Source organism: Prunus persica, chromosome G3 (assembly GCF_000346465.2).
Source record: "Prunus persica cultivar Lovell chromosome G3, Prunus_persica_NCBIv2, whole genome shotgun sequence".
In the NCBI taxonomy this organism is placed as follows: domain Eukaryota; kingdom Viridiplantae; phylum Streptophyta; class Magnoliopsida; order Rosales; family Rosaceae; genus Prunus; species Prunus persica.
Genome location: NC_034011.1, coordinates 22,988,566 through 23,058,572, shown reverse-complemented (window position 1 = coordinate 23,058,572; position 70,007 = coordinate 22,988,566). Strand labels below are relative to the sequence as shown.

General features: G+C 36.2%; 9 protein-coding genes and 1 long non-coding RNA gene across 14 annotated transcripts in view; 2 read left to right on the top strand and 8 right to left on the bottom strand.

The window, feature by feature from the left end:
- Nucleotides 1-2,451, bottom strand: part of LOC18783751 — a 4,821-nt gene extending 2,370 nt beyond the window's left edge. Inside the window, exons 1-3 of the mRNA XM_007217048.2 lie at nt 1,215-2,451; nt 877-1,097; nt 230-449 (exon numbers count right to left, since the gene is read on the bottom strand). Coding sequence (XP_007217110.2) covers nt 230-449; nt 877-1,097; nt 1,215-1,304 — 531 coding nt within the window. The 5' untranslated portion in view covers nt 1,305-2,451. The remainder of the gene's footprint in view (nt 1-229; nt 450-876; nt 1,098-1,214) is intronic.
- On the bottom strand, nt 10,943-11,795 carry LOC18782033 (photosystem II repair protein PSB27-H1, chloroplastic). The gene has a single exon (XM_007215012.2). The coding sequence runs from the start codon at nt 11,655-11,657 to the stop codon at nt 11,145-11,147; it is 513 nt and encodes a 170-aa protein (XP_007215074.1). The 5' UTR covers nt 11,658-11,795; the 3' UTR covers nt 10,943-11,144.
- LOC18783068 (probable protein phosphatase 2C 52) lies at nt 16,618-22,337 on the top strand. 4 transcript variants are annotated; one of them, XM_020560973.1, is made up of 6 exons: nt 16,618-16,860; nt 19,261-19,755; nt 19,841-20,188; nt 20,267-20,384; nt 20,482-20,705; nt 21,642-22,337. In XM_020560973.1, the coding sequence occupies exons 2-6, from the start codon at nt 19,495-19,497 to the stop codon at nt 22,104-22,106; spliced, it is 1,416 nt and encodes a 471-aa protein (XP_020416562.1). In that variant the 5' UTR covers nt 16,618-16,860; nt 19,261-19,494; the 3' UTR covers nt 22,107-22,337. The 4 variants fall into 4 exon arrangements, with proteins under 4 accessions (XP_020416562.1, XP_007215329.1, XP_020416563.1 ...); XM_007215267.2 differs by lacking the exon at nt 16,618-16,860 and adding an exon at nt 17,247-17,611; XM_020560974.1 differs by lacking the exon at nt 16,618-16,860 and adding an exon at nt 18,056-18,602.
- Nucleotides 23,252-24,217, top strand: LOC18783884 (putative cell wall protein). Its single transcript, XM_007216359.2, has one exon. It carries the CDS (start codon nt 23,548-23,550, stop codon nt 23,938-23,940), a length of 393 nt encoding a protein of 130 aa, XP_007216421.1. The 5' UTR covers nt 23,252-23,547; the 3' UTR covers nt 23,941-24,217.
- On the bottom strand, nt 24,777-26,496 carry LOC109948317. The gene is made up of 2 exons (XR_002270959.1): nt 26,090-26,496; nt 24,777-25,065 (listed from the first exon to the last, which is right to left on the bottom strand). It is a non-coding gene; the product is annotated as an uncharacterized LOC109948317 (long non-coding RNA).
- On the bottom strand, nt 26,817-30,123 carry LOC18784414 (mpv17-like protein). Of its 2 annotated transcripts, none has more exons than XM_020560971.1 (7): nt 29,447-30,123; nt 28,896-29,036; nt 28,687-28,800; nt 28,436-28,609; nt 27,707-27,822; nt 27,424-27,508; nt 26,817-27,279 (listed from the first exon to the last, which is right to left on the bottom strand). In XM_020560971.1, the coding sequence occupies exons 1-7, from the start codon at nt 29,873-29,875 to the stop codon at nt 27,271-27,273; spliced, it is 1,068 nt and encodes a 355-aa protein (XP_020416560.1). In that variant the 5' UTR covers nt 29,876-30,123; the 3' UTR covers nt 26,817-27,270. The 2 variants fall into 2 exon arrangements, with proteins under 2 accessions (XP_020416560.1, XP_007217251.1); XM_007217189.2 differs by having other exon boundaries at nt 26,817-27,276.
- LOC18784146 (aspartic proteinase nepenthesin-2) lies at nt 32,177-33,333 on the bottom strand. Its single transcript, XM_020560095.1, has 3 exons — nt 32,944-33,333; nt 32,760-32,878; nt 32,177-32,504 (listed from the first exon to the last, which is right to left on the bottom strand). Exons 1-3 carry the CDS (start codon nt 33,331-33,333, stop codon nt 32,177-32,179), a joined length of 837 nt encoding a protein of 278 aa, XP_020415684.1.
- Nucleotides 34,306-39,506, bottom strand: LOC18783012 (S-linalool synthase). Its single transcript, XM_020560094.1, has 12 exons — nt 39,188-39,506; nt 38,732-38,921; nt 38,437-38,606; nt 38,056-38,179; nt 37,829-37,947; nt 36,785-37,017; nt 36,159-36,274; nt 35,950-36,048; nt 35,638-35,853; nt 35,303-35,432; nt 34,950-35,189; nt 34,306-34,863 (listed from the first exon to the last, which is right to left on the bottom strand). The coding sequence occupies exons 1-12, from the start codon at nt 39,504-39,506 to the stop codon at nt 34,306-34,308; spliced, it is 2,514 nt and encodes an 837-aa protein (XP_020415683.1).
- On the bottom strand, nt 43,367-47,689 carry LOC18782793 (S-linalool synthase). The gene is made up of 11 exons (XM_020560093.1): nt 47,371-47,689; nt 47,063-47,252; nt 46,829-46,989; nt 46,447-46,582; nt 46,218-46,336; nt 45,887-46,119; nt 44,533-44,648; nt 44,338-44,445; nt 44,061-44,190; nt 43,708-43,947; nt 43,367-43,621 (listed from the first exon to the last, which is right to left on the bottom strand). The coding sequence occupies exons 1-11, from the start codon at nt 47,687-47,689 to the stop codon at nt 43,367-43,369; spliced, it is 2,007 nt and encodes a 668-aa protein (XP_020415682.1).
- LOC18783629 (S-linalool synthase) overlaps nt 65,576-70,007 on the bottom strand; it is a 5,267-nt gene continuing 835 nt past the window's right edge. The window contains exons 3-12 of the mRNA XM_020560092.1: nt 69,392-69,561; nt 68,955-69,078; nt 68,721-68,839; nt 68,310-68,542; nt 68,060-68,175; nt 67,866-67,967; nt 67,554-67,769; nt 67,285-67,414; nt 66,924-67,169; nt 65,576-66,842 (exon numbers count right to left, since the gene is read on the bottom strand). Of these exons, the coding sequence (XP_020415681.1) occupies nt 66,288-66,842; nt 66,924-67,169; nt 67,285-67,414; nt 67,554-67,769; nt 67,866-67,967; nt 68,060-68,175; nt 68,310-68,542; nt 68,721-68,839; nt 68,955-69,078; nt 69,392-69,561 (2,011 nt within the window). The 3' untranslated portion in view covers nt 65,576-66,287. The remainder of the gene's footprint in view (nt 66,843-66,923; nt 67,170-67,284; nt 67,415-67,553; nt 67,770-67,865; nt 67,968-68,059; nt 68,176-68,309; nt 68,543-68,720; nt 68,840-68,954; nt 69,079-69,391; nt 69,562-70,007) is intronic.

Sequence of the window (70,007 nt, the reverse complement as noted above, 5' to 3'; positions counted from 1 at the left end):
TTAAAGGGACATATCGATTTTAATATTTAGGGTCTAAAGTTTAGATGCCTAACAAACAGGAGAAAGTAGTCAGATGACTATAACAAATCCATTACTGTTTTGATTACTCTTATGTTTAATCCATCTTGTTAAGGAGAAAAAGGGCAAGCAGATAGGTCACAAATCAAACCGAAAGAACGAGAAAAATAGAAAGCTACAAAGTAAGGTTTATGAACTAAAAAAAGGGTACCTTATCCATGAGAGGAACTCTTCCATAGGGAGTTGATCTCTCAAAATACTCGAAATATAGGTACCCTAATCTATCATTCACATGCCAGAGATTGTCTTGCTCAAACCCACCATCTTCTGAGGAGCATCCATCCCATCTCCATTTATCACTTTCACTCTCAAAACTGCATGAATCACTAAACGAATCCCTTGTCTCACAGTCACCCGACTCAGCCTCTTCCCTGAAAAACTTATTTATATGTGATTTTGCCATTGCAGCCGTCTAAGAAACACAGATACCGAATTCAATTGTAAATTATATAAAGTTGGAATAAGTAAACCATATCAGAAGAGCATGTATTACCAAATCAATGTTGTCCAACTAACCCATATCTGAATCTAAGCATTTCAATGGTACAGAAAATCCAAAAACACCACCAGATACACAATAGCCACCACAGATAACAAACTGATGCTTTCGACCAAAAAATAAACTTGAATGATGCCATATTGGTTTTGAGCCAATCAAAACCAGCATTTTACAAATTTGATCACCCCAACAATCAGATTATCAAACCAAGCAGGCACAGCTACTACAAATGTAATTCAACCTCAGATATAAGGAAAACCCACAACGAGAATTGCATGTCCGAAAACTGAAATTGATACCTGAAGCTATTCACAGATGAATTGCTGGTGAAAATTTGAATAGCAGAGAGATAAGGCACATAGTACTGCACAAGGGTCTCGCCGCTGTCCAAGGCAATAGGAACTCCAGCACCATATGCACTCCATTCATCATAACAATTCCAGAGATCACTCAATGTGAAATACTCAACCTTTTCTCTCTCCCATGGGTGCCATATACGGTTGAGGTTCCTAATCTCAGACTGCAGCACGATCATCAATACCAACATGTTCAAGAAAACAAAATCAGCATGCAATTTGATGAAAAATCAATCATTTACAAACAACCCAGAAACAGAAAAAGGGAGAAAATTACAAACCTTGGGTAGGAATTGGGATTGGAGCACTGGTGTTGTACAATGGAGGAAGCACTCAAGGTTTGATTGCATTGACCCTTTGTCCAAAATCATTTTTTTTCTCTGTGATTCTTTTAAGAGAGAGAGAGGGGGGGAGGGGGGGGAGAGAGAGCGAAGTTGGAGATTTTCGCTCACCCTGAATCAGAGAGAGAGAGAGAGAGAGAGAGAGAAACAAAAACAAAAATGATTTCTCTCACCCCAACCCGAAAAACAGAGCGAACCTTATAAAAACGGAAAGAGAAAAACAGAGGGGGGAGAGAGAGAGAGAGAGAGAGAGAGAGAGAGAGAGAGAGAGAGAGAGAGAGAGAGAGAGAGCGAGAGAAATGGGAAAGGGAGAGACTGATTGTCGGGATTTTATTTCCCTAGAAAACAGAGAGACAGAGAAAATGGCAAAAATGCGAAATGGGCCTACGAAAGACTTCTATTTTTTGACGTTTCGACAGAAAAATTCACGGGCAACTCTAAGTACTAAGTCTTCTCACCTCTGTTATTTTTTCACAGAGAGTCTTCGCTGGCAATGCTATCAATTCCCAACTGATTTCCGTTCTCCCCAGAATTTAAATTCCGGCCAATTCTCCATACACGGACAGAGAAAACAAACTCAATTCTCTAGGCTTGTTTCTTGGTTTTTCTAATTCCTGACTCTTTTTTTTCTTCCTTTCACTAACCTTAAAGAAAACTCAAGCCGGTTCTGGTTTGGTAGATTTTCAAGATACGGACTTGTCCTTGATCAAGTCACGACAATTCAACGTTAACCCTTCAAGCTGAATCAAACCCCACCAGAAAACCCACGAAATTCCCAGAAAGAAACAAGCTTTCCCCGAGAATTTCGAAGGAAAAGAAATCCGGAGAAAATGAGAGAAGTTTTGAAAAGAGTTTTCTGAGTGAGAGATTGATGGGTTTTTTCTGTGGTAGTTTTCGAGATGTATGCACAAACAAGGTAACAAAGGAGACGTTTTGCAACAGAAATATGAAGGAAAAAAAAGGAAGTAACTTTACCGGAAAAGCAGAGCAAGCAAGGCAAAAACAAACAGAGAGAGAGAGAGAGAGAGAGAGAGAGGAAAATATCAGAACGACCCAGTTGAGCTTTATGTTCTAGAAAGAGCCATTTTGTAGAGATAAAAAGCAGCGAAAAGATGAAGAGATTTTGGGATACCAACAAATAATTAAGGCATCAAAATACCAGATTTATCATTTAAGAGTCTCATCTGTCTCAATCAAGGTCCCTCCCTCTAAAAGATAACCATATGAATTTTCTTTTCTGTGTGCTTCTATCCTTTTTATTTTCCTATTTAAGATTTAATCCAATACATGCAGCTGAAGATTTAACTCAATAGGACTTGGTCTCCATGGCTTGCTCGGTAAGTAGCATGATCATCTTTCAACTTTTCATATTTTTCTTTTCAACACTGCAATTTCCAAATAAATGAATAAAAATTGATACGAAGGAGGATAAAAAAATAATATGTTTTTAACTGAAACTCTTTTAAACTTATTTCTCTCTAACTTCAGTGTTCGAAATTTACGGTTCTTTTTAGCACAAGTTATAGAAAAAAGGGTTTCTACAAATATTCATTGGATTTACGTTTTATTTATTACAAAATACAATATATTTGCGTTTTCTTATATAACCCAAAAGTTGGTTGTCGTCGAGAATCAGACTTTATTTTGTAATTTCGATTGCTTATGTTTCAGATTTTTTTCTTTTCACTATTTCCTATTACATGCACAATATAACCAATTATAGGAGGAACTAAATCTGTGGTCTCATCTTTACATTCTTATACTTGAAAAAGAGATTTCATCAAATCCAAACAACCATTTCTTCTTTTCACAGCTTTCTAAATTACTGACTCAAAAATTAACAATTATTTTATCTTTTTTTAGTAAGAAAGTACAATAATGTTATCATTCCACCTTATAATTGCATGAACAATAGTATTTTTCCTTCTTTGCTTGTCCTCATTTGTAACAACTACCAAATTTGTACCCAATGAATTGGTATGATATTCCCTGGCCCTGACATAATAAAAACAAATAAACTAATCTATTCCATCCTATTATGATTTTATAATTCTTCTACTCATATTTAATCGTTGTTTTGATAACAACGCGTGATTTTCATTTAAAATGTGAAGAGAAAATATCAATTTTAGGCCTCGGAGAGCGTGACTTTGAAGATGAATCACACCTACTTCAATTTAATTATTTTGTTAATAACTATTTTTGTTCCACAGCTGTGGGACATTAACTATTTATTTTTTCACTATTTAATTATTTTATATAAAATATAATATATATCCATAGCTACAAGGCAAGGAAAGGTTCGTGCTTCGTGAAGAAGAAGGAAAGCTTGGCATTTGGCAAACCGCGTGGACGTAACAACAGGAACACTGTCACAAAATACGTAAAATACGACGACGTAGAATGCCTGCAGAAGCAAATTAGCTTTGAGTATTTATTTATTTGTTCTCTTTTTTTTGAGTCCACAATTATATTGAACAGTCTGAACACGGGGATAGACATCCAGTACGGCGGGGCACAGGGTAGCGTTGATGAGGAAGTAAGCTGATGTGATGCTGAAATTTTGGAGTGGGTCCCGGTGGGCCCTCCACTTTGACCAGTAGATTTGCTAGGATCGTGTTGATAAGCCTGACAGTAATGTGCCTCTGTGTTCAGATCCGTCCAAAATTATGGAGATGACAACGCAGGAGATTAAGACATTTCCCCCCTTAAAATCTTAGTTTAGAGACAAGTTTTCTGGGGCTTGATGTGTCATTTGACAGCACGTTTCATGCTTTTCTAATTTTTCCTTTCTCAGCGAAAAAGAAAATAAAGTAACCTATTATTGGCTCGCCACCTCATCTTTCTTCCTCTTTTCTCAAACTCATTCTCATCCACCAATGAATTCTATGATCCAAATTCTTTTATTTTTAAGGAGCAATTTAATTAATAAAGCGATAATTTAGTGTTTATCTAAAATATGTATTTTTGCAAAGAATCCATTAGTGTAGTAGTATAGAGTATTTACTTTCTCATGCAAGGTTTTAAGTTTGAGTTTTAGCATCCTTGTAGTGTGTGTGAGGTTAGTATGTTATCGTCTCTCTCAATAAGAAAGGTCCTAAAAAAAAACATGTATTTTATTTATATTATAACATGACTAAATAAGTATAATCCCACTCTACATCTGAGTTCGAATTCTTCTATCTGTAATTTAGATTAAATTAAAATAGAATATCTTCTGTATAAATAAATAAATAAAAAATAGATGATCATTATTTTCAACCTATATTGCGGAATGATAATGAGAAAGTACAAGAAGATGATACTGAGGAGAACGCAAACTATTTTATTAGTATTATCAACCCAATGGATATTGAAGACCAAGAACAAAAATCCAATAGGTCATCATACCATATAGAGCCTCAAGGACTAAGAGACAAAATTTGAAGAACTTAAAAAATAAAATTACTGTTTTTTTTTCCTTCTGCACAACTCTATTACCGAACAAGACGTGGCATAATGTTTTTGGTGGTCACTAAAGAAGAAAATGACACTAGGGACCGATGTGAAACTCTAAATGGTAGCCGTGCTACATGTCGTTTGCTGGCAGGATTGTATGTATGCATGTGACTTGGGTTTAATTTCAGGTGCATCTTCTATCTATCCAAACTTCAAAAGGGCCCCCACCTGAGGGACCCATCTGCAACATATTTTTCTGCATATTTAATTTGACGCATTCTTTCCACCTACATATATGATCATGATAAGAATCTGAAAAGAAAACGAAGCCAACTTGCCCCCACCCCCATGGTCCATGGATCTGCTGTCTGCTAGCACTTCAAAGTTATGCCAAACTGTTGAAACTCACAAATAAAGTGCTGCCTATATATAACAACCCTAGCTAACCGCTACAAGCTTTTAGCTCAATCACTGGCTAAAGGAAGGAACAGATCCTAGAGCCTAGAGGGAGTCAATTTCAGAAGACTCAAAACCCTAAGCCTACACTACATGTATCAATACAAGACCTGTTTGATTTGCTTCTTTGAGTATGATTAGCCTAAGAGTTTTTTTGTTTTCATGTGATCGGTTTTGAAAGTTGGATATGTGTAACTAGCTATGTTGCTAAAAGTTGTGAATAGAGGTGGAAGTTGGATTGGAAAATTCGATTTTGACCACTTTCATTCTGAACGTGCAAATCAATTCCGACAAGTTGCGAATTTTTCTGAAAGTTAAAAAAGGAATCATTTTTCACTTCTAGGAAGAGCTTGCATTAATTTGACACACCAATTGGAAAAGTTTTCAATTTGTTTTGTTTAGAATGTCTCAAATTTGAATTCTCAATTCTCCAATTCAAGAAAGAAGCGTTTTAATAATCTCTACTTGGTAATGACATACTCATTCCTTCGACAAAAAAGAAAGAAATCGTGATATAAATTCATTGCATTGTACATGTGCATTAGATAGGTGCATGCCACATCTAACCCAAGATTTCCTAACAAACAAATCCGCACATTACTGAATATATGGAAAACAAAGTGCTGTAATTATGATGCTACCACTATCGTTTTCTATATTGTGATTGAAAGTCATACTAAGTAAGACTTAAGACGTGTGTGCCTGACTTTTGTTCTCTATATATATATTGTTTTGGTTTCGAAATTCCAAAATTATGCCGAAGGAAAGAGAAAAAGGAGGAACAAGGAATGAATGATAGGCCAAAGGTTTCAAATTTTATTTCTTTAGAAATTATATAAATAAAATGTAATATAATATTAGATCAGTCGCGGTCAGCAAGTAACAAGTAGGGTTTCCTTTTCATGGCCCATGCATTAAAGTTGAATTAGTTAAGTAGTGAGCTAGCTGCTTGTTGGGAGTTGGGAAAACAAATCCTCCATTCATCCAATTTGTGAAGTGTATATTCAACTGTTTCTGGTTGAGACTCTGTTCGTAGGTGTTTGGTATAGTTGACTTCTTTATCTTGTTAGAAAACGCTTTTAGTGTTTCCAAAAGCACTTTCAATCAAGCCTTTATTATGTTTAGATGCTATTGAAAATTATTATTACTAGTACAAATCATTGTTTCATTTCAATTTTTTTTTTTACTTATATATATTGTACTCATATTTTTGTGGTTTAATTTTTCCATTAAAAAAAAAAAATTTGTGCTCCAACTGTGTGCATGTACTAATTTTCAACTCCTATCACAATCCAAAAAATATAAATAATAAAAAGAAACGAAAACTCCTATGAAATTCATGTTTGATTAACTAAGGGCCTGTTTGATAACCTTTTTTATTTTATATTTTATTTTATATATTTTTTGTGCTAGAGTATAAGAAAAAAGAGGGAGAATGAGAGTGAAGATGGGATTGAGAGGGGAGGATAAGAGAGAGGAGTAACAAAAGTGTAAACAAAAACTAAAAACTAATTAAAATTGTTTTCACTTTTGTTACTCCCTCATTCCATCCTCCCATTTCATCCTCTCTCTCTCTCTCTCTCAATCTCTTCCGCACTCTCATTTTCCTTTATACTCTAGCACAAACAAATGAAAAATAAAAACTAAAAACTAAAATTGAAATGGTTATCAAACGGACCCTAAAGTAAGTGATCTAGTACTATAAGAAGGTCGATGAGAAAGAAAATAGTCAATCAACCAAATTGTACAAATAAATAACCGAAAAATATTATCCTACTTTTACCCATGATTGAAGGCATAGGGCAATTTTGGAGTGCTTAGCTTTGAAAATTAAAGCATTAAATCCCATAAAGGTCACAAAATGTATTAAGTGTACTCCAATTGTGTGCATGTACTAATTTTCAACTCCTATCACAATCCAATAAATAAAATAAAAATGAAATGAAACTTTCTATGAAATTCACGTTTGATTATTTAAGGGCTCGATAACTATTTCAATTTTAGTTTTTAGTTTTTATTTTTTATGCTATAGTATAACGGAAAAAAAGGGAGAATGAGAATGGAAATGGGTTTGAGAGGGAAGAGATGAGAGGGGAGGATGGGAGGGAGGAGTAACAAAAGTGTAAACAAAAACTATAAACTAATTAAAATTGTTTCCACTTTTGTTACTCCCTCATCCCCTCCTCCCCTTTCATCCTCTCTCTCTCTCTCTCTCATTTTCTTTTATACTCTAGCACAAACAAAGGAAAAATGAAAACTAAAAACTAAAATTGAAATGGTTATCAAATGGACCCTAAGGTAAGTGACCTAGTACTATAGAAAGGTCGATGAGAAGAAAATAGTCAAACAACCAAATTGTACAAATAAATAATCGAAAAATATTGTCCTACTACTTTACCCATGATTGAAGGCATAGGGCAATTTTGGAGAGCTTAGCTTTGAAATTGAAAGCATTGAATCCCATAAAAGGTCACAAATGTCACCTTTCAACTATACTGGGTGATTAGAGGTAATGTCTACTTAGTTAAGTGATAAATTAAATTACATTATAAATATCTTTAACAGCGATAGAACTAGGAGTTAAATGAAATAAAGAAGAAAAAAAAAAACTCCTAGTAAGTTAACTCGATTTCATGAGTAGATTATGAAATCGTTTCCTTTTTCTTAAATTCAAATAATAAATTTATAACAACTGAATTGTGAAGAAATTACAGAAAACAAATTTATTTGTTTTGCACTTCTGCTTCTTACGTTTTCAAAACTGTTCAATTCCAGCTATAAAACGTGAACTTAAACTACAAAACCAAACTCTTGCGTTTACTGAGCTCTTGGGACTAGTCAGGTGGTGAGGGATATTAAAAATAAATAAAAAGTCAAGTGTATGATAAATTATTGTTTAATCTCAGTCACGATAAAATTATCATATACTTTTGTTTTTTAATTACAAGCGACAGTTTAAATCAGAGAAGAGGGGGATTTATCACACACACACAATCAAAATGCCATGGAGATTCGAATTTGAGACTTTCGATCTGCAAGTTAAGGCCCTTTTTTACTGAGCTAAACTCGGTTGATTATTATCTAATATATAGTATTTCAATAAAACACTTATTATGGGTTAATAAGAGACATATGTGTAATTTATTTACATATGCTCGTTGGATTTGCCTCATATATTAACCGTTGGATTTGCATCAAAAGTTTAGAACATGGGAAGAAAGAGACACTAGAAGAAGATAGAAAGGGAAGTAAAAACAAATAAAAGTGGGGGGCTTTTCTCTTTTGTTTTTTTTGTTGTTGTCCATTTTGAACTCCAAAACTTATACCCACTCTTGAAGAATATGCTTTCAACTCAAGGTTTTCTGTCGGTGTAGTTTTAAGTATGAATACTTTTCTCAACACCCGTCAGCTTCGCCCAAGTTCCAAACGCCGGGTCCATGAGACTGTTCTCAAAGAAAATCTCCACACAAAAATTATCTTGTTGCCGCGATTGAAGGGAAATTGGGAAGCTTAAAAATATTCGTGGGGAAGATGGAAAAATAAAAGGAAATTGGAGATGGTGCCTTAATTGACTCCACACTTTTAAGTATTTCATATCTTTATCCCGAAATTAAAATGGAAAAAAACCAATTGAATGATTCTTTTGTTATGTGCTATTTTTTGGGTTGCCAAAACACATTTGAAGATGTAATAGTGGTTAAGAGCATTTATCTATGCATCCGAGGTTTTATGTTCGATTACCCCCTCCTCTAATATCTTATATACCCAAAAAAACATATAACCTAATGCATCGTGCTGCGTGTGTGAGAGGGAAGAAGGTGGGTATGTTGGGTCCTTGTAGCATCTAATGGGCTTGGGTGGATGGACCCGAGAGTGTCCCTATTATCTTAAATCCCACCGAAGTTTAGTCCTTTCCAAACATATCCCTCCCCCACTGGGGTCAAATACATAAAACCATTTAAGCATACCTTCCTAATTTTCCCTTAAATTCCCCAAGCTAGCTATGCAGTCCAAGTAATTGTCAAAGTTGGATAAAGTCCAAAATAGTCTAGTCCCACCCCTTTTAAGCATTTCTTAATTGTCAAATTTGTGAAATGAATATGTTCGGTGGAAAATAAAGATAGCATTTTGTTTTCCGGTGGCTAAGTTTAAACATGCCCATAGTTTTTGGAATGTATCAAATGGGTTTTTATATTTTGTAATTATGTGCATGGACTAACGAAACCGTTAGGCAACGTATGCAATGCGTGAAGCTGACTATATGCAGGCGGCCTCTAGTGTTTGATGAAGTAAAAATCTACGTAGAAGTCAATTAGGGTTTATCTAATCTAAATTTCTAGATTCACATGCACCATGGATCTGGTCCAGATTATTAGGTCTTTATCTTTAACTTCATCTGCCTGCTCTCTTAGTTCCGTGAAGCTAAAGGAAGCAAGAGTATCAACACTATTATATCCCTTGGGTACAAGGCATTGTTTGACTCTTAAGAAAGTTCTGACACGTGTTGCATTGTGGGTAAAATTAACTATTGAACAAATATTGGATCATGTCGATTAATTCTTTAGTGTGATCAAAATACAATTATGATATGTTTAACGGTTTCGATTCGTGCTGTTAATTAATTGAGACTCGGCTTAATGTGCATGGCCATGTTGAGTTTAGAATACAAAGACTAGAAGCTAAGCAAATTGTTAACAAGGAGAGACCACCAAACCTAATTACTTCCCTTAATTGACTAATCAACAGTCTCTTTGAGAGAGAGAGAGAGAGAGAGAGAGAGAGAGAGAGAGAACGTCACCAAATTGCTTGTGGTCGGGGATAGATAGCCCACGCCAGCAAGCAAATTGCTTCTTCACTATCACTACAATGTTCTCTTTAAGTGCAATTGCTAAAATCTACATGCCCTTTGAGTAAAACTATTGCTCTCAGTCTTTGTTAAGGCCCAATAGTTATACCCAATAAAGACCATCTTCATACTATTCATATATATATATATATATATTAACCGCCCATATGCAAGTAGGTATTGTTTAATTTGTGCACTTCACCTAACCATACACACCCTAAGAAATTTCTCTACCGCAACCACTATGCTTGAAGCTTTCCACCCCAAAGGTTGCGTCTAAATATTCGTTGACTTCTCTGTATGTCTTACCAAATATTTGCAACAGAATGGAGACATGTTCTTACAAGTTACGCCCTTTTGTTTGTCCAACAATAGAAGAAAAAAAAAAGGTGCAAATTGAATTGCATTTTGGGCCTTTCTGCTAAAGGTGCTGCACATTTTGAATGGATCGATACTAGCAATTAGCCCCAATAACTGGCCCCTTAAGATATAGTTAGAGATGGCCATGTATGTTGGCCTAATATGAGGCCGAAAACCGAACAATTTGCAAACCAAATTCACAACATACTGAACCGTTGTACTTGGACGGTGTGTGTGTGAAAAAACTTCTTCCTCTTCTTAAATTTGACAAAACCGTTGCTTTATTTATTTATTTATATAAATTTTATCGACCTCTTTTTTTGTTGAATCTTTCCAAGCCATGACATACAATGCACATAACTTTTCAGCGCAGTGAGATAGCAATGAGCTTTTTTTAGCTACGAAAGTTACATAAACTGAGCCATGTGTAACAGGCGGTTCAATTTGAGGTTAGCAATTGACAATTTATTAATTTTTTTAAAATGCAATTGACAATTCAGAATCTAAATATACTCACATATATATATATATATATATATATATAACAGTGTTAGTTGAGGATATGAATGTAGTAAATGTATCAAACAGGGTTTTCATGATGATAAAAACCCCCGGCATTAATCTCACTCTGTAACCTCATAATTAACAAACAAAATGTAAAAAAATGCAACAGTTCAAAATACTAATTATATTAATGATACCAAAAAAAAAAATGCTCCTCTCTCCATGATTACTGATCAATAATCTTTTTTTGTTTTTTGTTTTTGAATTTACCTGCCTCTTAATAAGGCCTTCTCTGCAGTTTCCACCTCTTCCAAAATCCTCGCCTTTCTCTTTGCCGGAAGTGGAGCTGTTGGTCCAAAACTAACATAATGCCCTGACACTGCATTGATTGCCGAATACATGTCTCTGAAAGAGGCCCTGCTAAGCAGAGTCTTCTCCCGCCTGTACTTAGCCACCCAAGAATTTGATGTCTCTCTGAGCTCAGCCACAGCAGAAGCCACATTGGGATCATTCCTGTCCATGTTAATGGTGTTTCTCACCTTGCTGATCACCTCCTCTGTTTCCTTAACGTACTCTTCGTCAGAAGCCGCAAATGCGGATGGTGTCAGTGGGAAAAGCCATGCTGGTGACGACAGAGTTGCTGCCGCCGCAGCCGCGAAAGATAAGAATTCGCGGCGGCGGGGTTGTGGAATTGTGGTTGTGGTGGTGGGTTTGGTGGCCTTGATTGGAGGGAGGGATTTGAGTTTAGAGGTGGGAGTTAGGAGCGTGGTTGAGGCCATGGTTTGGTAAGTTGGGGCAGTGGAGGGAGAGAGGATTGGGAGGAGAGAGAGTTTTGTGTTTGTAGGAGTAGCGCAGTAATTGGGTTTGTGCCACGTGTGCTTATCACCTTATCTTAGTTTCTGGTCCTATGGATGAGAGATGACCCAATGAGATCTTAGATATAGATCTTCTTGGGGTGCGTGTGTGTTCTTAATTAGGTTCAGGCTACTTGAAGCTTGCGAGGCCTTTGCCTGGCTGCATTTAAAACAGCAAAACTAAGGGCACAAAATTTTATGGAAGGACAACAATCCTGGTTTGGAGACTTGGGACCATGAAGATACTAAGAGCAGCTCCAGCGAGGGAGCCCAGCCCGAGGCGAGGGCAGAAAAAAAAAAAAAAGTCGCTCCAGCGTACAGCCCAGGCCCGGGGGTGGTGTGGGACCCACCAACTCGGGCCAGCCCGAAGGCGAGACCAGCCCGAGGTCCAACTCGCGTGTTGCTGACGTCAGCCTCGCGTCACGCTGACGTCAGCGCGCCAGGTCCAAGGTACGCTGCCACGTGTCACCTCCCCAGCCTTCCGATCTGCTTCTCCAAATTAATCCAACGGCTGAGGCTTTTTTGGGCAATAAAAATATGAAAAAAAATCGTAAATTTTTTTAAAAAATTCTAAAAAATTCTGATATTTTTTTTCTATAAATACCTATCAATACCCTTCACTTTCAACACCAATCCTCATACATTTCATTATACTTCTACTATTATTCACTCTTTACTCAACATTTTCCTCTATACCTTATTTCCATTTTCAACATTTAAGTAAATGTCTTTGTCCTTTTACTTTAATTTATTTTTATATTACTCCATTTACTTAAGTTTACAATGTAAATAAGGAAGTACCCCCCATTTGGATTCAAATAAAAATACTAGAAAATCAAATTCCCACCAAATCAAAATATGAAAAATCGGTTTTAGTGCAAAATACGATTTAGGCTAAAAATGATGGCTCATTAAGTCAATATATACTTCATATTAAAATCCCATAAAATCAAGTTTTCTTATTTGATGTGTAAGGAATAAAAGCCGCCAAAAATTATCTTGAGAAAATAATTATTCCGAAAAACCATTTTTCATACTTAGCCAATATTGCACCTCCGCTAAAAAAATTATGGGTCCGCCCGTGTCTATAAATACCAACCAATACTCTTCACTTTTAACACCAAATCCTAATTTTTTTTTAAATGAATACCAACCAATACAACTAATAAAATAAAATCTTATCCGATATGAATAGTATTGACACGTAGGAACCCAAAAATCTTATCCGAAAATATTATCCAAATTAATTATTTAAGTAAAAAAAAGTTGTGAAAAAACAAAAAAATGAATAGTAATTGCCCTTAGCCATGGCAATGGGTGGAAACTCAAAATACTATTTGCAAGGGCAACCACTATTCACGTGAATAGTGGCTGCCCTAACTCCCCCCTTGCCATGGCTAAGGGCAAATGGGTGGAGTTGCTCTAAAGAACAACCCAAAAGCAAGCTACAAAAGCTTTGGGCCTAAATGAACTTAAATGTCCTTTAGAAAAAAAGACCCCGGGCTATAAGCCTATATTGGTAATAAACTTGGGCCCAAACAGAATTTTAATCTTTGGGATACTTCATCATCCATGTAATGTTTCAATCCATTTTAATAAAGTTTTTTTTCTCGAAAAAATATAAGCGATAGTCTAAACTACAAAAGAAAGAGAAATTTCTCAGACACACTACCAATGTGCCATGATTCAAACATGAAACCACTGATTTGTAAATCATCGTTGGCATTCGTTTTAATAATTTGAGATTCCTGAGTTCTCTACCTTGTACGACCAAAAGGAGTTCTCTAACTTGTAAAATCCAAGTCGTAATTTCAGACCAAATCCAGATTCCTTTGTTTGAGCTGGTGGTCTGCCAACTCTGTCCATGCTGTCCTTGTTTATTCAGACTGTTATTGTAGCTTTGTTCAGGAACTTGGATGGTTAATATATTCAGCATATTAGCTTACACTTTTCTCCTATTACACAACATGATATTCAAATCCTTTGTTCTCATAGCTAGTCTGGTATGCCTCCCCATTGGCTTGTAAACTGTGCTTATTGTTCAGTTCATATGAAAAAATACACATTTATATTCAAATACAAGTTCTCCAAATCCAAATTCAAATTCATCCCTAAGGTCATGTTTAGTAACTAAGATTGAAGTGGATTATGAGGTATGATTGGAAATGATAAATATCTTTTATTGGCACTAGTGTCTCAGGTTTGTGTTGTGGCTCCCGAATCTTGAGTTCAAGGTGAATAAATTATCATATAAAAATGCACATAATATGATTACAGTAGAATTACCATGTATCCTATCCACATTCATTTTTTAGCATCAAACATGGTATTGGATTAAGCTAATCCAATTCTACTACTTATCCTACCCACCAAACGAGGCCTAAATCCCTCAGTCCAAGAAAAAGCTTTTTAGAGAACATGCATTGTACTCTCATAACGCAAAAAGGAAATTACAGCCCCTGTTTTGTTCCTCAAATGATTCATTTCACTGGCAGTGCTTGCCTAATTTTACTTTTCAACTTCATTTACAACTCAACCTCGGGTTTAGTTCCAATATTTTTTTTTATGCTATAGTTTGCATATCATATATGAACCCCACTCAGTTTTTATCTTTATTGTTTTAAAATATATTTGGGTGCAAAAAGGTTTTGGGGTACATACTTGTTACTTCATAAAGAAGCTAAGGGTAACATTTGTGCTCCCCCTTTTCATCATTCTATCTTGTACCCATCCATACATTTTAAAAGGAAGGTGTCCCCAACTTTTTGACTAAAAATACGAAGTAATCAATGTAAAATTCCATATAAAAATATATTTCTTTTTCATTTTTTTGTCATTAAATTCCATTTTGAAATCATAAAAAGAATAGAAAATAAACTAAAAAGAATCCGAGTGACGTGTGTGTAAATGAATTTAAGAGTGGTAATTACCAATTAGAGCATCAAATGAGAATTATTATAGTATTTTGTATGGTCATTCCATAAGGTTATGATCCTTAATCATGACCAAATAATCATTTGTCATTAAAAAAAAAATTATGTGTGGACAATAAAATTCAGTAGACAGGTAGAACATAACAAAGTTGAGATAAGGGCCTACATTTTTAGAATTGTTTTTAGGATATTTGTTGTAAAGATAAAGAGCAGCAGTAAAGCCATGACTTGAAAGTTTGTGGAAAGTATATATAAATAAATATATTTTAATTCTTTTTCTAATTCTGATAAATTATGAAACAACAGGAAGAAGGGAAAAGAAAATGAGGATTCAATTGCAATTTGGATTGATGCGTTGGATTTCCCAAATAAACAAATATAGCGAAAAGGCTAAAGGAAAGCATAAAAAGTTAGAACATATCCATGACTTTTTTTTTTTTTTTTTTTTAAAGGATGAAATTTCATCACGAAAACTCACTCAAAAGCGAGTGGCACACAAATACAATAATATAAGCAATCCAGTAAGAAAGCACAAATCTAATCCGTAATATTAGATAAACATGAGCAACATACTGTCCCAAATAATAATATCAACAGATAAACAAAACTAAAATTGGCAAAAACTAACCAAATTAAAAACAACACAACAACACAGCAGCAAAAACCCCAGAAAAACATAAACACCAACAAACTGCAAGCATAAACCAACAACCCTCAAAACAACCCCAAGGCAAAACAAACAGAACCATGAAACAGGAAGGAAGTCTTTTAATTTAAGAAAGTAAATTAAATTATAAACCAATATTCATTCAACATTTTCATCTAGGTTAATTTATTATTATAATTCATCAATATTATTTTCGTATTTTGGATACAGAAACAAATGTAAACCCATGTTGATCGGTCAATGCCTTCTGGATATAGATGATCAGAAAATAAAAAAATAAAAAGAAAACAAATCTTTTGGATTTAGAGACATGACCTGATTTTCAGAATAAAGATGGAGTGTGAATTCAGTCATGTCCCATGTGAATGTAACGTGTTCCTATCATTTATCAAAGAAAACAAAATTTTATGATAATTTTCTAAAATATGTGGAGGTACATTTTTGAAAAATATGCAGAGGTATTTGGGCAGAATTTGATGGAGAACTATGCATATATACGAATGATCATTACACAATTCTTTCTATGTACATAACTGATGTATGAAAATGTATATCAGCACATTTTGATATTATTTTTGTACAGAAAATGAAAAGAAATGAGAAAAAAAGGCCAATTACTTTTGAGCTGGGTTGCCCTTTATTCCTTTTTCAGTCCCACATGATCTAGGTCTAGAGCAGTTCCAGCTCTTCACAATTAAGTGGCACAAAATTTGGTTGGGTCACAGACTCACAAATCCAGAGAGTCTCTCTCTCACATTTCTCTTCAATGCTTGCCTTGCAACTTGCATATTGATACATGCAACTGCAAGGTTTGTATGGAATATGTTATATGAAAGTTTTACTCATTAATAAGGGTTGAATTCGAAACCTAAGCGAAGATTTTATGCGTGATAAAAGTTCATTTAATCAAATCTAAAATTAAGAACCGTAAATCAACACCATAAGTGGGTCACAAACGCACAATAATGGTTTAGGTACAATCATTTAAAAAAATTATGCTTATCCTATCTTCAACATCATATTGTGACAACTGCATAAGGAGTTTAAGTAATAGACAAGTTTGTTAGAAAGCCTAATCTCATGCCATGATTTGGGTTTAGGAGAACCCTAAAAAGCTTTCAAGTAATCTGTCAGACTGTCACCCTTTTAAAAGTTTTTAAGTTGGGTTGCTTTCATATTTTCCAATTTGCCCTTGCCTAGGCCCCTCTCTTTTTCCCTCCCTCCCATTTAAATCATACCATTGATCTTTATAAAAAGAGATAAAAATAAAGAGAAAATAAATAAAGGAAAAAGAAGGTCGACAGCAAAGCTAACACGGATGGGAGCAAGAGAGGTGAGGAGAGGAGAGGAGAGGAGAGTTGGCAAGTTGTCAACTTTTTGTTTACTTTGAGTTGAGGGCGGGACATTCAGCCACGTCACGTGTCCCGAGTTTGTGTCAGTTTGGCGTGCTTTTCTGGCTTTCAATTTCGAGCAGCACCAGTTTCTGGTTTCAAGTTTTCACACTCTTCTTCTTCACTTCAAAATAATGGTCAGTAAATCATGTAATTCTTTTTTTTACTGTTGGTAAATAGTGCATATGAGCCCGAATGACAATACAATACTATAGAAGGACGAGTTATTTTTGTAAATGTGGATTAGTTTAGTTAGTCAAAATAGTAAGTTCATTCTTTTGCATCAAAATTCGAATCATTCTCATTTTAAATTAAATTAATTTAAAGTAGTTTATATTATTTTTTATGTTTAAAAAATAACTTACTAACAAATCAAATACGCGTATGCGTAATTTATAACATTTGATAAATTATGTGATTACCTAAACGACCAATTTGTTGTGACACAACTCAGGAAACAATGAATATATGAAAGGGAAAGAAACATGTTCCTAAACTCATATCAGGACCTTTTCCAGTTGAAGTAACAAAGAGTGTAGAAATGTAATTTCGATCTTAGGTAGGAAAATGAGAAGAAAAGGAAAGAAAGGGAAAGAAAATGGGATAAGGATTGGACGCGCCATAAGTTGAATGTAATGAACAGTGTAAGTTGCATCATGAAACTGATTTTTCAATCATCATTTCAACCGGGAGGTGCACGGCTACTCCACAGTAACTGCTCTCTCTCTCTCTCTCTCTCTAGTTTCTACTCTGTCCTGCCCTGCTTTTGCAATTAATGCACCACCTTCCCTCCCCTCCACCATATTAATATCTCTCTTTCTGCTCTCTTCTGTTTCCTTCACTCTGATCCCAAAGCTCAAATCTTGCCATAGAAAATTGCAGAAGAAGGTAATGGATCCTATGTACTCAATGAACACTTCATACCCTTCTCTTAAAGTTTCTACTTTTGCTCCAATTTTTAGTGCTTTGTTTGTTACAGAACTAAGTTCTTTGATCAATGATGCTCTTCTTTGTTTGTGTTTTCTCTTTTTCTTTATCTATTGAACTCTTGGACTGTTGCACTCTTAATTTGAGTTGAACTTGCTAGTGATTTAGAGTTACAAACACAGAGCAATGAAAGATCTGGGTGTACAACTTCTCTATGTCTCCACACACTAATCTTTTACTTTATCTTTTGGGTTTGGAGCTCAATTGGGTAGCTGGGAAAACTCAGAAAGTGAGAGAGAGAGAGAGTTAAACATCCTAAATTTCATGTTTTCTGCTGCTTTTCTTTGTAAAGATTGAAAATTTCAGTTTAACTAGCCTGGTGTAGCAGGTTCAGTCAAGTTAATGTCTCTGTCTACTCAGGTCTCACTCAAAAAAGTTTTCAGATTTCTAGTTTAACTAAAATCATTCTCTTTTCCTGCATTTGCTAGCAACTTAACAGAAAATTTGATGATTGTTTGTTATTTGTTATTTACTTTTTGTTTGCTCTTTTTGATGATCCTGTAATATTTTAGAGATCTTTTCTGCTCAAAAGTTGTAGTCTTTCTTTGGCGTTTTCTCAGTAACCAAACATGGTTTAATCCTGTTTATGTTTTTTTTTTTCTTTGTATGATAAATACGTAATTTTTACATGATTATGTTTTTGACAAAAAAAAAAATCATTCCTTTCGTCTTTTTCCTGCTTTTCCGATTTGCTTTATCTCTTCTCGGATTTCTCTCTAGTGGGAAAGCAACAGTTTCGTACAAATTTCATTATTGCTTTTTACCCTCCGTCTCTCTCTCTCTCTCTCCGAAACAGTTCGTTGACCGAACTCTATGATCTGTTTTGTTACTGGGAAAGCGGATAAAAAAAAGAAAAGAAAAATATTCTACATAACATTCCAAGCTGTCAAGAGTATGTCTTTCTGGGTTTCTTAAGATTCCTGTACCGTGTCTTTGTGAGCAACCTTATCAAATTGGGTTTCTCTGAGTTTGTTTTGTTCGTGCTACTGGTTTCTAGTTAAGCTGAGGAGAAGGCAAGATTTTGGAAAGTCTCATTCTTGTTCTTGTTTTTGCATCTCGATGCACTACTTGTTGGGCTGTGTCTTTGGAAATTCCTTTCGCCGTAGTTTTGTTTTGTTTTGCTTTATTAAGAATTCACATGGGTTTTAGATGTATTTATTTTTCGTAAATTATTGAATGATGGTGGGTTCGGCATAGGAGGAAAAGACAATGAAAAATTCATGGTTAATCCCTTTGTTTTTTTGGGTCTGAATCTCTCAGTCACTGAATACAGGGCAGATTTTCTGTTTTTTTCTGTCTTCATTGGCTTCTATTTTGTAAGGTCTTTATGTGACTCAAATTGCTGAAAATCTTACCACTTGGTTTGTATCACCGTGAGTCCTCATGAAGGGCAAAGGATCAGGACAGCCTTTTTAAGTATATTCTATTCCGTGTTCACATGGAATTGTTTTTTTTAATGCATTTCAGTTTCTTTACATGCAGCCATTTTTGCATTCTGTGTAACCAGAAACTAAACAATTCATTAACTAATGTCTTCTCGTTTTCCTCAGCTGGTTTTGCTATCGAACCACGGAATACATTTGACCAAGATAAAATGACCTCATTTTTCTATATGGACTTGTAAAGTGGCTTGTGGTTTGATGTGTTGGAATCTTTGGTATTTGGATAGTCTATTGCTCGGTTGACCATTTGAGCAAACTCAGAATTTCATGTGAGATCTGTTTGGCTAAAGGAGGAATTTTATCCTTTACTACGTCAGATGTCTTCTTTGTGGAGCTGAGCAGATGGGGGCTTGCGTTTCGACTAGTAGTCGGAGTACTCGTAGTAGCAGGAGCAATGGAGAGACAGTTGCTCACTCATTCTTGGGGATTGGATTTTGTGGGCAAAAGAGAACGAAGAAGACGTTCTCAGACCATGTATATACTCTCCAGAATTTACACTCCATTCCCAACCGCATTTTTACTAATGGAAAGAGCCGAGCTTCTTGCATATTCACACAGCAGGGTCGCAAAGGCATAAACCAGGATGCTATGGTTGTGTGGGAAGTAAGTTTCTTCTGTACAGTGGGAATAATATTTGAACATGTTGGTAGGTTAATTTCTGAACTCTTGATTTTATTTTCATTTGAAGGATTTCATGTCAGAAGATGCGATATTTTGTGGCGTGTTTGACGGCCATGGTCCACATGGTCATCTTGTTGCACGCAAAGTGAGGGATGCATTGCCAGTAAAGCTGCTATCCTTCTTGCATTCTTATCAATCAAGGTTAAATGGGTCCAGTAAAACATGTTTCAAAGGGAACCTAAAGAGATCAGATGGTGGAGATTCTGAGAAGGATGCTTCAGCTGAGGAAAAATTAAATGTAACATGGAGAGAGGCTTTCCTGAAGTCATACAAGGCCATGGACAAGGAGCTGAGGTCCCATCCTAATTTGGATTGCTTCTGCAGTGGTAGCACTGCTGTCACTCTAGTCAAACAGGTATGGCAGCAAGCACCTTCTATGCTCTTCTTTATTTTCCATATAGTTTTCTTTGTTATTGATTGATCCTCTTTCCAGGGGTCAAATCTTTTCATGGGTTATATTGGGGATTCCCGAGCAATCCTGGGATCAAAGGACAGTAGTGATTCCATGGTGGCAATCCAATTAACTGTTGATTTAAAGCCTGATCTGCCAAGTATGAGTGATATTATTATCGTTTTTTCATCAATGTTTTGGCTGCCTGCTTGTTGTATGAACCTTACTTGGTTGATGATGCTTTGTAAATGTCATAGGGGAAGCTGAAAGAATTAAACGGTGCAAGGGTAGGGTATTTGCTTTGCAAGATGAGCCTGAAGTGTCTCGAGTATGGTTGCCGTTTGATGATGCCCCTGGGTTAGCAATGGCTCGAGCCTTCGGTGATTTCTGTTTAAAGGATTATGGAGTGATCTCTATACCAGAATTCTCACACCGGATACTTACTGAGAGAGATCAGTTCATCGTTCTTGCCTCAGATGGGGTAAAACTTTCAGCTCTGAAAACCTCGTTTTTTTATTAGCTGATCCTGTATGGACCGTGTCTTATAAACTGCAAAGTAAATTATGTAAAAAAGTAACATAATAATCATACAACAACGAGGAAAATCCGTTTGTTGCACAAGACAGCTTCCAGGAACCAACTATGAAGTGATCGAACCACAAACAATTTGGTCACATTATAATCTAATCACCAAACATGATAGTGGAATATACGATAGATCTCATGAGATGCAAATACCAGTAAGAAAGTCCAGAGCATTCGGATTCATAAAACATCAGCGACAAACAAGTGCTAAGATCAGGCATGATCTTGCTACTTGAATGTATATTTAATTGTTAAATGAGGGCTGCATTGTCTCCTATACCTTCCACATGAGCAGGCCATGAAAATGGGAAGTTTGCTCTGCTTATTAATGTCCTGTTTCTCTGTTGGTCCAATGGGAACTGTAAGCCCCTCAGAGTTATACAGAAACCCAGGCAAACAAGAGATAGCATGATTGACATTTAAATGACTGCTGCATAGCTAGTGGTGGCAATTGGCTATTGATATATTGAATCACTCAAATTTTTCCAGTCAGCTGTTTTTAACTCCGTTATTTTTTTAGGAGATAGTGATATATTTATGTTTTGTTGAATCCCTCCATTAAATTTTTTTTCCCTCTTTTCTTTTTATTATATTTGTGAAATGTCCATAAGAAGTAGAAGTGGGTCTTTTACATGCAAATTTGTTACATTCTTTCAGAGAATATGCTTTTCTTAGAGATGAATGGGTCTCTCTTTAGGGAGACTTTGATGGAGAACCCGAAAAATATTATAACGTATAACCTTGTTATGCCTTTACTTTTTGGCTCTGCGACTTGTAAGAAAGCATAAAGGGGCGTTAGATGTTAAAGAATTTGAACTTGTAAATGTTACAGGTTTGGGATGTCTTAAGCAATGAAGAGGTTGTTGAGATAGTGTCCTCATCCCCGAGCCGGGCATCAGCAGCAAGGATTGTGGTTGACTCAGCTGCCCGTGAATGGAAACTCAAATACCCGACTTCAAAGATGGATGACTGTGCAGTTGTTTGCTTGTTTTTGGATGGGAAAATGGACTCTGAATCTGATTACGAGGAACAAGGCTTTTCATCTGCAACACTTCAGAGCAATCACTCCGGAAATGCAGTTGAATCAGATGATGGCCAGAAGTCAGAGCCATCTCTGCAGAGGAATTTCACAGTAAGATCATCTGATGAAAGCGATACTTATGGACGACTACCGGTTGAGATTGAAGGGAATGAAGAAACAATGGCAGCTGAAGACCAGAACTGGTCAGGTTTGGAAGGTGTCACGCGTGTGAACTCCCTTGTTCAACTTCCAAGATTTTCAGAGGAAAGGCCTTAGATTTTGTGATTCAAGTATAAATGAAATGGGCTAGCGTTTGTTGTACTATGGGATATTTTTTTGCCTCTTTAAAATCCAAACGAAAGATGATCTTTCTGGATTGCCATTTCCTCAGCATTTTGTTGGAGGAACAAAAAAGTCAGGGAACAATTCTCTTCAGGTAACTGAGGCAATTTAGCTCTGTTTTTCTAAGTTTTATGTAAATTGTTTAGTCAAGCCCCAATTTAGTCACACCCGACGGTTTACCAAGTTGAATAATCTACTAAAGCTGTTGCTGCATAGAACAAGATACGCATCCTGAATGAAGCTATATAATTGTAGGTTAGACAAAACAATTTTCAGACAACGTGAAGTTAATCGTGAACAAGAGTTAGCTAGAACTATATTAGGGAGGCTAGAAGGAGGGGTTATAAAGAAGGGGTTTTTAATATAAAGTTATTATTGGACGATCCAGTTGCAAAGTTATTATTGGACTGCTTGATTGAAACCCCTCATTGAAGCTGCCAAACTATATCCAGCGGTATTCGGTGGGCTGAAGATGGATAATTGGTAAAGGAAAACTACCGGTGCCAGAAACACATTTTTTTCCTCTCTCTAAATGGATGGCTTTAACTCTGTGGATTTAAGTGGTAAGAAAAACAAAAAACAAAAAAAAGAAGAAAGAACGAGAGCCAATAAAATGGCAGGTGAACAATAAGTCAGTGGAAATTGGAATGTGGAACCCATATTAAATAACTTGTCAGGGTGGCGAAATCCAAACCAGAAAAAAGTACTTGCGCAAAATATGGAATGAAGCCATAAATTTGAGAATCTACATTGCAGGCACCTTTATAGCTGGAAGTACACTTCTTTTAAAGTTGGCAGCAGTAAAATAATTAGCATTCACGATAAGATCTTCTCCACAAGAGCTCAGGTGACCAAATAGTAAAGAAGATGAAGGCCCAGAAAAAAACCAGAAATTAATAGTAAACTACTTTCATTCACATTCACAGAGGAATGTGATGACAGAGCCGCACATCGAACAAACCAGTAGAGCATATAATGCCTGCATTAACGGCCGCAAGAGTTGCTGGTGCATATAGGTAGATTTTAATAGCTATGAAGTACACGCCAAGACAAGACCCCACTGTCTTTTTTGTCCTTCAAGTGCATCAAAATTATCGAACTAGAAGAAACCCAACTCATCACTCTCTTTTTTTTCTTGACCCGTCTCTCTCCATGCACGTATGCATTTAGATATCTCTTCTCTGTCTATCCATGGCTTCTAGAGGGGCACAGTCTCTTAACTCACCGCCAAATATTCACCCAACTTGCTAAAAATCCTCAACTATAAGAAGAGCCCTTCTTTTCCTACATTCTCCATCACCAAACCAACTTCAGCAAGAGCTATCTTCTCCTCTCTTACTCTCTCTCTCTCTGTTTGTGTAACATTTCTCTGATAATGGCTGACAAAACCCGTACTTCATTTCTGCCTCTCATCTCCATTCTTGTTGTCCTTCTTGCAATAACAGGGCAAGCAGTTGCAGGACGAAGTGTCCCAACCAAAGATGACAAGAAACAACCTGAGTGGTTTATTGGCCATGATGGCAGCTATCTCATTCCAGGCCTTGGGCGTGTGTTAATCCCACCACGGCATAATGTTGTACCTCAGACTCCATTCCCCAACAACGGCAGGACTGGCAGCACCGGTGGAAGTGGAAGTGGACAAACGCCAAGTACTGGTCATGACTATGTTCCCGGTGGCGACGATACATTCGTCCCAAACCCGGGTTATGAGGTTCCAATCCCAGGCAATGGTGCTGGGAATACCCAACCAACCCCCACCAGTCCCTGAATTTGTTTGAGCATGAGGAGCTTTGAATAAGTATGCTAGATCATGATCTGTATCATTCAACTAGCTAGTGTGCTAGATTTATGTGTTTCTGTTCTTCTGTGTTTGGTTTTGTTTGGGTTAAGAGAGCTAGATGGGTGCGTATCTCACTTGGCATTGCAGTGAGAGACCAGGGCGGTGCTTTCTGGCTTTGAAATAAAGCAGCATTTGTTAAAGTGCTTTCGTTGTTTAATTAGAATTAGTGAATTATCAGTAGCAGTTATTTCAGTTCTTGCTTTTCTGTGCACTCTTTAGCCATGTTTTGTGTGTGCTCTGCATCTGCATCTTCATTTTCATTTTACATAGCATGTGTCAGGAGTAGACATATAAACATAAGGAAAATGCTAGGCTTATTATATTTTTCATACCTCATTGTGTACTACCTCTCTAATAGAAGTGGGCCCCATTGTATTGGTAGGCTCCACCTCTATTAGAGAAGTGGTACACAATGTGGTATAAAAATGTGATAAGCCTAGCATTACCCTAAACATAAAAGGCTAGACAAATACTTTGTTGTAGGCAAATATTTTTATGAGGTGGACCTAAGAGAAGAAGCGATTAGACTTAATCTTAAAACAAAAATGACATTAATTCGAATGGACTGTTTGATTGATTTGAAGTCAGATATTTGTCTATTAATTTGTCGGGAATTACAATGCGATTAGTCGATACCAAGGTTTCTCAACAAAGTCAAAGCTTGCAAAATTTCATCAAATTAATTCATGGATGGTTAGGTGTGCCATCAATGAAGATTATATACCAATATGGCATGAAAACAATTGACAAACACCATCCTGATCTGAAGAAGAAAAAGAAAGGCATAACCCATCAACCAAGTTCATATATGAATAGTACATGATACCAATTCGTAGAGATTAACATTCATATGACACTGATATGATCCACTTCAACATGTATATGTATGTTCCCAGAATTACAGGCCATAAAAAGCAATTGTTTCTAAATCACATTTGATCAAAAGAGGGCACATGATTTTTCAATACCAAGAAAACGTCACGAATTTGAGATCGCAGAATCTGAATCTGACCAAGTCAATGCCCGGTTAGGCCTTCAAGCTTGCACTTGTACCTGTCACATAATCCCAGATTTGTCATTAAAGAAAAGAGCCGCAAAGACATGAACAACTTGTAGACACTGGTCAATACTCATGCCCTCTCCAGAATGAATCACCTCAAGATGTCTAAAATATTATGAACTCCTAAACTGAAACCTTCAGATGCTTTAAGTTAGCACCAAAAGCAATGTTCATTTTACTGATTTCACGCTACGAATTTTCGACAACATTCTACTGAAAATTCAGAAGCAAAACAAACACCAGCTAAGATATAGCAATAATCCAATTGACAGAAAACATTGATTAATTTTTTGGTTGCAATTTTCTGGAAGTTAATTGTAATCCTAGCAATGTAATGAGGGAAGTGACCAGTAGAAAGAACTGATCTATAGGGCCAGCTCCTCTTTTTGAATAGTTCACATGAATCTATCAATCTGAATTTCTTTGTCTTCAGGAAATCTAAGAACTGTCAATTTCAATATTTACTTGGATTGCTAGCAACATGTGCATAAACTCACTACATCTACCCACAATGAAAGGAAAGAGAGGAAGCTGATTGGCACAAATAGGCCTAGTACTTTTCCTAGAATAAATACCACCACCAACCACAGAATTTTCACATTGAACATGCCATGAATTCAACTACCCAGATGAGAACAAAATGCAATTTCACTGTACACAAATTCAGTTTAGGGTGGGCTAACCTTCATTGTCCCATGCATTCAATTCAAGGACCTACTCATTCCTCTACAGAAATCTAAAACAATAATATTCCATTGAAATACAAATTCGTAATACACAAAGAGCCTAATCCATATATTCATATACATGTAGCATAATTAAGCTATGTATAAGCTTCTCACTCAATTGATTATCAGAAAAAATTTCAAACCCAAATCAAGGAAAAAACTGATTGGACCCGCAAAAATCAACAAAGAACAAAGTGAACCCATTACATCAATTGCATTATAATAAATAAATAAAATAAAAAATAAAAAACCATCAAGGAAATGGAGAAGAGGGAGGTGGAGGGTCAACCTGATTGAAAAGAATCTCGGTCTCTAGAGTGTAAAGGAATCGGATGTGGTGCCGAGTACAATCTTGAAGATGATGAAGCAGAGGAACGCAAAGAAGATCGAGAGGAAAACGTAATCCACGAAGACGAAGAACTCGGTTGAGCCATGGTTCCTCTTCTTTTTCTGCTTCACGATGTTGTTGCCATTTGACTCTTGCTGCACTTCTTCCACTTTCGCCATTGTTGTTTGAAGCCCAGTTGCAGGTGGTTTTGGATCTAAAGGGGGTTCCAGGATCCAGGTGCAACAGATATTTCAGATCTGGGGCTCGTTGTGTAGTTTCCTGAAATTTCCAGCCTGAGGACGTTTTTTTTTTTGGTCGAACAGCCTGAGGACGTTGGACGTTGGTTGTTGGTTGTTGGTTGTTGAATCCCGCGCGCTTTGGAATTGTTCTGAGGTCACGTGCCGTACATGTGATATGCAACAAAGTAAAGGGCCTTTTTTAAAAATTATGACTAAGTATGTGGGCTTTCAAGGATTATATACACATTGGGCTTTTTGAAAAATTAAAAAATGTCCTTTTTTTGTTTTAATAAAATATATAGGGGTATGGACAATGGATTGAACCAAACTGGAGTGCACTTCGGCGAAGCAATGTTGTCGTCCTGGTCAATTGGGCTAATTCACGTATATAGGAGAAAATCCAATTTAAAAACTCATTATAAAACAAAGCCATATATTTGCTACATCAGAACAAACAAAGGTGGCTCCAAATGATTTTGACTTATATCATACTTCAAACAAGATTAGATCAAGTAGTTACAAAGCTGTATCAAGTACAAGTATACAGTCTCTACAAAGCTGAAACAAGAGTTGCAGCAGCTATTCCGATAATTATACACAACTAAAACCATCCTGAAGATCGTATTCAATTTGAGAATAAATATAGAACACATACGATGCTAGAATTCTTTGTAACGTATACGTTTGGTCAGGGCAACCAAGAAATTCCCGCCTTCAATTAGAAGCTTACTTAACTCATTCCGCTTCCGATTAGATGGTGGTCTGCACAGCCAATGAATGATTATCTTCCCTTTCGACACGTATCTATTGAGTGTTTGGCTTCAAAAAACTTATAGAGCAGAAATGGTGGTTACAGTGTTGAAGGTAGAAAACTGCCTCTCAGTACCATGTTTTCCAAATAATTTAGTCCTGCTTACAAAATAACAGAATTACGAATTTATTAGCTTTATTTACTTTTCGTTGGACCCAAAATTCAGCGGGTTACCCTTAGGCATCTTGGAACATGTATTGAAGTTCTCAAATAGGCTCTACGGTAACGGTGCTAACATGGCATACCTTAGGAGAACTGCTTGACGAAGATGCAGAATCTGCTCCAGATGATGCCTCAGATATACTGGACTCTGACTTCTCATTTGAATAACTATACAGAGAAAATTTCCAACAGTGATAGAAGATTAAGACACCTCTAGATTAATACTTTGCAACCTTACCATGTGTAATAAGCATCTAAAAAGATAAGAACAAAAAGGAGGCATTAAAAATATGACAGTTTACTCTACCAGGGGAGGGGTACACAGAAATTCTTGCCATATAAAAGAAACTAAGATCAGAGGCATACGTTGAGAGAATAGTAACCCAAATAAGCTCTACGCAGTCCACCCAAAGAAGCCTTTGTTCAACAGGGATCAGCCCATAGGTAACCAGATGAGCAAATGGCCAGAGTTTCCATCCTGCCTGTCATGCCAGTCACAGATATAAATAGTTTAAAATTTAAAATACACCAACTAACCTATATTGGCTAAAAACTTAAACTGTAACAAGCATTTGGATCAAATATCAGAATTATAAGAATTGCTACTATGATTTTAATTGCTAGCCTCCTAATCTACATTATAATCTGAAAAATGATATTCACTTTTTTCATTTCCCCCCTTGATCCTCATATATGCTTTTTCAGGTATCATGTTAAGCTCTGCTGGTATGACCGTATGAGTATAACTGAAAGAAACAACTACAACTTTCAGTAGGCCACATTAGCTCAAACTTCAAACCTCCTTTTCTGTTAGTTACATTTCTGTACTTTACTGGCATATTGAAGTTCTGTATGCCTGTTACTGTTATATTTATTAATAAACTCAGCAGCATAGAAACAAAACAAGCTATGATAACTGGGTTTGAATCAGATATAAGGTCAACAATAACAAAACCTCAACTCTTTTTACAGAAATCCAACTCTATCTGATTCAAAAGACACTCTTGTAATCCAGTCAGAATAATAAAAATTAAATAACAAAAACAATAAAAAGACAGTTAAAACTGATAATAAAGATTTAGAAGAGTTTCTTACTGTCAGCATAGGCCGAAATGTAGCCTTCAGTTCATCAAAAATCTTGGTTGGGGACTCTAAACGCAAGAACCCCAAAACCACAAAATAGATGCTGTTCCAAATTGCCGCCCACACTGTTTGGTCAAAGGCTATTTTAGCAGGGACCACCCACCAATCCTCCAAAGGAAAAAGAGCCTGGAAACCGTAGTCAATATTTCAGCCATTCATAGAAATCAGTCAGACAAGCCAGAGATAAGCACCAGAATCATCACCTCACAAAATTGATAGTAATAATGAGAAAGGGATCCATGGAAAGTAAACCCAACAAGGCCTGATCTGAACATGCGTTTCCGGTCAAATTCAAGAAGAGGCTTCCCTTCATAACACTGCATATACAATGGGAACAACTTAGAAACACCAAATAGAAGTCATGACTGAGGTGAGATGAACTTTATCTAATGTAGTTGGAAGATAGACCTACCTGGGCAATCCAATCTCCTAGAGTATAGACAACCCCACTTATCATCATTTTGGCTAAAACAGGATTTGCTTTGAGAGCTTGTTCATATGCAATCCAATTATGTTCAGGTACATATCTTAGTATCTCATAAAGGGTCCACCCCTGAAAAATGTCTCAAAAATTAGCTTTGACATGCAAAATATTCTCATTCAATAAGGAGGAAAGAACTCAGTTTTGGTTCAGCTCATCATTCTACTAAAAGAAGTTCCAAATCAAGCAGAAACTTAACCGAGTATAGGTTAAGTATTATTATTAATGATCAACTAATTCCAGAAAGAAAGATGAGAACTTCAAGCTAATCATCAACAAATAAAGACATACCCATCTCAAAGCTCAAAGTACAAAAGCAAAGTAAACTTGGCCGAGTATAGCTTAGACATAAATTCTGCAGCTTTTTGCATATAAGCATCAAAACCCATGAAATCAGACGTACAGAACCACTACCATAATTTTTTTAAAAAAAAATCGTAATAAACAAAGAACAGAAACTAATATATTATGAGATCACGTACATGCCAATAATCATGGTCAATCGTGAGCAACTTAGAGACCGCAAAGGTCCCAAATCCCAGAACAATTAAGGCATTAATAGCTCTACTGGTCAGCTTATCCAAATCATCCCCCTCTCCTCTGCCTTCAGAATAAGCCGATGATGACGAAACAGCCTCAAATTCTTCAGACCCATTAACCAATAAGCTGCTATCTTGGTCCTCTGCATGTTTTTCCTTCAATGGAACCACCTCTCTGTCCTCTGTGACCGACCCAACAGTCGAGTTTCGTTTTCTCCGGGTCGAGAAGCCCAATAGCCTTGATGGGTCGGGCTTGCTGAAGGTTTGCGTACAGAAGAGTGAAAGAAAGTTGGGTTTCTGAGATTGAGCAGCGAAAGAGGAGCTTGCGGGTGAAGGGAGCTTATGAGCGGCGATTATGTTAAGAGTAGCCATTTGGGGGTTAACAGAGATCAGAGGAATTGAGAAATTGAGAAATTCAATATAAATAACGACCAAATATTACGTGGGAATTGACATGGGCTGCGCTGAAATATTAGATCCTTTGAATTAAACAAATGAATCTCGATTTTCCATGGAAGAGAGAAAACGATCGTGCTCGCCTTCTTCACCATACATCGTTCATGCTTCTACAGTTGTGCCACCGAAACTGTGTGTGTTTGTTTTTCGGCTGTGTTTGACTCTTTATTTTCTTATTCAAAGTTTTGCCCAAATGAATTGTTAATCATTATCATTAAAAAAAAATTATTAAACTGTCACAATCTTCGGATTTAGATTATTTTTTTATTAAGTTTGTTAAATTATAATTTAATTTAGTATTTTCTTTAGTTACTGTATTAATTTAATGCAGACATATGTACAAGGTTAGCAAAAACATCCTAAACGAATAACTTATTTTACGAGTTAGCTAGCACTTTCTAGCTAGCTAGTTAGAAACAAGACACTACAAAATTCATGGAAAGCGGCTGCAATCCTCAGGGCCCAAATTTGGTTGAGATCATATATGGAAACGGTGATGTGTTGGCTGGTATGCACCTATGACTGTCTCTCATCACTTTCTGAAGACATTGCCTGGCAAAAGTACTCTCGCTTGGAGGGTTCATCGCTTATATCCACATAAAACGCAGCTTGAGGCTGCAGCAGAAGATCAGCACCACTCAGATGGAATGTGATTGTTGGAAGATTGTTAAATCCTTGACTCACTTGTGCCATGCCATGAATGTGCCTAGACTCACTTGTGCCATCATGAATGTAGAGGCCTTTTGATAATCAACTTTTGCACGAAGAAGAATTAAAATTGGCCTGCAGTCGTTCATTTCTTAAGTGTTTGATGAAAGATTTGAGTAGGAGAATGAGTTTTTGAGTTCTCTGCGCTTGTGTGCGGCCAGGTTGGTAGAAGGGTGACTCTGGGGAGTCGCGGTGAATGAGCTTAATGGTTAGCCCTTGTTTTGCATTAAACAGAATTGATGATAGAATGTAGAGAAAAAGAAGGATAACTGTGTTGGCCATGGAAATTCCAATCCTATGTAGGCAATCTTGTTTTAGATGGCTTATTCAGAAAACAAAAATGAAGAGGATTTATAATGCAGATTGTGAGCTTTTTGTTAATGCCAAAGATGCCTTCAGTTCACAATATAGATTTGGTCTCAGACTAATTAGGTGATCTTGGTTGGTTTCAAACTTTTTTTTTGACTAGTGGTTTGAGGAGCTGCACCCTGTAAGTTAGAAGATGCCAATGTAAGACCATCTCTAATCATAGGGCTATAAATTTAGCCCTCCAAAAAATTAGCACGTGGGTGCCAGGCTCTAGGCGGGTCCTCTTTTGTGCGGCTATACCTGCAATCCTTTGCCTAAGTATTCGGCATGCACCTTGGATAGGAGAATTAGATTTTGAGTTCTTTGTGCTTGTGTGAGGTTGAGTTGGTAGTAGAGGGGTGATTCTGGGGAATCGCGGTGAATGAGCTTAATGGTCATCCCTTGTTTTGCAATGGTGACTCTTGGTAGGAAAAGAGTTGCTGATAGAAAGAGAAAGAAATATGACTGTGTTGGCCATGGAAATTCCAATTGTATGTATGTTAGCTATCTTTTACTTGTGAAACTTAAAGATTGGTCAGATTGTATACATCCAGGGGAAAAGGAACTTAAAGATGGTCTCTTTAATTTACAACAGAGAGATTTGATAGTTAAGTCTTAATTACACTCTCAAGTCTATTCCAGATAAGCCTTTTCAACACAAAATCTGGTCATTGCACATAATGTTCAAAACAAATATGAATATCTAATTTAATTATAATTTCTAGATGTCGTCTTTTGTGATTTGCAAAGCAAATTTTCTCCTACACGGTTCACCCTGCAACAGGTCCTCTGCCATTTTTAGCTACTGCTACTGCACATAATTTGTAAAGACAGGTTGTGTTGAAACTTGAAAGTATGATTTCTGGTTGTGTTGCTTTTGTGGAAGAAGCAAAATGTTCAATGAAGAGCTCAGTTTATTTATTATTAAAAAATTATTCTTCTTCCTTCCTTTGAAATTTTATTATTTTCAAAGTTATAATACAATATTCGGAACCACCATCACTATGTGAATGGAGCACAAATTCATGGATTTCGGGCACAATCTGCAGGGCCAAAATTCAATGTCTTTCGGCTAACATCATATATGAAACGCTGATTTGTTTGCTGATATGCACCTATCATGCTATCATCATTTTTGGGTACCATTGCCAAGCAAAAATACTATCGCCCGAATATATCACCCAAGTAAAACGCACCCTGAGGCTGCACTACAAGATCCGCGTTGCTCAAATGGAATGCGATTGTTGGAAGATTGTTAAACCCTCCTCTTGTTGTTGTTCTTTGGTAGCACAAATTGAAAAATCTTTGTCTATGAATCCGAAACACGCTAGGCATCCTGGAGAAGTAGTTCACAAGTGCTCGTTCCAACATTTCGTAGGCTGGTCTAACAAGAAATGTATGAGCAGTTCCTGTGTCTATTATAGTCCCACCGCGACCAGATCTCCTTTGGAAGTAGTTGGCTGGGATTGTTAGACGCGAACCAGCAATACTAATATCTCACAAGATCACAAAGTAAGGATTAAGTGTACCATATTGTAACAAGACCGTCTGAGGTAAATCTGTTCTGCTTTGTATGTCTGTACCAAATCAAAGATATGTGTCATGTGTATGATTGTTATTGTGCGTTGTTTGGAGGCAATATGAGAACTTGGCTTGTGCTATAGGGCCTAATTGGTTGACAAGGGAATGAGATGACCATCCCAAGCCTAATATGCCAGCAACATTACCACCCCCAGTACCATACCTATCCATTTTGATCTGATTAATACCATACCCAAAAACTACGTTTCGAGAAGTTGAATTTGAATCGAAATTAAAGGTTTCTGATGCAAGGTAGCCTTCGGATGTAGCACCATCGTCGTACTGCACAAGGTAGGAGCAAAAGTTCCCAATGCATCTTCCGGGAAAGCAAAGGGGGTGGCGATTACAAACAAGTTTTTGATAAGAAAGGGATTCCAAAGAGGGGAAAGGGGTTGTCTCTGGTAAAAGCAGTGGTGTCCTGGATTTCTACACTCTTGGCATTGGATCCATATAATGCCACTCCCCGTGTCCACGTCAAGGAAGTAAGAAATCGGGGGTGTCCTCCTGAATGTGCCTATGCTCACTTGTGCCATGTAGGTAGAGTCTTTCTGATAATAAATTTTTGCAGGCACAACATTAGCATTGGAATTATTGATGTACTTGGAATGCAAGTCTTTCGTTAGGCGCATGGCTCGAGCTTTGGATAGGAGAATGAGTTTTTGAGTTCTGTGTGACTGTGTGAGGTTGGGTTGGGAATCGCGGTGGATGAGCTTAATGCTCAATCCAGGGTTTGCCATGGTGATTCTTGATAGCAACAGAGTTGATGACAGAATGTAGAGACAGAGAAATGCGACTGGGCTTTGTTGGCCATTGCAATTGTTGAGTAATGTTATGTGAAACTTCCAGGAAATAAAACTTAAGGATCCATAATTTATAATGTGGACTGTAAGGCTTGAACACACAGCAGAGATTAGGAAGTTAATGCATGTACATGCTTATCAAGTCTAGGCGATTTGAGCTCTTTTTGTAGGCTTCAAAAGTAAAGCTTCATCTCGAAAGCAACCTTTCTAATTTAACAAAACATTAATCCACAAGTTATTGTCTTGGAAAGTGACACACTATCTATCTAGATAGCCTCCATTTAAGATCAAATCTGGTTCTGGTTACTGCACATAATGTTTCAGATTTTGAAGTTCCTTTATCATCTTTCTGGATGCCATCTTTCTTTATCATACCACAGTTATTTTGTTTTCAAATTAGTATAGCCGCGCGGCTATGCTTGTTTTCACACGCACTATGCGGGTCCATTATTTTTTTATAAACAGTATAGCCGCGCGGCTATACTCGCATCTTCAACATTTTCTCCCAACATCATCATTTATCCCAACATTATAATTTCATCTTTTGACTAATACCCCCTTACTTTATTCATGTGGACTTCACTTCTTACTTTATAACAGGTTCAGTCTTTTTTAAAAAAAAGTGGAAATCTTTGCATGTTGACCCCACTAATTCTGCTCCTTCATTCAAGTTTTATAAGTAAGATAAATTTAGCCCACTCCAATTTGAAATACTGAGTCCGTAACTACCAATAAAAAAGAAACAAGGGAAGAATATGTATAATAATCTACGGAAGTCCGCTCTTCAAAATTATTTTATATATAAGGTGGAAGTCTCCACTCTATCAAATTATATTATATAAACACACTGAGACTTAGTGCATACATAAAAGGAAGCGTTCGATATACCAGCGGCCACATATAAAAAAGCTAATAGATGTAAGCTTTGGGCTTTGAAAAGGTTGTATAAATAGTTGGGTTTCTCATCTCAAGTGATAAGATTCTAGAGTAAGGCTTGGTCACTAAGTCTTTCCTTGAGTTCCCTTGGAGTTTGATAGCACAAGTGCTCTTAAAAAACCCATTACAGGTCTTAGAGGAGCTGTAATGGGATTTTCCATGGCTAGCCAAACTTTTATCCTTCTTCAAACCAAGAGTGCTTTGAAAAGAGTTGAGTGGCATAAATGATCCTTGCACATCCTCCACTCTCAAGGGATCAAAAATTGCTTTGTTGATGTGAGCAAGCAACTCTGTTGGGGAGTCAAATGCATTTGTAGAATTGAAAAACATCTGAAATGCTTTGAGGCAGTGAAGGTGAAGTTGTTTGCATGCTTCTGGCATTTCATCACTAATCAGAGCCAGTTCTAGAAACTCTTTCTTCTTTTCATCCAATGTCTTCTGTATAATTGCTATTGATTCTTCAACCCCCAAATTTGGATTCTCCTTCATGTATAGCAGAACAAGGTTTGGCTTTCCCTCCTCTTGCTCCTTCTGCAATTATACCATTAACAAATGAAAATTAAGAGATTACTAAACATAATGACAATTAATTAAGAATCTGATCATTAAATATGTACCTGGTAGCTTCTAATTTCATTCAAAAGCCTTGTTAAAAGCATAAGTGAATTTGTAAGTGGCTGCCTTTTCTTGAGGATGTCTATTTCTGGAGGTGGATAAAGCAGAAAAGCAGCTGGAAGAAGAATAGTATGTGAAGCAATAGAGGTTGCGGCCACTTGGAGGTACTCAACTGTTGATGGGGCATGCCCATTTCTGCTCCACTCTGCTTCCTTTAACCAGCTTGCAAAGGTTTGGCACCACTAAGATTCATTTGGTAAAAAGTTAAAAATAAGTTACAAGCTTTTTTTTACCATAATGCTACGCACAAGTGTAAGAAAATATTGTCAACTGAAATTTGAAAGTAAAGTCTTACTAGATCCTGGAGATATGCCTTTATGTCATATCCATTTTTATTGAAGAATTTCCCAGAAATGTCGTCAACAAAATCTTTGAGAGCATTGAATATAGTTTTGCCATGTCCAGTCAGGCCTTTTGGCTCCCATCTGATTTTATATGATATATCAACATTAGTTAGTAAATTATTTTGAGAAAGTATTTTTGAATGCGAGAATTATATTATGTAAAACTTCTTTGGTGTTCGTAATTCACCACATAACAATCAGTCTTGTGGTTAAATATTGTGAGACGAACTTTATATAATCGTGGTCGTGGGGTATACAAGAATCATTGTTTAACATTACATTGTACCTGTTGACGGCATTGGCAAGAGCTTCCAATTCATCCATTGAACCTTCCCTATCAAAAAAATCATCAGCAACTGTAACAAGAATTGCACTCTTCACAACTGCCAGCCGTACATCTGAAAGGGAAGAGTTTGATGCGGTTGAAGCAACTGCAAAATGGCAGTACGTGGTTTTCTGTCGAGCAAATCCCATGGCAGCAAGACCCATTTCCTTTGACCACCTGCGTATGATTTTTCACCACAAAAAAAAAAAAAAAGTGTTTTCATTTTACAAGACTGATTAAAATAAAACAAATAAATAAAACAATTAGGAGTACCTTTCTAACTCCTTTAATTCATTTCTGAATATGGACTGTCTTAGGGAATAATTCTCAATGGCAAGTTGTAGCAGCGTGGCATTGCTTTGAGATGATAATCTGCGGGAAATAATTAATGAAACCGGTTAATCAGGTAATTAACAGCAATTGATCTGATTGGGAAAATTTGACTGCCTTTCTTCTAATTTGAATTTAGTATTAGTAATTACCTATAGGATAAGGCATTTGCTGTCCATGGACCAAGACTTTCTTCCCTCTCAATGCACCTCCTGTGCTCTAGATGATCCAAACGAGCAAGCCATGGAATACTAAGTTCATGCTTAATCTACACAATATTCAACAAATTAAGTAACTAATTAGAATTATCAAGTATGCTAAAGAAAATTCACATATTATATAAATATTTTTCACATAGTTTTAAATAAAAAGATTAAAATTTTAAATGAATAATAATGGCCTAACTTTTTACAATATTTTTTTTATTCATAAATTTTGTCGAATAATACAGGTATATATTTTGTTGTTATTTTTTTTAATTTATTGTAAAATTTATTTGGGCTACCTAAATATTTGGGGTCATTCTCAGTATGGGCCTCGAGGTTTATCAATTCACATCCGAACGTTTTAAGATTCGATTAATTTACACATTTCGTTAATTTGACCGTCTAGTTTTTTATTAAACTAATGATGTGGCAAGTGAGGGACCCACTTTTGTGCTGATGTGTCAATAAAAATAATTAAAAAATCCTTAAAATAATAAAACAATAAATATTCTTTTAAAAAACTAATATCTAGGGGTGTTTTGTAGTTAGCCCTATTTATAATTTACATTTACCTGGCCTTGCAAATTAGTCATACTAATAGGTCGGACCAAATTCATACAATCTTTCATTGTTTCCTTTTCTAGTATTCTTCTTGAGAATGCCCTGGTATCCTCGAGCTGATTTTCTCCTGTAAAGGTAACATCAGTTGCCCTGTATACATTATACATGGCACTCAAGAAAAGCTCCCGATGCTCTTCTATGTAAGCCACTATATCTTCATCCTCGAGGAACCTGCAGAAATTTCCTGCAAAAGTAATTGCAACGCAAATTAATATTCAATCAACAAAGTTTATATTAAATTTCAAAGATACGGACTATCAGCCCACTACTAACAATATCGATATTATCCCCAATTCAATTATCTACAAAGCCGAGTACGTGTGAGATTTTTAAAATAAAAGGCCTCGGTGATATTAGTAGTGGAACAATTCATTATATGTTATATTTTATTTGATCAAGTTTTTGATGTGAGACTTTATATTCTTCAACATGCCCCCTCACGTGGTACCACCACATAGTGGGCCACATGTGCAGTGAAATCCACATCACGAAGTCAATCATTCAAGCCCAACACATGAATACCACGTATTAGTTAAGGAGTAAGAGTAAACATTCAAGTCCAAAATGTGAACACCACGTGTTCGGTATAGAGTAAGGGTAAACGACCAGTAATTCAGGTCTAGTCAATCAACTTGCTTTGATACCGGGGAGGCTATAATGAAGAGTTTAAAGTGAGAAGGTTAATCTCACCATCAACAAATGTAAAGAAATCATGGGACTTAAACATTTTAAATGTTTTGATGGTGGGATTGGCCTCCCCAAATAGCCTCCTCACTTTAACCTTCTTGTTGTAGCCTCTCCCGCTCTGATACTATGTTAAATTTCAGAGAGGTTTGTCACAAAAAGGTTTCGGTGATATTAGTTGTGGAACCACTCATTATATATTATATTTATTTTGTGAAAATTTTCCAATGTGTGGTGGGACTTTAAATTCTTCAACAGTTTAATATGCAATTCAATTAATAAACATATATGTACTTATCATTGATCCTTACGAGGAGAAACTCTATAACCATAAAGTCTTAGAAGTCGAAATGCGAGGGAATGTTTATACAGTTGTATCGGCATCGCATTCTTTGCCATACTCTTCGGTTCTTCGCAGCTGATGTAACTTCTGCTTTTAGACAAAAATAATTAATCAACCAGATTAATTTTATGCACATGTTAAATATCTATATATAAATATGATTAATTAATGTTGAATATTAGGGCTGGCTGTAACCTGTAAACTTGGCCCAGCAAACTTGTAATCTCCTCCATGAAATGCTCTGCCAACCCCAGCGTCTCAATCTGGTTAATTAGAAGAATCTTTACAAGGTCTTCATCCAAGGGGTAGACCGCAGGAACTGTAAACGTACCAAATTGTCCTACTATATGTTAGACTATGTAGCTTTTTTATTTTTAATAAAAGCAATACCAAGAAGCGGAACTTAAACACATAACCTCATGTACATGAAAAACTATTTTCAACCACTTGAGATATACAAGCCAAGCCTATTGTGGTTAATTTGTCATTTAGTGACGTATATATGAACACTAGTCACATGCAAGTAGGACAACAATGACATCATATAATACAAAATATAAAAAGAAAACTACGTACCTCCATAACCACATGTTTGGACAATAGAATTCAATTTGACCAAAAACTCCTTGTTCCCCGTCTTCATGAAAGCATGTGCAATGGCTGATGGGGATTGGATTAACCCGTCTTCATGATATTTTAACATGAGTGCTGGATAATTCTGTTGCCGACCACAACCGGACACCCACCTGCCCCAACAGAAAACTAGCTAGATAAATTTTCACACTTGGGATATGAGAACCAGGCACCAAATTAAGTCTATTATAAGTGTACTACATATCAAAAATAAAGCGAAATTAAAATTTAAAACTACCTGCGCGTTTGCAATATTTCTTGTCTCTCTAGAAAGACTTGTTCTACTAGCCCATTAGAAAAGTAAACATGTAAGCCTTTGGTCTCTGCAAGTTCAATCATTGCTGGGAAAACTATTGCAAACCACTCAGGAAAAGAACCATTCTGCTCTTCCAAGAGCTTCTCTGTGTTTCCATGGATGAATGCCAACCCTAAACATACATATACACACAGTCGAGTCAACAAACACAACAAAGCAAAGTTTGCAGCAATTAATTATGCGCAAAATTGGTTAATTTTCAGGTATAATTGGTTACTTTTTTTTAAAAGTATGGTTCTCTTGATTTAAGCTACTGAAAGAGTATAATGTTTGGTAATTGAAACAGTCCAATAATGATTAGAGAACAGGATTTTAATAGAATCCCAACGTCGAAATTAGAGAAAAATTATATATATATATATATATGTGCGTGTGTACCTTTCTGAATGGCATCGTGGCCGACATTCCATGTGGTAAGTGCAACAATGCAAGCAAGAGTTGAAGTGAGGCACTCTATGGTGGGATGAGCAATATTCTCACCCCAGAAGCCTCCTCTGTTTTGGTGTTGGAGCACCCAATCCAAGCACCCCTGAAACAATGGTTGATCTGATTGTTGAGGGTTGGGAACCATTGAGAGCCAAGCAGTGTCATAAGGAGAAGGAGGCACAAGAGAATAAACATCAAATTCTGATGACGCCAAGTGATCTTGTTTAACCTTCATTAAAAGATTCTTAACTAGAGATTCTTGCGAATCCATGCAAAATATATATTTTTAATTCAGAGTCACACGCACACTACTTTTTCCTTTTCTTAGTATTTTTTGTGTAGATTCTCGCATAATCTGTGTGCTATTTATATAAAATCAGTTAACTCAAACCATTAGGTATTTCAACAAGTGTGAATTTCCATAAGTGCCCTTTAAGTACATTGAAAGTGAGTGCAGAACAAAATCAATTTCTACTGTGTCGAGTCCTGGTATGAATGAATTGCGGGCCGCTTTTGTAGTTAGGACCAAATAATCGTGCCCTGTGTCCAAAATCCAGACTACATTAATAATGTGGGTTTCCACGAAAGTACACATACGTTGGGCAAGTGCTGGTATAATTTAAAGTAACGAACTCAAGGCTAGTTGCACTTCATTAATTATAAGGATAACATCTGGAATTCTAATCGTCTTTTGCTTCTTTTTCTCAGTGTTTACACTTGAAAATTCTAAGAAATTCACATGGATACATGCTGGATGTAGAATTTTGAAGTCTGTCAATCTGGTGGTGGACCTGATCCGGCCGCAATTTGATGCTTCATTTTTCCTCCTCTATTTCTTCCAAGTTGTTCCAATTTAGTAAGGACCATATAATAAATAATATGTCACATATGCCGTTTTGTTTGAGAATTACAAAGACGACCGAGGACTAGCTAGGGTACCCGGCCGACATTTATGAATTTCTCAACCTGCTAACATACTACTCTGAGCTTCTTGCTGACCACACACAACATGTGCAATGTAATTATTGGCCCAAAACTTCTTGGGTATCTACGTAGACCAGACATAGTAAGTCAAGTTCAAGAGTGGTAGAGAGGGTCACCGCTATTGTCACGACATTGATGTTTTGCATGCTTGAAGCCAAACATTTGGACATGTTAAATTTGGAAAGTATAAGGATTTTGTTGGCGTGGGTGTCCCTAATTCACCAATATTATATATAACATGCGTTTTATTTATTAGTATTATATATATTCTAAAAAAACTGGTGACGTATTTATATTGAAGGTGCGATTGTCATACTCAAATTTGATTAACTCATTTTAGCATGACATAATATACAAAAACTCTTATAGAACTTATTTGGAGTGAAAAACTCAAAACTAGCCACTTGTTATTTTCTAATTGGTTCTTATAAAATGTTAACACACTAAAAACCAATTAGAAAATGACAATTAAAACAAATATGCCGAGTTAATAATCTATAATCTAAAGTCTAAAGTGTGTGCAGAGTTGATCGTTCCAATAAAGTCCATGGTGCTTTATTTCAATCCAAATAATAAGTTTTGTCAGAATACGTACAACAAATACACAAGAAAAATGAGTTTGCTAATGCACCGCAGGAAAAATAATAGTACTCTGCGGATGAGACATTATTGTACCAAGTGATAGACAAGACAACCCATAGCTGCTCATGAGCCTCCCTAAAGCTTATCTTGTATCATTATCTATCTCACGTGTAAACTCATTGTAATTATCTTGACGGTGTTGTGTTCTTATCTGGACTCTTGTCCTCGTCATCTGATGTACCTTTGATTCAATATAAATAAATGCAATACCACTGCCACTGTTTCTGTGTGGCAATTCCAGTTGTGTTTTGAGCAATCTTGTTTGAAACTTATTTAGAACCCTGACATGGTTTTTCCGGAGGTGCAGATTGTAACCTAAGTAATGGCAAAGATGGCTTGAATATTTTGCAGCATAGGTTCTGTAGTTAATTAAGACAAATTAATTGATTTATCTTGGTATCCCACCCCTCGAGTTTTCTTTAGAAGAGAGACCAATTCTCCTACACGTTTCACCTTGCAACATGTCCTCTCTCATCGTTTAACTTTCACATACATCACAACATCTCAATGATAAGAGAAGGAAAAGTTTTAAGACAAATAGTCACACACATATGCATGTTCAAGGCAAGAGAGGTTGAATTTTTCTTCGAAAATTTTATTCATTTCCTCCTGTTCTGATAGTAATTCCTTATGGTTGCTAGCACTCTAGCTAGCTAACTAGGTAGCAAGACATGACAATAACAATTTATAAATTTCGAATACAATCTTCGAGTCCAAAACACAATGTCTTTCTGTTAAGATCAAATATGAAACGATGGTATACACCTATGAGGCTTTCAAGTTGGGAAAGCCCTGAGGATATCATTGCTAATAAAAAAAATACTCTTTTCGGCTCTGATCGAGACCCACAGAAAAGGCACTCGGAGGCTGCAGCATAAGATCAGCACCACCTAAATGGAATGTGATAGTTGCAAGATTGTTATATCCTTGTCTTCGTCATGCTGGTCTTTGGTAGCACAAATCGAAAAGTCTCGGTGTCAGCATGATCTCATGAGGCCAGGAATCCAAGAGAAGTAGTTCACCGGTGCTCATTCCATGATTTCGTAGGCTGGTCGAACAATCCAGGAGAAAGTACCTCTTGATGGTCAACTATTGAACGCAGAACATTAACATTGGATAGTAGGAGAATGAGGTTTTGAGTTCTTTCTGCTTGTGTGAGGTTGGGCTGGTAGAGTGGTGATTCTGGGGAATCGCGGTGGATGAGCTTAATCCCCAAGTTATTGTCTTAAAAAGTGACACTACATCTATCTAGATAGCCTCCGTTCCAGACAAGTTTTGAAATTCCTTTATCAATTATCATCTTCCTTGAAGAAAAAGATTAGTTGGGTTTGTCATCTTAACTGATAAGATTATTCTAGAGTAAGGCTTGGCCACTAGGTCTTTCCTTGAGTTCCCTAGCGCAGGTGCTGTAATGGTATTTGTCAATCTGGTGGACCTCCGGCCTCAAATTTGACTCCAATATAATTTTTAGTTTAGATGATTGTCATGGAGTAAGGACCTCAATTGATTTGATTGAAAAACGACCATGCATGTGCCGTTTTGTTTGAGAATTATAAAGAGGGTAGCCGGCCGACATTTATAAATATCTCAACCAGCTAACACACAACTATTCAGTGATAGCTTAGGCTTCTTGGACCACACAACGTGCAACATGATATGATACTGTTGAGACTTGAGAGGTACGTACGAAGACGAAGACCAGACACACTCAACTTGTGGAACAGGGCCAAGTTGAGACTTGAGAGGTACGAATTCGAAGACCAGACACACTCAATGTCGTGAAAATTGATGTTTTGCATGTATGAAGCCAAACATTAAATTTGGAAAGTAAAAAGAAGAAAGGATTTTTGTGGTCTCGGGTTAGAAATTCACCAATATGTCTTGTTATTTATTAGTATTATATTCTAAAAAACTTTTAACTGCAATGCACGTTTGGTTGTTGGGTTTTTTTTTTTTCTATGTACATGTTTTTTGCCAAAAAGTTTTGTTTTGCCTTTATTTTTGTTCTTGCCAAAACGTTTGATTGTACAAGTTTTGTAGTTAAAAATAAATAAATGAAAGTAGGGCAGCCCCTTATAGTCTTCAACTTAATCACATGTTTAGCAAGTGTGACGTTTTATACAAAAGGCCTCGATGCTATTAATAGTGGAACCACTCATTATATATTGTAATTATTTAGTCAAGTTTAAAATGTGGGACTTTACATTCTTCAACACGTCCCCTTACGTACGTAGTTAGCTACACGTGGAGCCAATTCTACATCAGAGTCAAATATTCAAACCAAACACATGAACACCACGTATTGGATAAGGGGTAAGGATAAACAAGCAAGCCCAACACGTGAACACCACGTATTGTGTAAAGGCCTAGTAATTCTTGCCCAGTCAATTAGCTCACTCTGATACCATGTTAAATTGGTGATTGTATTAAGAAGAATAATTCTCGATTATATTGATAGAGCTGAGTGGCATAAATGATCCTTGCACATCCTCCACTCTCAAGGGATCAAAAATTGCTTTCTGTTGGGGAGTCAAATGCATTTGTAGAATTGAAAAACATCTGAAATGCTTTGAGGCAGTGAAGGTGAAGTTGTTTGCATGCTTCTGGCATTTCATCACTAATCAGAGCCAGTTCTAGAAACTCTTTCTTCTTTTCATCCAATGTCTTCTGTATAATTGCTATTGATTCTTCAACCCCCAAATTTGGATTCTCCTTCATGTATAGCAGAACAAGGTTTGGCTTTCCCTCCTCTTGCTCCTTCTGCAATTATACCATTAACAAATGAAAATTAAGAGATTACTAAACATAATGACAATTAATTAAGAATCTGATCATTAAATATGTACCTGGTAGCTTCTAATTTCATTCAAAAGCCTTGTTAAAAGCATAAGTGAATTTGTAAGTGGCTGCCTTTTCTTGAGGATGTCTATTTCTGGAGGTGGATAAAGCAGAAAAGCAGCTGGAAGAAGAATAGTATGTGAAGCAATAGAGGTTGCGGCCACTTGGAGGTACTCAACTGTTGATGGGGCATGCCCATTTCTGCTCCACTCTGCTTCCTTTAACCAGCTTGCAAAGGTTTGGCACCACTAAGATTCATTTGGTAAAAAGTTAAAAATAAGTTACAAGCTTTTTTTTACCATAATGCTACGCACAAGTGTAAGAAAATATTGTCAACTGAAATTTGAAAGTAAAGTCTTACTAGATCCTGGAGATATGCCTTTATGTCATATCCATTTTTATTGAAGAATTTCCCAGAAATGTCGTCAACAAAATCTTTGAGAGCATTGAATATAGTTTTGCCATGTCCAGTCAGGCCTTTTGGCTCCCATCTGATTTTATATGATATATCAACATTAGTTAGTAAATTATTTTGAGAAAGTATTTTTGACCACCTGCATATGATTTTTCACCACAAAAAAAAAGTGTTTTCATTTTACAAGACTGATTAAAATAAAATAAATAAATAAAACAATTAGGAGTACCTTTCTAACTCCTTTAATTCATTTCTGAATATGGACTGTCTTAGGGTATAATTCTCAATGGCAAGTTGTAGCAGCATGGCATTGCTTTGACAAGCTAATAATCTGCAGGAATAATTAATCAAACTGCTTAATCAAGTAATTAACCGCAATTGATCCTTTAATCTAATTGTATTTAGCATTAGTAATTACCTATAGGATAAGGAGTTTCCTGTCCATGGACCAAGAGTTTCTTTCCTCTCAATGCACCTCCGGTGCTCTAGATGATCCAACCGAGCAAGCCATGGGATACTAAGTTCATGCTTAATCTACAACAAGGGAAATATGCAACAAATTAAGGAGTCTGATTAAGTAACTAATTAAAATTATCGAGTATAATAAGGCAAATTCACATATTTCTTAAATAATAACATTATAGATTAAAATTTTGTCAAATATTGACGTATATATTTTATTCATATTTTTCTTATTTGTTGGCAGGGGGAGAGAAGAGAGAGAGGCTGAGAGGAGAAAGAGGCTGAGAAAAGAGAGAAGAGAGAAGATAGGAGAGAGAAGAGAGAGGCAAAAGGGACAGAGATAAGAGAGAAGATAAGGAGTTAAAATTACTAGAATACCTATGCTGTCACTTAAAAAAAAAAAATTGCTTCTGCTGTGCTTTGAAAATAATTAGCTGTAAAGTAAAATAGTTCCATGTTTGGTAAACAATATTTTTAAAGTGCTGTTAGTACAAAAAACTGTGTCAAAACCGTTTGGTAAATTTTAATATAAAACTGTTATACCTGTGAATAATGACTAAAATAGACATGACGTTGAAAGTGTTATGTGCTAATCATGTGGTGGTAGTGGTAGTGGTGGAGTGAAGGTGGTGGTGATGAAGGTGGAGGTGGTGATAAAGGTGGAGTTGGTGGTTGTGGCAGTGGTGGTGGTGGGGATGGCAGTTGTGGAGGTGGAGGTGATGGTGGTGGTGGACGAGGTGGGGGTGGTGGAAGAGGTGGTAGTTATGGTGGTGGTGGTAGAGGATGAGGATGTGTGTTGGTGGTGGTGGTGGTGGTGGACGAGGTGGGGGTGGTGGAAGAGGTGGTAGTTATGGTGGTGGTGGTAGAGGATGAGGATGTGGGTTGGTGGTGGAAGTGGAGGTGGTTTCATTTTTTAAAATGAATAATGGTATTTTGGAAATTAAAAAAATCTATTAAAGGCTCATCTCTGCTTCTTTTGAAAGCAGTTTTGAAAAGCAACGGGGAGCTTGCTTTTAAAAGCTGCTGTCAAAAAGCCATTGTTTTTAAAATAATTAGGATATTTTATTTTTACCAAACATTTTAAACTGCTTAACTTTAAAGTGAAGCAGGTTTTTAGTGAAAAAAAGCAATCCCAAACGGGGCCTTAATGGTTTTGTGAATGGAAATGGACAGAAGTGATAAAGTGAAAAAATTTCAGCAATTTTTAAAGATTCACGGGATTAAATGAAAAAATTTCAGCTTAAGATGGTAAAGTGAGACCGAGTGTCCATTCCATGGAGTGAAATAGTAAATAAGCCTATAAAATATACCTGACCTTGCAAATTAGTCAAACTAATAGGTCGGACCAAATTCGTACAATTTTTCATTGTTTCCTTTTCTAGAATTCTTCTTGAGAATGCCCTGGCATCCTCAAGTTGATTTTCTCCAGTAAAAGTAACATCAGTTGCCCTGTATACATTATACATGGCACTCAAAAAAAGCTCATGGTACTCTTCTATGTACGTCACTATATCTTCATCCTCTAGGAACCTGCAGAACTTCCCTGCAAAAATAATTGCAAAACGCAAATGAATTAAATATTAAATTAACAAAGTTTAGTACAATAACTAATAAACATATGTAATTAGCATTGATCCTTACGAGGAGAAACTCTATAACCATATAGTCTTAGAAGTCGAAATGAGAGAGCATGTGTATAAAGTTGTAGTGGGATTGCATGCTTTCCCATACTCTTTGATTCTTTGCAGCTTATGCAACTTCTGATTTAATTTAAAAAATTAAAATTAAAATTAACCAACCAGATTAATTATATGTACATTTTAATTGCATATGTACTTAATTAATGTTGTATATTAGGATTGATTGTCACCTGTAAACTTGGGCCAGCAAACTTTTAATCTCCTCCATGAAATGCTCTGCTAACCCCAGCGTCTCAATCTGGTTAATTAGAAGAATGTTTACAAGGTCTTCATCCAAGGGGTAGACCGCAGGAACTGTAAACGTGCCAAAATTATCATCCCATGTTAGCCCATGTAATTTTTTATTTTTAATAAAAGCAATACTGGGAAGTAGAAGTCGAACACATGACGTCATATACATGAAAAACTATTTTCAACCACTTGATATACAAGCCAAGCCTATTGTTGTTAATTCGTCATTTAGTGACGTATATATGATCAGAATGTTTGGACGGTAGGTGACAAACTAAGGAGGACAACAATGAAATCATATAATACAAAATATAAAAAGAAAACGACGTACTTCCATAACCACATGTTTCACCAAAAACTCCTTGTTTCCTGTCTTCATGAAAGCATATGCAATGGCTGATGGGGATTGGATTAACCCGTCTTCAAGATATTGTAACATGAGTGCTGGATAATACTGTTGCTGACCACAACCAGACACCCACCTGCACCAAATTAAGTCTATTATAAGTTCACTACCTATAAAAAAAATAAAGTGAAATTAAAATTTAAAACTACCTGCGCGTTTGCAATATTTCTTGTCTCTCTAGGAAGACTTGTTCTACCAGCCCATTAGAAAAGTAAACATGTAATCCTTTGGTCTCTGCAAGTTCAATCATTGCTGGGAAAACTATTGCAAACCACTCAGGAAAAGAACCATTCTGCTCTTCCAAGAGCCTCTCTGTGTTTCCATGGATGAATGCCAACCCTAAACATACATATATACACAGTCGAGCCAACAAACACAACAAAGCAAAGTTTGCAGCAATTAGTTATGCGCAAAATTGGTTAATTTTCGTATAAAGAACCAGAATTTATATGTGTACCTTTCTGAATGGCATCGTGACCAACATTCCATGTGATAAGTGCAACAATGCAAGCAAGAGTTGAAGTGAGGCACTCTAAAGTGGGATGACCAATATTCTCACCCCAGAAGCCTCCTCTGTTTTGGTGTTGGAGCACCCAATCCAAGCACCCCTGAAACAATGGTTGATCTGAGTGTTGAGGGTTGGAAACCATTGAGAGCCAAGCAGTGTCGTAAGGAGAAGGAGGTACAAGACCATAAACATCAACCTGTGATGACGCTAAGAGATCTTGTTTAACCTTGGTTACAAGATACTTAACTGAAGATCCTTGCAAATCCATGCAAATTTCTAATTTTTTTTTTCAATGTATGTGTCACACACGTACTTCTCTTTGCCTTTGTTATGATGTCTTTGTGTAGACTCGCATAATTTGTGTGTTATTTATAGAATCAGTTTAAGTCAAACCCATTACGTATTTCAAAATGTGTGTATTTCCATAAATGCCCTTTTAAGACAGAACAAAAGGAACGTGATTATCCGGCCGCAAATTTGATGCTTCATTTTCCTCTTTTGATTTTTCTTCTTCAAATTTAGCTTTTACATGCTCGTTAAATGTAAGGACCTCAATTGATTTGATATATTGAAAAACGACCATATTTCTACCTTTCTACCTTCTCTGTGTATGTACGTATGTGTAGTGTTATCTTCTTTGACCGGTACGTACGTATGTCAAATTTTCTATGTATATATAATTATTCAAATGACAAGTTAAGAGTTTTACATGCGTCATGTGCATGACGTGATGTGAAGCCAAACAGTTGAAGATATGAAAAATGAGCGCAAAAATACGTTAGGTAAATTATATTTACAGTATTAGATAGATTATTTATATTTACAATGTTAAGTAATCAAATATACGTTAGGGAGATAGAAATTGTGAAAGCTCAAAACATTGATTCACTACTACAAAAAAGCAAAAAGACGACGGTAAATCACCGTCGTGTATTTGGTTTTTCAATGGTCGTGGAATCCACCGTCATCTTTTCCCTCATAAACCACGACGCTAAATAACCGTCGTTGTTAAACAATACAACGTCATCAAAAAATACAAAACGACGTCTTTGTACTGCAAAAAGATCTAAAAAAAGCAATCGAGGATGATAATAGACGACCAATTCTCTAAAAAGACCGTCGTTAAAAAGGGAAAATATGACACATATTAAGAGAACAAGGCCGCAAGATAGACATACAACGACGACAATAAAAATACGCCGACGTTAAATATAATTTTCACGACAATAAAAAATATGACGTCTTTAAATACATTAGAAGACGACGTTATTGATACCTACTACGTCGCACATATAAACACAACCGTCGTACAATTAATTTTCCACTTCGATTTTTCGATAAAAGATGACGTGGAAATAGTTGTCAGTGTCATTATTTACGACGTATGTGTTTCTATAGTAGACGTTGAAAAACTAAACAACGTCAGTTACAAATATATGAGAGTCGTATTAAAAAATTTATACGTCCTATTTTCAGAAACAAACAACGACCATAAATATTAGACGTTGTTAAATACAACAACGTCGGAAAACAATAAAAACAGACGTGTTTAGTCTGCTAAAGTTCTACAACGTCTCTTATTTACAAAAAACCGTCGTGAAATAAATTTTCCACTTCGATTTTTCTAAAAAAGATGACGTGGAAATAGTTGTCAGTGTCATTATTTACGACGTATACATTTATATAGTCGACGTTGTATTTATATGTATTCATTACTCACGACGCACTTAATAATATAGACGACGTTGAACGTCTAAACAACGTCGGTTCCAAATAAATGAGAGCCGTATTACAGAACATATAGACGACGTAGATTATGATGGGAGCCGTATTACAAATAACGTTGTTTAATTGTTATTAGACGGCGGTTATAATGAATTTCCGTCGGAATTAATTTCGTTCCTCTTCGTTTATAAAAGAACTTGCGACGTGGAAAATGTATGATGACGTCGTATTTTTTAACGTTCAGATTATATATCTCGTTTTTTAGACGTCGGTATTATGGGATTGGAGTCGTGTTATTTTGAATTACATGGCGGTTCTTTATCCTTCACCGACGTGATATCCTGAATAATTGCTTCACAATAGCGTCGTGGTTCTTCATTGTTACGTTGCTTTAAGACGTCGGTAAATATGCTGAATAACTGATTCACAATAACGTCGTGTTTTATTTGAACGTAGAAAGTGAAGAAATCACATTACAATATATTACAAAATTAATGTCATACACTGCCAATTACATAAGCATCATTCAATCCATATATCTTCACACCCATCTCGAATATTTTGACCGCCTAACTCACCTACCAGTTCATCAAATGTGTCAACATTTGGCATCCCTCTAGTAAATGGCTCACACTCAATTATCACATCACCTAATACTTCATCACCAATAACATCATTATATTCTCTACTAGGCATTGATAACACTACCGACCAACCACGATGCATCGGGTCGTCAACAAAAAATATTTGTTTGACTTGAGAAGCCAAAACAAATTGGTCATTCCTATGTCCAATTTTACTCAAATCTACAAGGGTAAATCCAAGTTCGTCGACTACAAGACCAGAACTATCTATCCAATCACACCTAAAGACTGGGATTGTAAACTTTTGGTAGTCAAGGTCCCAAATTTCTTGAATGACACCATAGAAACCCATATTTGAGAGAATTGGGTTTTTATCCTTGGCACTAGCAACTTGCATGGTATGTGCAAGTAAATAAACTCCACTATTTTGAGTTGTCCGCACATCATCTTGTGCCTTGATATTGAATTTAATACCTTTAATAAGATAGCTCCTATATAATGGCACTGACATGTTTGGACCAGCTGCTAGCCACCTTAAATTTTCTGATACGCCATGATTGTCTTCCTCAAGTTCACTTTGAACCTGCAAATTAATCATATCTTAATTCATCCTAACATATAAATAAGAAGAAAATTAAAAGAGAAATACGTTATTCAACAACATATACCTTGAAGCGTAGCCATTGAATGAAAGTGCTATTGTGCTTATCCTGCAGCCACTTTGTTCTCTTTCTAAATTTTGGATAAGCAGTCTTGATGTGGATCATATGTTGCCTACATGACACGAAAAATTCAAGCATTACGGTCCCAAATATATAAGATAAACATAAGAAATAATTTTAAATGGAAACTTAAAGAATAAAACTCATACGTACTCGATATAAGGTAGGACTTCCTCCGTATTCTCCAAGACATATAGATGTGCTTGATTCAACAGGTCCTGATCAACTACGCTCACTGTGCAACCTGATAATGGCTTTGAAACTCCCATCTTTTGGCTTGAAGGCACTCCAACTGTACTAACATCAGATAAATGCTGAGTACAAAACTCTACCGCTTCTTCAGCTATATACCGCTCAGCAATGCAACCTTCGGGACGAGTACGATTCTGAACATACCCCTTCAGCACTTTCATATATCTTTCAAACGGATACATCCACCTAAAATATACTGGCCCACATAGACGAACTTCTCTGACAAGATGTACTACTAGATGAACCATGATATCAAAGAATGAAGGGGGAAAGTACTTCTCAAGCAAACACAGAGTAACTACTACATCTTCTTCCAACTTATCTAGCTTGGAAACATCAACAGTCTTTGCACATATAGCATTGAAGAAGAAGCACAAACGAGTTATTGCATACCTTGCAGGCTTCTCCAAAACAGAACGAATTGCCACAGGGAGCAATTGTTGCATTAAGGTATGACAATCATGTGATTTAAGGCCAAGAAGTCTTGAATCTTGTACAGATACAAGATTTTTAATATTTGAAGAATAACCTTCAGGGACCTTCATACCATAGAAAGAATTGCAAACCTCTCTCTTCTCTGCTCTTGACAAATTCCAAGGCCCAGGAGGCAAACGAGTACGTCTTTCTCCATACTCGGGTTGCAAATCAGTTTTGACCCCCATGTTCAATAAATCTAATCGAGCAGCAATCCCATCTTTATTTTTTCCAGGGATCTCCAGCAATGTACCAATGATACTATCGCAAACATTCTTCTCAATGTGCATAACATCTAGGGCATGCCTCACAGGAAGGTATTTCCAATACTCGAGATCAAAGAATATTGATTTCTTCTTCCAACAAACTCTGTCACCATTTTCAACCATATGCAGCACTTCTTCTCCGGTTAATGGCTCTGGAGGTATGCCATATTCAGGTTTCCCATTAAAAGCTGCACGTTGCCTCCTATATGGATGATTGATTGGTAACCATTTTCTATGCCCAATGTAACAAATTTTGTGGCCATTTTTCAACCTGTGACTAGGTGTATCATCGCCGCATATTGGACAAGCTTTATATCCTTTAACAACACAACCAGATAAGTTTCCATAGGCGGGGAAATCATTAATTGTCCACATTAATGCAGCTCTGAGTGTAAAGTATTCTCCATTATGTGCATCATACACTCCTCTAATCCCAACCCACAAGGATTTTAAATCATCAATCAAAGGCTCCAAGTAGACGTCTATATCATTTCCGGGTTGTTTAGGACCGGAAATCAATAAGGTTAACATCATGAACTTTCGTTTCATGCACAGCCATGGAGGGAGATTATATGTAACTAAGATAACCGGCCAACAACTATATCTGCTACTTAGAGAACTGTGGGGATTGAATCCATCAGATGAAAGAGCCAATCTCAAGTTTCTCGGCTCATTACCAAACTCAGGCCATTTATCATCAAGAAGTTTCCAAGACGGGGAATCCGCCGGATGAGACATCTGACCGTCAATTGATTTTCTAGCAACATGCCACCAAGTCAAACTCTTAGCTGTCTCATGTGATTGAAACATCCTTTTAAACCTTGGAATTGGGGGAAAATACCACACCACCTTCGCTGGCACACCCTCTTTCAAGATTGCATCTTTGCCTTCCTTCCACCTTGAGATATCACAAGTAGGACAATTAGTTGAATCCTCATACTCCTTCCTATACAAGATGCAATCATTGGGGCATGCGTGCATTTTCTCATAACTCAGCCCCAATGCACACAAAGTCTTTTTAGCCTCATACATGGAGGTTGGTATTGTATTTCCTTCTGGAAGCAAATCGCCTTGAAGTATCAATAATTCTGTAAAACAGACATCACTCATCCCATGTTTTGCCTTCAAATTATACAACTTCACTAATGCCGATAACTTCGTGTACTTTCTACAACCAGGGTACACTGGTTGATCTCCATCCCCAATCACATTGGCAAACTCATACGGATCCGAACCAAAATCACCAAAATCATTATCATCCATATCAATTTCTTCAGACACAAAACTGTACCTACTATGGCCATCATCTTCTTCAACATTTCTGCTAGCATTAGTAGTTGCTTCCCAAGGTTCTCCGTGAAATGTCCAATTCTTATAGCTTTGGTCAATTCCATTAAAGTATAAGTGATCCCTTATAATTCCAACCCCAAACAACTTCAAATTAACACATTTAACACATGGACAACGGATATGTGTTGTAGTTAGAAGATTTTCTACAGCAAAGTTCAAAAATGCTTCCACCCCAAACTCATATGCCTTCGATCTTCTATCCGAGTGCATCCATGACTTATCCATCTCCGACACTATAACCTATTATCTATAATAAAGTGAAAATACAGGCAATGACCATCACTATAGCAGATTATACAATGATCTAATCGCAAGTAATAAACAACAGAGACGACGGGTTTTAATCAAAAACAGACGTATTTGGCATATATAGACGACGGATTTTCAACAGACGTCGTCTATTATACGTAATACAAACGACGGTTTATGAAAAAACCGTCGTGTATAAGTAATACAACGACGGTAGTTTAAAAACACCGTCGTGTAATCGTCGTCGTACGCCTTAAAATTCGTCGTGTCTCAGTTTATTTTCAAGAACACAAAACCCATTAAGAACACAACATATATATGAAACCAAGCAAGAAACCAACATATACATGAAACCAAGCATGAAAACAATAAATCCATTCCCAATTCAACATAACATAGGGTGATTAAAAGATACGACAAAATTAAATCCATTCCCAATTCAACATAACAGATAATGTAATCCATGAACCCATTAAACAGAAAATCCATGAACCCATACCTATAAGCATTGGTGCACTTTGCACCTTCTCCAGAGCGGAAAATGACAAGATCAAATAAAGGTGTCCTTTTGCTGGAAATCATTTGGAAGTTGGTGATGTGTCTTTTTGTGTTGATTTCCAGCAAAAGTACACCTTTATTTGATCTTGTCATGAACCCATTAAACAGAAAATCCATGAACCCATACCTATAAGCACATTATTAACAGATCGCAAAGCATATACCTAAAACCCTTTAACAAAACAACCTAATATCATTCAATGAATTTACAAGGGGAAGATAGGGTTTGTACTTACAGGTTGGACGAGCTCACAGATTCGACGAGCCTGGAGAGTGCAACTTTTAATTAGAGCAGAAGTGAGAGAGCGAAATGTTATGTCGCGTGAAATCTGAAATTTTAGGTTTCAGGGATCGAAGTATAAGACTAAGAGCCAAATCTAAAAAAATTTAGGTCGCGCGAAAATTTTTAGAGCGCGCGCGTTATAAAACGTCGAAAGAAAAACCAAGGCGAAAGTTCTACAAGTACCGACGTAAATTTAATATTCCACGACGGAAACTTCATTTTTCGGATTAAGAACGTAAGGCCGTTCATTTTTCGGATTAATTTTAAATTTATTTTGAATTTTTTATATAACGACGACTGAAAAACCACGTCGGTGTTAAGAAATTAAAGACATTGTAAATTATATAAACTGACTTACATATTAAAATAACGTCGTTTAAAGCGTAAACCATGTCGTATGTTTTACTGTACGACGTAAAATATGTATTCCACGACCCAACCACCGTCGTTAAAAATTAATACACTAAACCCATAAAATTAAATTATACAATTTAAAAAATTAAGTTTATAAAAGGTTTTATGGTTTTAAAGCCTAACATATAACATAGACTACCCAAAAATTATACTTTAAAAATAAACCCCAATAAATAACAACCCTAATCTCTAAACCCTAGACTCTAAACCCTAAACCATAAAACTAGAAGTGATTTTATGACTCATCAAAACAATTTTGTTTTGGATGGTCATTTTAAATTTTTGTTATTCAAAATGAATTTTTTCAAGGTTTATGTGGAAGAAAATATATCAATGACTTCATAGGAGTTGACTTTTCAATTTTCTGATTTATTTTATATTTATTTTGAATATTTTGATATAAAAATAATAAAATATTCTTACCATACAACAAACCACGTCGGTGTTAAATAAATTGTAGACGTTGTAAATTGTAATAGACTACTAAGTCGTTAAAATGACGTCGTTAAAATGAGAAACCATGGCGGCTATTTAACTATACGACGTAAAATATATATTTTACGACTTAACCGCAGTCGTTACATAAACGTCGTCGATTATACCCTGAACCCTTAAGAAATTGAAGATATTGTAAACCATTAACGACTCAATTGTTCAAAGAACGTCGTCTAACTATTTTTTTACGTCGTATTTGTTTAAAACACGCAACAACAAAATACGACGGTTATTGACTTTATTAGGTCGTTGGAAAAGTATTACACGTCGGTTAAGCAATTTGTATGTTTGTTTTTTTTTTAATTTAAGAAAACCTCAACAAATTTTTACATTACATATTATAGAGAAAATTGGTACATTATACATAAATATCAAGTGTTCAATAATTGCCCTGTTTAATAATTTGGAAAACAAACTCTGCCCATTCATTCCGGACTTCATCAATGGCTTCTTGGGGGTATGAAGCTTCCTGGTTTCCCTTGGCATACTGCATAAACAATGACTATTAGGGTTTATAAATAAAAAGAAATTCAATCACAGACGACGATATTTTTCATAACCGACGTAGTATATCCATTCAACGACGTTAATTTTACACGACCGTCGTTGATAATACAAAAAACGACGTGAAATGTATGAAGGTAATTTCTTCTTACCTTATTCTCAAACCCCAAGGAAGGATCCATGATGATGTCCCTCATGAAGCGCATTACATAATACCCGCATTCGACATTGCTGGGTTGCTTTGGTGTGCCTGAGAGAGTTTTCCAAATTACATTTTTACGTCCTGCTCGGGCTATGTGGGTATTATATAATTTTAAAGCACTGTTCACGATGTTTTTGGCCTCTTCATCGACCACACGATTTCCTGGCAGAGGATCCAGAAAATAGACGGTTTCTCTCTTTGCTCTTACAATCAGCAAAATCCAATGACGGCTGCACAAAATTAATATAAAAACGACGGTTATTTACAAAAACGACGTATTATAGTATTTCACACGACGAAGTAAAGTAGCTAACGACGACATTATATATTTATCACGACGATAAATAAATACCGACGTGGTTAGTAGTTTCAAACGACTAAATAAAATAAAACACCGACGTGGTTAGTTTATAAGCTGTCATTTATTGAAAATCATAAAAACAAAATCCTAAGGAGACTAACCCTGGATTGTAAGGCATCATGAAAATCTGTTCACCGTCTGTCTTCTGAAGTCGAGCTGCTACCAGTCGTGATCTGGCAGTTATTGTGCCAGAGTTGGCACTAACTGTAGCAGGGTCGATAAAGCCAACCATACTGCACATATTGGCTTTTTTCAAAACATCGTGTAAGTACCTAAACAAATAAAATAATATAAACAAGTCAGCACACAAAACACGACGGTTATGTATAAAACAACGACGTATTATAATATTTCAAACGACGTACTGAAATAGATGAGGACGTTATAATATATTTATCACGACGGTTGTTAGTTAAGACGACGTGGTTAGTTAGTTAAGACGACGCAATATATAAACCAACGAGTTATTATTTTAGAAGTACAAACCTCATATATACAGCCAATACAGTAGCTCCAATTTCTTCCATGCCTGCAAATTGTGTAATATCTTCAGGCAGGAGGAAGGTATCGCGCTCACCACCAAACACCCCCTTATCAATTGTAAATTGGACTGTCTTATCCTCAGGCAGGAGTGTCGTTTCCACAAAACGACAAAGGGTTTTTAAAGAAGATGGCGCCTCCATTTTTGAATAAGCACCAACTTCAATAACCTGTTTAAAGAAAAAAAAATGACGTGGTAATTCAATAAAGACGACGGTTTAAGGAATAAAACGTCGTTTTAAAAGTATTTAAACGACGGTGAAAAAATTGTCGTGGTAATTTAATAAAGACGACGGTTTTATGAATAAAGAGTCGTCTGAAACCTTTTAAACGACGGTGAAAAAACCGTCGTTTAAATATTTTATTACGTCTTAAAAAAATTCCGCCGTCTAAGTTGTAAACAAACGACGGATTAAATAAAAATATCGACGTCTGAAATTTTGAAAAACAAATAAAAAAGTTATGTTAACATACCTTGTCGTCATGCTTTTCTTCATCTTCTTTCTCATTTTCTTCTTCCTTCTCTTCATCTCTTTTTTCTTCTTCCTTCTCTTCATATCTTTTTTCTTCTTCCTTCTCTTCATCTCTCTTTTCTTCTTCCTTCTCTTCATCTGGCTGATGTTTCCCCATTTTGGCAGTATCATCCTCCAAATGTAGGGATCTCACATCACCTCCAGAGCAGCTAGCTTTGTCAGACATTGGATTTTTGGGGCTTTGGCTAATTCTTGGTTTAAGCATGCTTGGATCAAAATTGGGAATTAATTGGGAAAGCTGACTCAGGAAATGCTCCCTCTCAGCCTCTACCAATTGTTTTGTCCTAGCCTCCATCCTTAAGGCCTCTTCCCTTGCCTTAGCCTCCATCTTTTTAGTCTCTTCTTGAAGGAGAACTCTTAAACTCTCCTTCAAACGGTCGTCAAAGCTCACCCTCTGTGGTTTGGGCAAATTGAAATATTGCCTTGGGGAAACACCAGCACCAACTCCCCTCACCCTGCCTGGATGCTCGGGGCCCAAAGCCATGGTCAGCACATCATTGCTGCCATCTACTCTGACTTTGCCTTCCGAGACTTGTTTCTGCAATTCATCCTAAAACAAAGATAAACAAAAAAACACACGACGGTTATTTATGTACAAACGACGTATTATATAATTTCACACGACGCAATAACATATAAAACGACGTTATTATAACTTATCACGACGGTAGTTATACCGACGTGGTTATTTATTTAAAACGACGAAATGAATAAACAACCGACGTCTTATGCTATAATTAAAGAAAACAGAGTAGTGATTCCTATTTAGACCGTTAACGACGTTTTTAACAAAGTTTCGACGTGGTAATATCATTCACACGACGAACAATATAACACACGACGTAATAAGAATAATTCACAGTTTAATAAAAATTTAAAACAGAGTGATAGTAGGCTTACAATTAATTTAGCTTTCTCTGCCACCTTTGGATCAGGGATGTTACCATGTTTGTCCTGTCTAGCTCTCTTCCATAAGGTAGATCGATCAATTTCTACCCCAGGCATGGTTTCCTCCAATTGATCCTCCAATCCAGCATATCCTTTTCGAGACAATCGATGATTGTACTCGAGTTTCTCCCTAATCTGTGCATGTTGAGAATGCACAGACTCAAAATCTTTGGATAGCCTTGAAGCTACAAAGGCATCCCATTGTGCTTTCTCTATGAATTTATATGTTTCAGGGGGTTGGCTTAATTTCTCCCTGTCATTGGTGTATGGAAGGATATAATGCCTCGTTAGTGTAGACTTGAAATCCTTCCATTTCTTGGAAGCAGAAGCTAAAACAGAGGTCTTGCCCCCTTGGCCTACGACAAAAGCCATGTCAACTGCTTCCCAAATCTGCTCCTTTATATCCTTGGGGATTTGGGACCATTTCTTGTCCACAAGTGGGATCCTGGAGCGTGCCAACACACCAATATACGACTGCATCTCAATATGTGCTTGGCCAACACCTTTCCCCCTTTTATTGTACTCAACAATTGGCCTCAGTTTCTGAAGCTTTCTCTTCACAACACGAGGCATTGTGCTCATACCTCGACCAGTCTTTGAATCATCAGAGATTGTTGTCTGGCTGGTTGGTTCTGTCTCAGCAGATGATGAAGCAAACTTCATCTTCTTCGAAGACTTCATCTCCTTCGAAGACTTGTCTTGAGGAGCTACCATTCCAAGCTTCTTGGAGCCAGAATCCTTAGTTTGTTGTTGAGAAACCATTTTAACAGACAAAACTGCAAGTGAAAATATTTCAGGAAAACATTAAGAACACAAACGACGGTATTAAAAAATACGACGTATGATATGATTTTAGACGACGCAATGAAATAATGTCAGATGTAATAAATGTTTAAAACCATTATTTATATAACGTCGTGGTATATATGTTCACACGACGTCAATAGTAATACACCGTCGTGGTAAACTATTATTTATATAACGTCGTGGTATTTATGTTCATACGACGTCAATAGTAATACACCGTCGTGGTATTAACATTCACACGACGTAAAACAATAAGATATTTTGTCGTCTATATTAGATACCAACCCTAGTTTCTTTTTCTTTATATTTTATCAAATAAGGGAAAAACAAAAACCATTGTTCAGAGAAATCAAACCTGCAATTAAACAAGCATATAAAAAAAGACTATTATTTTAAAAACAACTTTGTCAATTTTCAGACGACGCTAGAACAACTTACGAACCGTCGTGGTCTACCGTCGTCTTATTTAGTTGAGGTAGTTGTCTTCAAAGTTGGAAACTTTCCCTCTTTGTCTGTATATTTTATCAAACTTGGAAAGAAGTAAAATGATTTTGGCCAGAAAAAAGGTAAAAAGATTTTTCAAACAAAAAACGTATGAGCATGCAAAACAGTAACCAAAATAGTGAAAATGAAAGCTTACCTTTTGCGTGCAATGAAAGCAAGAGGAAGATGATCGATGTTTAAGTTCAAGGACGACGAAGAAGACGAGAGGAAGACGATGAGAAACTCTGACAATGCTCTGACAAGGAAAAGAGACGAAAAGGTTTCTCTGGAGATTGAAATTTCTAATCGGGTTTGGAAACAGTGCATGTGTAAGTCCAAAAGTTGCTTACATATAAAACCATTTCAAAAAAATAATACGGCGGTTACATTTAACTACGTCGTTTTTAACTAACACGACGCAATAATTTTAGTTCGACGTGGAATCATTTCATTTAACGTCGTTAGGTTTAATATAACAGACGTGGATTTTAATTTTTAAATTATGAATAGAATTTTTTTTTTCCCGTGACCTTTCAGTTTATTTTTCAATTACAGTGCGTTATAAATAGAGTTTTTTTTCCGGAGGAAATTTAAAACGAAGGAAATTAATATTCTGCAATATGTAAAGTTTCTTTTTTGGATGACAGATTTAAATAAAATAAGAATATAAAAACAACTAATGTGTAAGTCAAGTAGACGAAAAGTTGCTTACATATAAAACCATTTCAAAAAAATAATACGGCGTGGAGTTCTGTAATGTACGTCAGTAATACCGACGTTGATTTTACAATTTAAACGGCGGTTTTTTGGTAAGGACCGCCGTTGGTTTTAAAAATTTATTCTATAAATTTGTCGCTTTCATTCATTTTCGCGGTTTACATTTAGGGTTCCAAGTTCTTCCTCTCTCAGAGACACTGTCTCTCACATCTCAAAGACAATAATTTGGAGGTCTTTCTCAAAGAGAAATTGAGCTTACATTTAGGCTAGTTGACAAGAAGAAGCTTGTCAACTAGCCTTCTCACTTCCTTGATCAAGCCTGATAGGACACTTAGTGCTTCTGAATACTCCTTGCTTTCCATCAAAAGAGATGCAAGCCTGGCCTCCACTCGCTGTCGAAGGAAAGTTCGCTTCTCAGGGAAATCTGAAGATCAGATGTGCCTGATCCTCTGCTTGATTTTTTTGACTAAGAAGATCCGTCAGATTTGTGATAGCCTCTTCCTTTACGTAGAGCTTCAGAAGAAGAAGATGGGTTTCAAGAATGCGATAGAGAATAGAAATGGCTTCAGATGGCCTCTAAAGCATGAGCAATCGAATCAGTAGTTGCTGGGAGATATGATGAAGACATTGTCAATGCTTTGAACTATACAAGTCCTGCAGAAAGATAAAGGACCAAACTGTTAAAGAAACTGAAACAACGGCGGTTTTCTGTTCTACCGTCGTCTTTTCTCGTCGTCTATATAAAGGTAAGATGGCGGTATATTTATAATTACCGACGTAGATTATTTTGTTAAACGTCGTTAAGTGTACTACAACCGACGTGGATTTTATTTTTAAATTATAAATAGAGTGTTTTTTTCCCGAATTCTTTCAGTTTTAGTTTTCAATTACAAAGCGTGATAAATAGATTTTTCTTTCCCGAGGAAATTTCAAATGAGGGAAATTAATGTTCTAGAATTTGTAAACTAACACGACGCAATATTACTAACCCGAGGAAATTATAAATAGATTTTGCTTTCCCGAAGAAATTTTAAATTAATTCAGTTTGAAACAACGACGGGTTTTTGTTATGACGTCGTTTTTAACTAAAACGACGCAATATTTGTTTTGCGACGTGGAATATTTTCATTTAACGTCGTTAGTTTTAATATAACCGACGTGGATTTGAATTTTTAAATTATGAATAGAATTTTTTTTCCCGTGACCTTTCAGTTTATTTTTCAATTACAGTGCGTTATAAATAGAGTTTTTTTTCCGGAGAAAATTTAAAATGAAGGAAATTAATGTTCTGGAATATGTAAAGTTTCTTTTTTGGATGACAGATTTAAATAAAATAAGAATATAAAAACAACGACTGTTTTTGTATTACTGTCGTCGTTTTTCGTCGTCTTAAGTAAGACTAAGACGACGTAATATATTTGTTTAGCGACGTTCATTTGTTTTTTAAACGTCGTTAGGTATAATATAACCGTTGTTGAAAATTGTCTCTCTGATTGCAAATTTGCAACGACGTTAGGTATAATATTTGTAGATACACAAACGCACACACATCATCAACTTCCAAAAAATTGTCTCTCTGATTGCAAATCTGTGTCATCTGTTAAGATTATGATGTGGAACAGAGTTCCATCTGGTAAGATTTCGTAACCCTTGGGATCTCAGAAAAATCTGATTATGTCGGCGGTTTTCTATATAAATCGTCGTGGTTATTTCAATTCTTGTCATTAAGTAGATCTACCGACATAGGATAAGAAAATCAAAGAAAAAAATTGTTAACAAAAATTCTTATTAAGACGACGTATAAAATGAATAAATACGACGTTGAATTTTATAGTACGATTTAAAGATAACGTCGTAGAACTATACGAGAATGACGTCGATATATTTATATTTTTCGTCGTTGTACATTAATTTAATACGGCGATATTTTGTATTTTAAAGCCTTGGATTTGTTTGTAATTATACGGCGTCTTATACGAAAACCTCGTCGTGTTATTTTATGAGTAAAAACGGCGGCTTTTATTGAAATCGTCGTCTTTACTTTCTACGTCGGTCGATTCATAACTTCTGCCGTTCTTTGTTGGTTTTGATTTTACACTGCCGAAATCTGTTTCAAATAGACGTCGGTTGTTTAATTAGGTACGTCGTTGTTTTTGAACAGCCATTTGAATCTCCATTTTTAGTTGTCAAGGTGGTATTACACGACGGTGTTTTTAGAACCGTCGTCTTTTTAAAAACCACGACGGTTTTCACCTAGACCGTCGTTGTTTTCTGGTCGTCTTTTTCACTTTTTGTAGTGGTGATTTGAAAAATATGCTTAAATAATCTGCAGCAGTTCATAAGTAAGCCTTGGCTCTCAAGAAATCAGATTTCTGCAGCAGTTCATAAGTAAGCATACTTAGTTTGAGACAAGAATAAACCCTCAGAAGACCTTGTAACTTCAAGCCCAAGAAAATAATGTAGGGGCCCTAAATCTTTGACATGAAACAAAGAACCAATCTAAGCAATAACCTCTTGACATAGAATTGAAGAACTCCCTGGGTTCAACTCGGATTCAAAACAAGTTAGACGGTGGTCCCTTTTTCTGTGTTATATAGCTCTCATGGTTACTTGTTTGGCGCCCTGTAATGGCTCTCATGGTTGCTTGGTGAATATTTTTAGGCAAATCTTTATTATTATTTTCCAACGATTTTATAGGTTTCTCGAAAAGAGAAAAGAAAAAAGACTTGATTTAGAATCAGAATTGTTTAACCTTCTATTATTCATTCTTGTTCATTTGCTTCATGAAAATCCTCCATCCAACCTCAAAAACCAACCCAATATGAGGCTTCCCTCCATAGACAGTGGCCCTTTTTCTTATAGAAGGGAAGGGAGGTAGTGGTGGCTGGCTCTATATATTTTTGCATGGGATGGATGGATCACTCATAGATAATTACAGTTTAAACTGGTATGTTTATTCTTCTCTTAAAGAGGAATATATATACTATATACAGAGTGAATACAAATAGGAAATATACACAAATTAAGTAACTATAATAAACTATAATAATTATATAATTCTATTCCTAATAAGACTAATTGACTTACGCCAATACTCCCCCTCAAGTTGGTGTATAGATATCGGTAATGCCCAACTTATCAAATGAGTTTTTTGAAACGTCATTTTGGCACGAAATGAGTCAACTTCATCTAAGATCTTTATTATTCCTTTTTTCTCCGAAACTTTCAGTTTGGTTGTGACTCTCCTATATGTATATGGGAACTCAGAACCAAATTAAAAATCAATTTCTACTGTGTCGAGTAGTGGTATGAATGGCTGGCCACTTTTGGAGTTCAACCAAATACTCGTGTATGCCCTCAATTGTATGAGGTACTTCTGGTCCGGTCCAGTCCAGAGTCAGACCATATTAATATTGTGGGTTTTCCACGAAATGTCTGGGCAAGCGCTGGGATAGTTTAAGGTAATGAAATCAAGGCTAGTTACAATATGGAAGCATGCATGCATGCACTTTATTATTTATAAGGGTAACACCTGGAATTCTAATTGTCTTTTGATTCTTTTTTTCAGTGTTTACACATGAAAATTCTGTGTTGGATGTAGAGTTTCTTTGTCTGGACTTAAAAATTTTAAGTTTGTCAATCTGGTGGACCCACCTGATCCGGCCGCAAATCTGATGCTTCATTTCTGTATTCAAATGTCAAGTCTGGGTCTTCTATATATGAATTCGACCAGAGGGCCAGAGGGCCGACATATATGAATTTCGCAACCTGCTTTACACACAGTTATTCTGATAGCTTCTTGACCACCACACAACGTGCAACGTAATTTTATGGCCCAAAACATGGTATTGTCGAGGGGTAGACCAGACGCATTCAAGAGTGGTAGGGTGTCACGACATTGATGTTTTGCATTATAACATGAATTTTATTTATTATTATTGATATTATACCGTAAAAAATTTATGATTCATTCATATTATAACATGTACAAAGAAGTGATATGATCACACTCAAATTTCTATGAAATTTAGTGAATTAGAATAACATATATTCTAAATGTGTGTACTAGATTTTTTGTGGCCAAAATAAAAGCTATACGGGAAACAAACATCTTATATGTCTAGTAGGACCAGAATATCTGTGTATATACTGAAGGATTGGCAGCTATCAAGGTTAACTATATAAACGCAACAGGATAATGACCAAGTTAAGTAATCTTTTTCTTTCTCTTTTTCGAGGACCTTTTCCTACTAAGAGTGGCGATAACATATTAAACTCACACATACTACACAAATACTAGAACTCGAACCCATAACCTTTTCTAGAAGAGAACATTTACTCCAAATTACTACACTACTTACCCTAATGGATATTCCATTAATGGCCGCAAACAATATATGCATCATGCATATCTGAGACTGAGGTCATGCATGATATAAGCCTATGCATATGATCTAAAATGTACGTACGTGTAGATGACTTATATATTAATCGTTTCAATAAAGTCAATGGTGCTTTATTTCAATCTAAATTAGTTTTTTCTGAATACAACAAATCCATAAGAACAATTAATCTTATTTGTGTGAAGCTTTTACGTTCTGAATTGTACACTTCCAAAATGGTCCATCCATCATTATGACCTCTACAACCACAAGTCGTACTTTGTTTGTTTGGCAAAGACCCATGCGAAGACTTGGAATACCAAATTTGGAGTTATGCTCAAAGAAATCCAAAGTCAATACATTAAAGTGAACTCAAAGAAATTAATGCAACACAAAACAAATAAAGCCGCTCTAGCCATAAAACTTATTGGGGCATCTCCAATCATAGTCTCTAAATGAGGTCTAAAAATGGTGAATAGAGTCTCATTTAGAGCTCCGATGAAATATTTTGGACTCTAAAGGTATATCTTTTCCTTAATGGAAACTCTATATTTGGATTTTTATGGTGTAATTTGATTTATGTGAATTATTTATTTATTTATTAACATTTCAACAACACAATAATCAAGTTTACACGAGATTTCGAAATGATAAAAACGTATATTATTTTTTAAAAATTAGCATTTTAATGTCTAATACTCGTATTATACACATACGTATATATTTTAACAGTCTCGATCTCTTGGATTACAGGGGTCCAAGAGATTTGTGGTCACTTACCGTTGGATGCAAATTCAACGGTTCACTCACTCTTACACTCCTTTTAAGAAACTTTTTTGAACTATTGGATTAATATCCAACGGTGGATGACCACAACATCTTGGACTCATGTGGTCCAAAAGATCGAAATTGTGTATTTTAATAATCTATAAAAGTCAACTCTATGAAATTATATTATAAACACACTTAAGGGAAGCTTTAGATATAAGAAGCTAACAAATAACTTCTACATTTTTAATTGTTTTGATTAATTAGTATGAGTTTATTTCCTTGGTTAGTTAGTGTGAGTTTTTGTTATGATTAATTAATATAGGTTCAGTCTTTTTTAAAAAAGTTGGAAATCTTTGCATATTGGCCCCACTAATTCTGCTCCTCTCAAGTCTTGTAAGTAAAGTAAATTTAGTCAACTTCAATTTGAAATCCTGAAACCGTAGCTACCAATAAAAAAGAAGGAAGATATGTATAATAATCTATGGAAGTCCACTCTTCAAAATTATTTTATATATAAGGTGGAAGTCTCCACTCTATCAAATTATATTATACAAACAAACTGAGACTTAGTGCATACATAAAAAGGAAGCGTTCGATATACCAGCGGCCACATATAAAAAAGCTAATAGATGTAAACTTTGGGCTTTGAAAAGGTTGTATAAATAGTTGGGTTTCTCATCTCAAGTGATAAGATTCTAGAGTAAGGATTGGTCACTAACTTTCCTCGTGTTCCCTTGAACTTTGATAGCACAACTGTCATCACCACCATATACGCCACCGCTGCCACAAGAAGAGCTAGGTCCAGGAGAACCAAGAGAGAAGATCTGTAGACTGTGAATATGAGGGAGCATGCCACCATGCATCATACTCAAGCGATCTATCAAATAGTAGTCAAAATTGACCATAGATTTTCAGAGCCCACAAGTGCAGATTAATTCAAGTGTTAGATTTGAGAATGAGTTGTTGGAGTAAAATAGTTGTAGCAATCCAGTGGCAAACCAAGTAACTTTTAGGGGTAGAGGACTTTTGGTTTTGAGATTTGATGGGGGAGAGACACGGGTCGACGGAAGAGTGGAGGGATGAGAGAAAAGAAAGATGAGGGAGATGCAAGGGATGTAGAACAAAGGGAATGTAAGTTCATAGGGAGAATTAGAGGACCTCTGGGTCAACATTTGAAAAAGCAGAGAAAAGGCTTTTGAAAGGGAAACACATAAAGTAAAGAAAGGAAGCCACATAAAAGGGAGCTTTAGATGTAAGCTTTGGGATTTGAAAAGGTTGGATAAATAATTGGGTTTCTCATCTTTACTGATAAGATTCTAGAATAAGGCTTGGTCACCAAGCCTTTCCTTGAATTCCCTTGGACTTTGATAGCACAATTGCTCTCAAAAATCCCATTACAGGGCTTAGAAGAGCTGTAATGGGATTTGCCATGGATAGCCAAACTTTTATCCCTCTTCAAACCAAGAGTGCCTTGCATAGAGTTGAGTGGCATAAATGATCCTTGCACATCTTCCACTCTCAAGGAATCAAAAATTGCTTTGTTGATGTCAGCAAGCAACTCTGTTGGGGAGTCGAATGCATTTGTAGAATTGAAAAACATCTGAAATGCTTTGAGGCAGTGAAGGTGAAGTTGTTTGCATGCTTCTGGCATTTCGTTACTACTCAGAGCCAGTTCTAGAAACTCTTTCTTCTTTTCATCCAAGGTCTTCTGTACAATTGCTATTGATTCTTCAACCCCCAAATTTGGATTTTCCTTCATGTGTAGCAGAACAAGGTTTGGCTTTCCCTCCTCTTGCTCCCTCTGCAATTATACCATTAGCAAACTGAAAATTGAAACATATTGACAATTAATTAAGAATTTAGTCATTAAATTAATATGCACCTGGTAGCTTCTAATGTCATTCAAAAGCCTTGTCAAAAGCATAAGTGAATTTGTAAGTGGCTGCCTTTGAGGGCACTTGAGGATGTCTATTTCTGGAGGTGGATTAAGCAGAAAAGCAGCTGGAAGAAGAATGGTCTGTGAAGCAATAGAGCTTGTGGCCACTTGGAGGTACTCAACTGTCGATGGGGCATGCCCATTTCTGCTCCACTCTGCTTCCTTTAACCAGCTTGCAATTGTTTGGCACCACTAAGATTCATTTGGTAAAAAGTTAAAAATAAGTAACAAACTTTTTTACTTTTTACCATAGATCTAATGCGTGTAAGAAAATTTTGTCAACTGAAGTTCGAAAGTAAAGTCTTACTAGATCCTGGAGATATGCCTTTATGTCATATCCATTTTTATTGAAGAATTGCCCAGAAATGTCATCAACAAGGTCTTTGAGAGCATTGAATATAGTTTTGCCATGTCCAGTCAGGCCTTTTGGCTCCCATCTGATTTTATATGATACCAACATTTAGTTAATATTGACAAAATATTTTTGAATGCGAACTATATTTTATATAAAGTCGTACTCATAACACTACGCATACCGCATAACATTGTGAATCATTGTTTAACATTACATTGTACCTGTTGATGGCATTGGCAAGAGCATCCAATTCATCCATTGAACCTTCCCTGTCAAAAAAATCATCAGCAACTGTAACAAGAATTGCACCCTTCACAAGTGCCAGCCGAACATCTGAAAGGGAAGAGTTTGATGCGGTTGAAGCAACTGCAAAATAGCAGTATGTGGTTTTCTGTCGAGCAAACCCCATGTCAGCAAGACCCATGTCCTTCGACCACCTGCATATGATTTTTCACCACACACAAAAGAAAAGTGTTCTCATTTTACATGACTGATTAAAATAAAATAAATAAAACAATTAAGAGAGTTTGTACCTTTCTAACTCCTTCAATTCATTTCTGAATACGGACTGTCTCAGTGTATAATTCTCAATGGCAAGTTGTAGCAGCGTGGCATTGCTTTGACATGATAGTAATCTGCAGGGATTAATTAATCAAGTAATTAACGGTAATTTATCTGATTGTGAAAATTTGACTGCCTTTAATCTAATTGTAGTTTTAGTAATTACCTATAAGATAAGGCATTTCCTGTCCATGGACCAAGAGTTTCTTTCCTCTCAATGCACCTTCTGTGCTCTAGATGATCCAACCGTGCAAGCCATGGGATACTAAGTTCATGCTTAATCTACACAAGGGAAATATGCAACAAATTAAGGAGCTGATTAAGTAACTGATTAAAAATTATCATTAAAAAATTTAAATCAACAATAATACACGTGCGTATTTTTCTCGTCTCTTCACAAATAATATAAAATATACCTGTTCTTGCAAATTAGTCATAGTAATAGGTCGGACCAGATTTGCAGAATTTTTTATTGTTTCCTTTTCTAGTATTCTTCTTGAGAATACCCTGGCATCCTTAAGCTGATTTTCTCCTATGAAAGTAACATCAGTTGCCCTGTATACGTTATACATGGCACTCAAGAAAAGCTCATGGTACTCTTCTATGTACGTCACTATATCTTCATCCTCTAGGAACCTGCAGAACTTCCCTGCAAAAATAATTGCAAAAAACGTAAATTAATATTTAATTAAAGACGTTTAGTGTGCAATTCAATTAATAAAAAGGACTAACGACAAAGGACCCCTAAAGGTTTGGGGTCATTCTCAATATAGCCCTAGAGTATGCAGTAACTAATAAACATATATGCAATTAACATTGATCCTTACGAGGAGAAACTCTATAACCATGTAGTCTTAGAAGTCGAAATGCGAGAGAATGTGTATAGAGTTGTAGTGGCAACGCATGCTTTGCCATACTCTTTGGTTCTTCGCAGCTGATGTAACTTCTGCTTTGTCAATTAGAAAAAATAATTAATCAAAACCAGATTAATTAAATGTACATGTTAATTATCTTTACATATATATGCTTAATTAATGTTGAAGATTAGGGCTGGGTGTCACCTGTAAACTTGGCCCAGCAGACTTGTAATCTCCTCCATGAAATGCTCTGCCAGCCCCAGCCTCTCAATCTGGTCAATTAGATGAATCTTTACAAGGTCTTCATCAAAGGGGTAGACCGTAGGAACTGTACACGTACCAAAATTGTTCTACTATGTTAGCTCATGTAGATATTGGGAAGGGGGACTTGAACACATAACCTAGGTATATGAAAAACTATGTTCAATCGCTTGAGATACAAGCTTCTTACTATTAACTCATTTGTCATTCAGGAAAAACTGTTATCAATCACTTGAAATACAAGCTCTCATTGCTATTTAGTTAATTTGTTATTATTTAATATATTAACACACACATGCCACGTCAGTAATATAGGTGACAAACTACGTAGGCCAACAATGACATCATATAATACAAAATATAAAAAGAAAACTACGTACCTCCGTAACCACATGTTTGGACAATAGAATTCAATCTGACAAAAAACTCCTTGTTTCCTGTCTTCATGAAGGCATATGCAATGGCTGATGGGAATTGGATTAACCCGTCTTCAAGATATTTTAACATGCCTGCTGGATAATACTGTTGCTGATCACAACCAGACTCCCACCTGCTCAAAACAGAAAGCTAGCTTAGATTAATTTTCATAATTGGTATATTAGGCCCCGCAGGAGAAAAACTTTGTTGTAACAAGAATAACACTATTTTGCTTTCCTCTATCAATCACATTATGCCACATGAAAAAATTATCACGCGTGTCATAGCGTTATTGGCCGGGAATAATCAAAAAAACACGTGCAAGAGTTGACACTTGATTGGATCGGTGGTGGGACTTAGGAAATTGCACGGCAATATGATGTTTGACTGGGGAGAAACTCTCATGTAACGGGGATAACACTTTTTGCTATCCCCGGCCAATAACACAATGATATATAAGTTAACTTTTTCACGTATCATTGCATTATTGGCCGGTAATAACCCTGTTACATGTAAGTCTTTTTGGTTTGACTGGCCAAATTAAGTCTATCATAAAGTGTACTTCGTATTAAACATAAA

Bases quoted from the DNA above. Each gene is read 5' to 3' on its own strand.
- LOC18782033 (XM_007215012.2), bottom strand. From the start codon at position 11,657: ATGGCCTCAACCACGCTCCTAACTCCCACCTCTAAACTCAAATCCCTC.
- LOC18783068 (XM_020560973.1), top strand. From the start codon at position 19,495: ATGGGGGCTTGCGTTTCGACTAGTAGTCGGAGTACTCGTAGTAGCAGG. The intron at 19,756-19,840 runs GTAAGTTTCTTC...TTTCATTTGAAG, and splicing joins ATGCTATGGTTGTGTGGGAA to GATTTCATGTCAGAAGATGC. The intron at 20,189-20,266 runs GTATGGCAGCAA...TCCTCTTTCCAG, and splicing joins CTGTCACTCTAGTCAAACAG to GGGTCAAATCTTTTCATGGG.
- LOC18783884 (XM_007216359.2), top strand. From the start codon at position 23,548: ATGGCTGACAAAACCCGTACTTCATTTCTGCCTCTCATCTCCATTCTT.
- LOC18784414 (XM_020560971.1), bottom strand. From the start codon at position 29,875: ATGGCTACTCTTAACATAATCGCCGCTCATAAGCTCCCTTCACCCGCA. The intron at 28,610-28,686 runs GTGATGATTCTG...TACGGTTTCCAG, and splicing joins ATTACTATCAATTTTGTGAG to GCTCTTTTTCCTTTGGAGGA. The intron at 27,823-28,435 runs GTAAGAAACTCT...CTGGCATGACAG, and splicing joins CATTTCGGCCTATGCTGACA to GCAGGATGGAAACTCTGGCC.
- LOC18784146 (XM_020560095.1), bottom strand. From the start codon at position 33,333: ATGGCAAACCCTGGATTGAGCATTAAGCTCATCCACCGCGATTCCCAA. The intron at 32,879-32,943 runs GTAATCGCCACC...TACCTTGTGCAG, and splicing joins TTCTTATCAAAAACTTGTTT to TACGACGATGGTGCTACATC. The intron at 32,505-32,759 runs GTATGGTACTGG...GTGAGATATTAG, and splicing joins AATCAGATCAAAATGGATAG to TATTGCTGGTTCGCGTCTAA.
- LOC18783012 (XM_020560094.1), bottom strand. From the start codon at position 39,506: ATGGATTCGCAAGAATCTCTAGTTAAGAATCTTTTAATGAAGGTTAAA. The intron at 38,607-38,731 runs GTAGTTTTAAAT...CTGTTGGGGCAG, and splicing joins GAAATATTGCAAACGCGCAG to GTGGGTGTCCGGTTGTGGTC. The intron at 36,049-36,158 runs GTAATTACTAAT...TATTTCCCGCAG, and splicing joins GCAAATGCCTTATCCTATAG to ATTATCATCTCAAAGCAATG.
- LOC18782793 (XM_020560093.1), bottom strand. From the start codon at position 47,689: ATGGATTTGCAAGGATCTTCAGTTAAGTATCTTGTAACCAAGGTTAAA. The intron at 46,990-47,062 runs GTAGTTTTAAAT...AATTTGGTGCAG, and splicing joins GAAATATTGCAAACGCGCAG to GTGGGTGTCTGGTTGTGGTC. The intron at 46,120-46,217 runs GTAAGGATCAAT...TTATTTTTGCAG, and splicing joins TGGTTATAGAGTTTCTCCTC to GGAAGTTCTGCAGGTTCCTA.